At 38.1% G+C, this 72,089-nt stretch overlaps 1 protein-coding gene across 1 annotated transcript; it reads left to right on the plus strand.

Moving 5' to 3' along the window:
• Nucleotides 1-16,872: 16,872 nt before the first annotated feature.
• Nucleotides 16,873-52,827, plus strand: COL1A2 (collagen, type I, alpha 2). Its single transcript, XM_012647696.1, has 52 exons — nucleotides 16,873-17,394; nucleotides 20,014-20,024; nucleotides 20,647-20,661; nucleotides 21,299-21,334; nucleotides 22,495-22,587; nucleotides 23,906-23,959; nucleotides 26,867-26,911; nucleotides 27,004-27,057; nucleotides 27,150-27,203; nucleotides 27,519-27,572; nucleotides 27,990-28,043; nucleotides 28,558-28,611; nucleotides 30,171-30,215; nucleotides 30,508-30,561; nucleotides 30,662-30,706; nucleotides 31,092-31,145; nucleotides 31,655-31,753; nucleotides 31,893-31,937; nucleotides 32,051-32,149; nucleotides 32,578-32,631; nucleotides 32,755-32,862; nucleotides 33,218-33,271; nucleotides 33,377-33,475; nucleotides 34,420-34,473; nucleotides 34,937-35,035; nucleotides 35,425-35,478; nucleotides 36,048-36,101; nucleotides 36,254-36,307; nucleotides 36,575-36,628; nucleotides 37,588-37,632; nucleotides 38,821-38,919; nucleotides 40,130-40,237; nucleotides 40,915-40,968; nucleotides 41,926-41,979; nucleotides 42,680-42,733; nucleotides 42,838-42,891; nucleotides 42,988-43,095; nucleotides 43,579-43,632; nucleotides 44,477-44,530; nucleotides 45,511-45,672; nucleotides 46,547-46,654; nucleotides 47,327-47,434; nucleotides 47,825-47,878; nucleotides 47,965-48,072; nucleotides 48,200-48,253; nucleotides 48,623-48,730; nucleotides 49,201-49,254; nucleotides 49,378-49,485; nucleotides 49,814-50,072; nucleotides 50,479-50,657; nucleotides 51,372-51,614; nucleotides 52,358-52,827. Exons 1-52 carry the CDS (start codon nucleotides 17,325-17,327, stop codon nucleotides 52,502-52,504), a joined length of 4,095 nt encoding a protein of 1,364 aa, XP_012503150.1. The 5' UTR covers nucleotides 16,873-17,324; the 3' UTR covers nucleotides 52,505-52,827.
• Nucleotides 52,828-72,089: the final 19,262 nt, after the last annotated feature.

Genomic DNA, 72,089 nt, shown 5'->3' on the forward strand with positions numbered 1-72,089 from the left:
TTGTTTATGTGTTTTCAATTATCACAAGAAAGTGTGAAAAGGCTTTAAACAGTGTTGGTATCATTGACATCCAAAGGGCACTGCTGTTTCCTTCTCTCTCAAAAAAAATGACTCTTCTCCGTTGAGGAGTAGAGAAAGAAAACACCAATCCAAAAAATGTAAAGAAAAAGTGTAGCGTTGGACCTGCTCGTGGTCAAAGCCCGGAAGTGTATTCAGATGTGCTTCCCTTAAGGGTTAAGTCCAGGGCGCCTCCCAGGAAATGACAAACGGTCCGCAGTCGAAGTTCTGTTCACTCCCTGCCCCCAACATCCAGACTTCCAGACTTCAAATAGTTAGAAAACGTGTTTGGTTTGAAATAATTCCTGAGGTTTAGCTTGCCTCACAAACCGCATTCTTGTTACTCTCCTCCCCCAGCCCTGTTTTAAAAAAAGGAAAAGAAAGATGGCTTGGAATTCTGATGATAGATTTCCATAAAATTGTCCACGTTGCTTGCTGAGGCAGGAAGAAAGAAAGGAAAGAAAGAAAAAAGAAAGAAAGAAAAAAAGAACAAAAGAAAGAAAGAGAAAGAAAGGAAGGAAGGTGGGAGGGAGGGAGGGAGGGAAAATCTATGTAAAGTTATGACTGTCGCTACTAAAATGTTGGCCTTCAATTGGCGATATTTGTCTTCTGTTTTTACTTCTTTACATCTTAAATTCTTACTGTAGTTTTCATTTTGCACTTTTCCATTCTAACAACTTCATTCCATTTTAGCCCTACACCCATGAAGACATCAACTGTTTTCTGAAGGTCCCTAGATATTCCAAAACCCTTAAGTCAGTCTGTGAGCATTTTTTAATCTGTAGATGCTTGGGGCCCACCCTTGAAATTCGCATTCAGAAAATCTGGTTTGAGGCCTTAGAAAGTGTAATTGGCTCCTCCAGTGATTTTAATGCAGAGCTGAGCTTAGAAAACACTGCTGCATGGTGTATCCTTACACACACAGACACGTATACACATTGCCCCCCTTAATGACTGCACTCTGAGAAGAACAGTGATCATCAAGGGTTTTGTTTGTAATTCTCTTGTAGAGGATATCCTATTTGTCCTTTATTGCTAAACTTATTGAAAAACCGGCCAGTTGGGCCCCACTATTCCTACTTCCTAACCCCTCGAGAGCCACTTGCTCTAGGTACAATCTAGCACATGATTCCTAAATCAGTAGTCAATGACCTCTTTATCATAAAGTTCAATGTTCTTCTTTAGTCCTCTGCTTCCTAAACTTATTTTTAGCATTTAACACTTGACTGTCTTCACCTTCCGGAAGCCCCCTCCTCCTCTGCATTATGGAGATCTGCACTCCCCTGCTCCCCACCAGGTCTCTTCCTAGGTCTTTCCTTACTCTTTCCCTGGATCCTCATATTCTTTCTGCTACAACCTCCCACCGTTACCCTCCCCCCCACCTCCATATCTGTCCTTGGCTATTTTGTATTCCATCTCCACAAATTCTCCTCTGGCAAGCTTATCTAACCCCACAACTTCAATTAGCATCTCCTCACCGGGAAGCTCCCAGATCTACCTGTCTAATCCGTACCTCTCTCCCAAACTCCATTCCTCTTCCTTATTGCTTGCAAGACTCCTTCACCTGGTTCTTCCACTATGCCTCCAAAGTAACATGTTCAAAAGGGAATTAATATATTCTCCAAAACCCACTGCCCTTCAGGTGTTTCATGACTCCTTAAATGGTAGCTCAACCTCTCAGCTATAGGAGCTTGAAGTTACAGTATTGTCTTTGACTGGTTTCCAGACAACAACATCCAAACAGCCATCTAGCCCTATTAACTCTTACACCCAAACATCTGCAACCCAGTTTCCTCCTTTCTATTCCTCCTGCCAGACTATAAATGCTATTGTATTTCAAAAATGGGGAAAACTTTTTAAGAACTAGGGTAATCAAAGAAAGATTTTAAATGCTCAAGATGAAAGTTGAACAATGCTTGAAAGACAGGTAGGGTTTTGGTAAGTCAAAGGAGGGATGGGATGAAATCTGCTGGGAAAATCAACATGGCTAAAGGTACAGATGTAGGAATAAGCATGGCATGTGCAAGTACAATGAGAATTTGTTTGACTAAAGCCAAGTGTGCTATTATATTTAATCTCCAAAAGTGACTCTCTAATGAACCATGCTTCCAGGTAATCACACCCTTGTGCAATCCCATCCTCTTAAATCTCAGTTGACATTGTGGCTCTCTTCTTTATTATACAATGTAATGGAGGTAACACTGGATAACTTCCAAGGCTGAGACGGAAGAAGCTTTGTCACTTTCTCTTTGCTCTCTTAGAAAACTCTCTGGGAGTCTAATAAGAAATCCTTTAGCCATGCTAGAGATACCAGAGGTAGATATTTCAGTGAACATTTCCAGCTGAGTCCAGCCTTCCAGTCATCTCTGTTAAGGCAATAGATATGTGAACAAAGCCATCTCGGACCCTTCAGATCACACCAACTGCCATCTGAATCCTAAAAGGCCTCAGTCAATACAAGGTAGAACAGAATAAGCCTTACTGGAAGTCCTGATCCATAAATCAAGAGATACAATAAAACTGTTGTTGTTTTAGGCTACTTAGTCTTAGTGTAGTTTGTTAGGCACCAATAGATAACCAAAACACAAAGGCACGTTATTTTGAGCAGTAGAAAATAGGATTAAGTATGTGTAGTGGTTCCACATTATGTATAGTCCTAAAAACATTAAGCAAAGAGACTCTCCTTACTGGTATAGGATAATAGAGAGCCAATGAAAGTTTTTTAGCAGTAGAATGATAGCAATAGAATTGTTAGTTTGGCAGAAATACACAAAGGGCATAGATAAATGGTTAGCATTTGGCAATTTAATTTAGAAGACCTAGGGTCCAAATTTGGCTGTATGATATTGAGAAAGTCACTAACTTGAGCATGCTACCTCAAAGAGGTGTTGTGGTGGTTAAATGGGTAATGTACGTGACAGTGCTTTGAAAACTCTTTGTAAATGCTATGCAAAATAAATTATTGTTAAACAGATGAAAGACAGTCTAGAGAAAGTTGGGTCAACAAATCCGGGGTGTAGTATGATACAATCCTTGATTAGGATGATTGATTTGGTCCCTCTCTAGCCTTATTTCCTGCAAGTTTCTGATTCACAGTTTGTACTCTAGCCATGCTGATTATGGACAGTGGCTTCAGCATGCCATATCTTGTAAACTTCCCTGATTTTCATAGTTTGAATTAATTGCTTTCTCATTGGTGCCTCCACTGTATGTTGTACTCTGCAATGATTCCATATCATATTAAATGGCACTTGTTGGTTTACATATTTGTCCCTTCACAAGTACTACACTTAGTACATTTGATTACCTCGCACATGGTGGGGTCTTAATAAATGTTGTTTTTTTTTTTTTGTCTATTAACTGGAACATTAGGGATAGCAACATAAGGACTGAAACAACAGGCATCTTAAAGGAAAAAAAATAATATTTTATGGTCAATTAAATTTGAGGAGCCAAGGCTATGGAAGAATCAGAGAGGAGCCTGAGGTTTCAGATGTGTGCAGCTACAAGAAGATGAATACACTATAAGACTCAGGGACAATGCTAAGGATTCTGGGCAGAATGGAAGAATTTTGGAAAGCTGAGATGTGAATATGTTGAACTGAGAAAAAGGCAAGGCATCTGAATAGAAATATCAGGGATAGTTGTGAATGTAAGATTAACAACGAATTCATAGAACAAGAGTCAACCTTGAGTTATAGTGCTTCTATCAGAGCAATGATATTCAGTATCTCCTTAATAAAAAAATAAAAAGTCTTTTCCAAGGTATAGTATAGAGAGAGAAGAAGAGGCCCATTTTTAGGGATCAAGAGAAAGAAAAAAGTTATAGAGAGATTGAAGTCTTCCAGCATTAATAAAACCACCAATGGTGATAGCACAGCAGCCAGCAGCAGTTGCCTACCAGTCAGCCACATGTCCTGCAAAACATACCAAGTCCAAATCTAAGTTCAGATCCAGAAGCCTGCCTTTCCTTCTCCTGTCCCCATCTCTGTTAGTGACACCACCATCCACTCAGTGCTCCAAAGGAAATTTAGAAATTCTCAGTTCTTCCCTTAATCCTGATATTCTCTCAACAAGTTCTATGACTCTATCCCTGAAATGTAATTCCCATCCTCCTTCTCTTGTCCAACCCACTACCACCATGTTTCATGATGCAGCTGCTTTTTAACTGACTGCCTCCAATATCAGTTCCCCATGGCCCTTCCTTCGCACTGCCATTACACAAGGGTTCTGCAACACAAATCAACCACACAAGGGCCCCGCGAAGAATCCCTCAGTCATTCCCCATTCCTTACAACACGCACCTCTGTCCTCCATGATATGGATGCTGCCCGCTTCTTCACTTCTTTTCTGATTCTTTTCCATAAGCAGTCATGTTCTAGCCATGGGAAATTATGTGCAGGTGTTTCAAACACAGCATGCTTAAAAGGGAATACATCCCTTTTTCAAGTCCTCAAATCTTTTCTTCTGCCAGGATTCTCTATCTTAGCAATGTTACCACAACAAGGCAGAAACCCGATGGTCATATTTGATTCCTTCCTTTTCTTGGTTCTTATAACCTGAATCCACCTAATTCTCTTCATTCCAAATGTTCTCACCCCAGGCTTTACCACAATTCATCTCTCATCTGGAAGAGTCCCTTAAGTTCCATTTGCTCCTCTCCAATCTACTCTGTAGGCCACAGACAGAGTTATCTTTCTAAACACACATCCAATCAGGGTTAGAGTTAAGAGTGAGGGTTCGACTTAATGTTTGGGTTAGGGTTTAACACTCCTCTGTGGGTTCTCACTTCTGTTAGGGTCAATTTCTTCACAGGACTTCCAAGACTCTCCCTGATTATCCTCTGGCTAACTTGGAAAATACCTCTGCAGACTCAACCCCTACCTCACCCATCTCCCTTCTCTTCACTAACTTATATCCGTTATCATGGACTGAATGTTTGTGTCCCCTCCCCAAATTCATTTGTTGAAGCCCTAAGCCTCAATGACAGTATTTGGAAGTGGGACCTTTCAAACGTAATTAGGTTTGATGAGGTCATAAGGATAGGGCCCCATGATGGGATTAGTGTCCTTATAAGAAGAGGAAGAGACACCAGAGCTCACTGAGTGTGCTCCTTCATGCTGAAGCTTTCTCTCTCTCTCTCTTTCCCTCTCTTTCTGCCATGTGAGGACACAGTGAGAAGGTGGCAGCCTACAAGCCAGGAAAAGGGCCCTCACTGGTAAGCAAATCTACTGGCACCTTGATTTTGGACTTCTAAGCCTCCAGAACTGTTAGAAACAAATGTCTGTTGTTTAAGCCACGCAGTCTGTGGTATTTTGTTATAGTAGCCTGAGCTAAGATACCATTGTAGTTCTGAGTTCGTCATTTCCTTAGAATCTTTCCTTGTGTCCCATGGCTTAGGTCAGGGACTCTGCCATGTACTCCCATAGCATCCTACATATTTCCTCTGAGATGGTTTGTAACAGCTTATTATGTAGACTTGTTTAATGTCTATCTTTTCTGTTAGACTATAAGACCATAAGCGCAGGAACCCACTTACATTAGATTCCCAAGGCTCATCACGGTGCCTGAGACACAGTAGGCACAAAATATATATTTAATAAATGAATGAGTGAATAACTTGATTGTACCATGCTGCCACCATATTGCATATTTCCTATTTATTTTCTAGAGTGCCAAGCCAAGAAATCCTCACCCATCAAGACTCATCATCTCTTCTTGGGGAGCCACCTTCATATTCCCTCATAAAGCTAGATACCTCATTTCCGTTTTCCCACAGAAAGACCCCTATCACTAATTTTTTCCCATTGTTTATCTCTCACACATCCCCATTAAATTATGAGCAACTGGAAGGCAATTATCATTTTAAGCATCTTTATGTCTTCACTGCCTATGATTCAGTCCATGTTTGCTTGAATGAATGATAAATGATTCACTCGGGAAGGAAGAAATTTAAGTAATATTGAAGGATGGGGCTATCCTAACTAGTCAGTGATTCCAGCTCTTCATTACCTTATTTGAGAGGAATTATAAACATACAAAAAACAATATTTTATTTTTAAAAAGAGATGTCAAAAATAAGAGTGTATTCCCCTACTTTTTGTTTAACAATTCTTTTTCTATTTGTAATTCTTCTAATTATCACTCTCATTTTCTGGCTTTACTTTCTGTAAACATTTTGGAGATAAAAATCTATAGAAGGAAAAGATATAAATTCCAAGAATTGGTGAACTGTTCTATTTCAGACCTCTGCCATTGACTGGTCATAAGACATTGATGGAACCACTTTATGTCTCTGGAATAACTCCATTATGCCTCACATGAATTGTGGCAATCTTGACTGTAAAAATACAGCAAATGGCCTCTTAAATCCCTTCTCACTCCCTGCTCCTGCCATGGGCTTTCACTGCTGCTGAGGCTTTATCCAGACAGTTTCTCCGGCTTGAAGAACATTTTGTATTATTTGAGACCATTATAGATAGTTCACATTAATTTATCATATTTTTACTAGTTTTTCTTTGAGACTGTGTGCTTCCTTTTAAAAAAAAAATCTTCAGGTGAAATTCATAAAATGGTTTATGTTACATCTTAAAGTGTAATTAACCATCTTAATGTGTTAAATTCAGAAGCATTTAGTACATCCACAGAGCTGTACAACCATAACAACTATCTAGCTCCAAAATATTTTCATCATTCTCAAAGGAGATCTTACAACCACTAAGCAGTCATTATTCGTTGCTCCCTCCCCCCAGCTCCTGGCCAGCGCTAATGTTTTCCGTATCTGTGCATTTACCTATTCTGGATATTTCCTGTAAGTGGAATTATATTAATACAAGATCTTTTGTGTTTGGCTTCCCTCATTTAGTGCAATATTTTCAAGGTTCATCCATGTTGTAACATGTATCTACTTCATTCTTTTCTATGGCTTAATAAAATTCCATTGTATGGATATGCCATATTTTGTTTATCCATTTACCTGTTGATGGACATTTGGGCTGTTTCCACCTTTTGGCTACTGTAAGTAGTGCTGCTGTGAACATGTCAGCTTCTTAAAGACTGGAATTATTTTATTTTATTTTATTTTTAATTTTTTTATTATTTTGAGATGGGGTCTTGCTCTGTCACCCAGGCTGGAGTGCAGTGACACCATTATAGCTCACTGCAACCTCAAACTCCTGGGCTCAAGCAATCTTCCTACCTCAGCCCCCCAAGTAGCTGGGACTACAGGTGTGTGCCACCATGCCCGGCTAAGTTTTCTAATTTTCGTAAAGACAGGGTCTCACTCTTATTCAGGCTGGTCTCAAACTCCTGACTCAAGCAATCCTCCCATCGTGGCCTCCTAAGTGCTAGGATTACTGGCGTGAGCCTCTGTGCCTAGCCCAACACTAGAATTACTTATCTCAATATTCTCTGTGCCTGGGTAATTTATTAACCAAAAGTCTTGTTGATAACAATATAAATTACTATTTTAATGAATATTCAAAGGTAAGCTAATACACATATACACATACAAATCCTGCTTCTCTTCCTGTCTTTCTCATCCCAAGTAATGATACCAACACCCACTTAGTAGCCCAAGCCAGAAAACTCACCTCCATTTTCTGTGTTTAATTGACCACCATGTCCTATCAATTCTGAGTCCTAAATGTCTTTCAAATCTGCCCCTTTCTCTCTGTCTTCACTGCTTCAGCCTTATGTTAGGGCCTCAGCCTCCCTGGCCTACACTATCACAATACCTTCCTAAGCGACTTCACAGTCTCTGGGCTCTTTCCAGTGCTGCTTGGTTATCTTACTAAAACATAGACCAGATAGTTTCATTCTCCTGCCTAAAACTCTCCAATGGTTGTCCATAGATTATACATTAAAGGAAGACTCCTTAATATGGCACAAGATGCTCTCCATAATTTCTCTCCTTCACTAACAGCCTATTTTCCTACTGCTCTTTAATTACATCCCAACTACTAACTTTGAATATGTATTGATCTTCCCCCAATGTGCCTTCTCTTTCAGGTTTCCCTTCACTCAACAAATTTTAAATGAGTACCAACTCTGACTCAAACCATGATAAATTTTATAGACACTGTGTTGAATAAGACAGGCAAGGTCCCAACCCTCACGGGACTTACGTTATAGAGCAGTAGTGATATTGACATTTGAAGTGGATGAGTCTGTCATGGGGTCTGTCCTGTGCATTGTAGGATGTTCACCAGCATCCTTGGCTTCTGTTCACTAAATGCCAGTAGCATGACAGTCAAAAATGTCTCCAGATACTGTCAAATGTCCCCTGGTGGACAAAATTGCCTTGGGTTGGGAACTATTGTTCTAGAGGGAGATCATTATAACATTAATTATTTAAGTAAAAATTATGATAAATATCACCTCCCACTACACACTTTGTACCATCTTTCTAAAAAGAGTTTTCCTCTCCTTTCTGCCTGGTGAATTTCTCCAAGATTCAGTTTCATCGTTCCCTTCTCCTAGAAGCCTCCTCAACTTGCTCAGGTAGAACTAGTTACTTCTCATTCTTTGATCCTCTTTCTGAACTCCCTTATATCTTGTTGATACATTGTTCACTGCATAAATGCAAAATATCTTTGTGTTAGAGAGTTAATGCATTATTTTCTCAGGTTAGACAAAGTAATCCCTCCCCATTAGTAAACTACCCCTACTTCAAATTTCAGTAAACAAAGGATTTCAGTATATGCAGATTTCATTTTGTGTACTTTTTCCCAACTACAAGAATCTTAGTTACAGTATATAAGAATTATGAATCACTCCTGTTGGGGATAATTAGAAAAAGAGGAAATTGGGTGATGGGAATTAAAAAGTAAAGGAAAGCAGATGGCATGGCAGTAACAGAGGTTTTTGCCTTGAGGCTTTAAGAAATAAGGGAATCTGAGGAGATGTAAACCAGGACCTTAAAATGGCACTCCCGCAGCTGCAAGGAAGGAGAGAAGTGGTATTTGTGTAAAAGGGGCCTGATGGCATGCACTTTGGGGAGTTATCTCTGGGACTGAGGATGTAGGAGTCAACAATTCCAAATCATGAAATCAAAAAGGCACGGCACATTTGGATGGAGGATCAGATACAGGGTGAAGGATCTTTTCATATTTATATTATCTTTAACAAAGCAAAGCAAATTTATGGGCATTTCATTGAAATACCAGGGGAGAGAGACCCTGAGAAATTTCACTTGAATAAGAGATGGTAAATGGAAAGCAATCATTTAAGATGTGAAAAATGTCACCGATCCTTCTTTATTTAGCATGCTGTCTTGATGGTTCTACTTTAGAGAGGATACAAAGAAGATTTGTAAGGGCTTGCATTTAATCCCTCTATAATTTTATAAAATCTAAATGTACTTCAGACTGCAAAATCTCCTTTCCCTCACAATTGGGAAGAATCTGCTGTATTCGTAACAGTCACCTGAGATTAGAATCTCTATCTTATCCCTCTACCTACCCCCGCAGCTACCCCAACACATAATAAGAACTCCGTCATTGCTTACTGAACACAAGATTCAAAACAAGATGTGGCAAGAGGAACTGGCAAAACCCATGCCCTTCTCTCAGATGGAGATTCTGAGAGAAAAGCGGAGACTGGGAGCAAGCATGGCAGAAAGGGACTCAGCTGCAGGCAAAAGGTGGAAGTCAGAAGCAGAGAAAGCACAGAGACAACAAGCCAGAGCTGCTACTCTTCAGATTGTTGTAAGGATTAAATGTTGCAAAATATTCAAGACAAATGTCAGATGTTATAAACAGAAAGAAACTTGCAATCAAGAGACCATTCCCCTAGTTATAGGCCTACCATAAGCTGACTAGTCACATACCCTCTCTAGACATGTTTTCTCATTTACAGAATTGATTAATTCATGCAACTAGCACTTACTGAATACTGTTGTATACCAGACACTTATTAGACATTCGAAATATGGTAGAAAAACAAATCTTAATTCCACACATTTACAATTATGATTTGGATGATATTTAAATTATCTTCCAACTCTAAAATTTTATGACTTGTAATTAATAAAATTAGCTTTTCCCTATTCTTAAAGCACTCTCTTCTTCATAAATTTGACTTAATAAAATAAAATATTTATGAGCTATCAGGGAATAATTAGGTGTTACTATTGGGCAAACTGGCTAAAATGCATGCATGTATTATTTAAGCAAATTTCTTGTGTTGATTGCCACACTATCAATAAAAGGAAATTTTAAAATGTGTAGATTAAATAGAAAACCATCAGTGAAGAAAATAACCAGTATTTATATTTAAGTTTCTTATTTTCCAGTTATGTCATACCAAATCAATATTGATTTATTGGGTAAATATTTGTTGAGCATCTCTAATTCAGCACTATTTCATAAAAGGGTGAATAAAATAGGCATTATCTCTGTTATAGATCACCCATTTAAGTGAAGCCAGTTAATGAACAATTACCTCTTTTAATTGGTTAGTCAACTAGTCTGGTGACAGATATTAGATATTAAAAGTACAAGCCGTTTTGAAAATGTGCAACGGAAGGACTTGACCCATTCTAGAATATCTAGGAAGCCGTAGACAAGGCACCTCAACTCTCTGAGCCTCAGCTTTCTTACTTGTAAAATTGGAAATAATAAAACATACCCCACCAATGATTAGATAATAATTGTTGACACTTTGAGACAACTTATGTAAAATTCCTACCAATAGTACTTACACTATATAATAGGTAGTTATGATGTCACATTAAATAACTGGAAGATTATCACACAAATAGAATATTCCAAAGGTCAAAATCAAATTTTAAACTTTAAAGAGTTCATCAATAATACCATTAACTTAATTTGGTAGTTATTCTTAAATTGAAATATAAACTATATTAATTCTGCATATGGTATCGCATAAAGTTAAATCTTTATAATTCTTTTTCTACACATAATATATGAACCAGAGTACGTATCTTGGTTCAACTTAATGGGGGAATCAATTGATTACCAACACACAGAACTTTTCTTGCGACTGAAGTAAAAGTCTCCTTATTTCTTCCAGCTACTTGAGAAGAATTGAAAAATATGATTCTGGAAACCAAGCCAACCAAAGTTCTAATAAACCAGAGTAGACTTTTGGAATGCATCAGCATTCTGGCGCTCTTCAATTTAAGGATGAATTTGGAACTGGCTGAAAAAAACGTAATCAGCATCTTCCCAAAGAAAAACGTGAACTTAATTGAAAGCTGAAATTTGTGTGCCCTAATACATCTCTCTGAATTACGGGGTTTAGAATAGTCAATAACAAGATACCACAAAACAACTATTTCCACACAATCTGTACACAAGAATACTCAGAATCATGTACAAGTAAAGTGGTTATCTATTTCATGTTTCTAAACTCGAAAAATGGGGCACTGAAGATTAAACTGGGATTCATAAAATATGAAATAAATAGACTCTGTCTATACATTTAAAGGGACCTCATGAAAAAAAATTGATCACTACCAAGATGAAAAAAAAATCTATATGCACTTAAATGTTCTTGCTTCAATACTAAAAAACAAATGAGGAGGAGCATAACAGAAGAAACCTAACAAAAAACATTTTCATGGAAGGTTTTAGAATGGGAGTTAGTGTTAAAATTAAACAGCTGAGGCTGGGCGCGGTGGCTCACGCCTGTAATCCTAGCTCTCTGGGAGGCCGAGGCGGGTGGATTGTTTGAGCTCAGGAGTTCGAGACCAACCTGAGCAAGAGCGAGACCCCGTCTCTACTAAAAATAGAAAGAAATTAATTGGACAACCAAAAATACATAGAAAAAATTAGCCGGGCATGGTGGCACATGCCTGTAGTCCCAGCTACTCGGGAGGCTGAGGCAGAAGGATCACTTGAGCCCAGGAGTTTGAGGTTGCTGTGAGCTAGGATGATGCCACTGCACTCTAGCCCAGGCAGCACAGTGAGACTCTGTCTCAAAAAAAAAAAAAAAAATTAAACAGCTGATTCAGAGGGTTTCATTCTGAACATGCATAATCCTCTTGCATATTAATCCTAATATCATCCTTAAACCACACCCGGTTCTCTCCCGACTCCTAGTATAACTAAAATTTGGCAGTTGATGTGTTTATTACCTCACCTCTCTCTCTTCTACTTTCTCTCACTTGGATTCTGTTCTGCTGAAACCACCCTCACCAAGTTCACCAGTGACCCCCAAGGTACTAATTTACATAATCTTTTTAGCCTTACTTGATCCCTCAGAAAAATATGAAACTTTTCAGTACTCCAAAAAACTATGCTCTCTTCTCCCCAAACAACCAATTTCCTTTCCTTCTGCAACATAGACATCACGGTTTTTCCTCCATCCAGTGTGGCTGCTCTTCTCAGTTGCCTTGATGGTGTTTCCCCTTCTGGCCATTCTTTACATGCTGGAGTTCTTCAGGGTTTTGTCTGAGGTTTTATTATTTTCTACTTTCGTACACACGTGCAACCTGGGGGATGGCATCCACTCCCATGACATCGGTAATCTGATGACTCCCTTATCTATAAATCAAGGCCAAATATAAATTGTGGACTTCACGTCTATCTAATTACCTATGAGACCTATCCACTTGGATGGTCCATAATCACCCAAACTGAACATGACTGGCCTCTTTATCCTCTCCTCCCTCACCTCAAGCTATCTCCTCCTCAAATGTTCCCTAACTCGATACACGGTACCTCCAGCCAGCCAGTTGCCAAAGCCAGAACCTGGTGATAATCCTTGAGTCTTCTCTCTTCCTCATTCCTGACAACCAAACGTCACTGTTTTCCTTCTATTTCTGAAATATTTCTAAATCTCACCAACTTCTCTTGAACTCCATCACTATTACCCTAGTTCAAGCCACTGCTGTTTTCCCTCAGAATCACTGCTGCAGCCTTCTGATTTCCCTTTCTCTTTGTTCCCCTTCCAATCATTTATCCACGTTGCAGCCAAAGTTGTCTTTAAAAGCACTCTCTGGTCATATACTTTCTCTGTTTAAAACAATCTAAACACCCCTGTGGCACAGTTAAGAAAACACGAACACCAGAATACAGCTTAAAAGGTCCTTTTAGATCTAGTCCCAGCAAAACCCACCAATATCATCTCTAGCTCCTTCCTCTGTTCTCCCCCTTTTTCTTCACAATCCCATCATGCTGAAATGTTTTCCATTTCTCAGATTGCCAGATTTTCTAATGTCTCTGTGCCTAGACAACTCTCCTACCTCTTTTTAAAATTCTGTTCCCATTTAAGGCATAAACAAGAATGTCGCATCCTCTAGGAAGCCCTCCTTAACTGCTCCCACCTAAATCTAGATTAGATGTCCATCTTAAAGCCCTCCTTAAACACATAAGCATTCTACTCCTCCATCATAACACTCATCATATTCTTCTCTGTCCTCTAACAGATGATAAGCCCTCTGAGAGCAATGACGGTGTCATTCTGTTTCGCAATTATACACCCACCAACTAGTACAGTGCCTGACATAACATTAAACGTTACTTGAATGAATACACATCTTGTCTCATGTAAATAATCAATAGCAGCTGAATATTCTAATTGATATGACCTAGAGCAGGAATCTCCATGCCTTTTAAACAAATATCACAGAAAGAAGTCAGCCCTTAAATCTTTTCAGCTGCCACCTTAATTATCAGCAAATACCTTCCTTCTTAGCAATTGTTTGACAACCAACTCAACTAAAACTGGAACTACAATGAAGTAGTGTGGTGCTGGTACTTTTCACAGAGCGGAGCCTCAATAAATGTTTGAAAGGAGATGTCAGTCAGATGTTAAACTTTGATCAAAGAAAGAATTAGAAGTTTAAGATCACATGGCCTCATCAGGCTGTCTTGCATTCCTTTATTAGCCAGATTCACGAATATTCACTTGCCATATATAATGGTGTGGCCAAGGTTGTAATCTGTGGGTTGTAAGAAGCTAAAGAGACCATCTTTTCTTGCATCAGAAAATAATTTGGGAATAGGAATCCAGTTGTTCACTGTCTAGCAGCAAAGTTGCAGGAGTTTTTGATCTCTGCCTCCCTTCTCCCAGCTCTCCACTCTCAGCCTTGACTTCACTCCACTCCCTTTCTCTTTTTTCCTTCTCCTCTGTGTCTGCTCCCTCCCCACCTACCCCTCACATCATCAAGGCCATTACAGGGCACTCTTTAAAGCTTGGGTCAGCTCTCCCAGTCCCACCCCCATCCACACAAAGAGCTGCTCGCTATTTGGAGTCACAAAAATATTTAACAGAGATCTAAATGTAAGCATTGAAGCATTCCTCCTTTAAAACAAACACCTAACCAACTATTTTCCCCCAATAAGTGATCAGTAAGTGAAAGAGTATCCAAATTGTATGTAAAAATGGCTGGAAGTGGAATCTGTTTCTCACTTTAAAAAAGAAAAGTTCCTGTTCCGTTTTCTTCATTTTCATTGTTTCTTTCTAGATCCAGGGCCTCCCACCAAAGGCTGACTAATGCCTGCTCCGAACCCTGCCACATCAGCAGGGAGGGCGCCCAGCAGCATTTGGTATTTGCATCAGTTTCCAGGAATGCTTTTCAAGTTATCAGCTCACTCTGCCCTCTTTGGCAGAGATGTTTTTCCTCTAAGTTTCTAGATGTGTGCTTGAACTTACATTTCTCTAATAAAAACTAGCTGAGGATTTTTCTTTTTTTTTTTTTGCTAAAAGGGGAATTATAATCACTTCTAAAAAATGTTCTGCATTTTAAATTATTTTTGACAACAACAAAACCCACAATGAAATGTCTAAAATCTTGGGTAGCTATTGCAAATCCAATGATTTGGCTAATTTGACCCTAGAAGAGCTATCAGAAGTAAAAGTGACCTCACTGAAAGGCATTTGGAGGGTTTCTTTCATAAATCTGTTGCCTTACATACATGAGTGATTTCGTTGTTTTAGCTACATAGGATAAATGCACAAATAATGTTCTGCGAAGGCAATTCAACAGAGTGGTAATTTTTTAAAAACACTATTGGTCTTCTGATTAATGCAGAAAAAAACATTTGGCTATATAGTTTTGAAGTTTTTCTTTCCTGATAAATGTGACTTTCACCTTTAAAGTTTTTGGTTAGTTCTACAACAGCAATATTTTGGGAAAACGGTAGAAATGTTCTTGGAATGTACAACCAAACGTCAGGTCTTTTGTTGTCGTTGCTAGAACATATAAAACTTTAAACATTATTGCCTAGTTAGAAACAAATGTGAATGTCGATTCCTCCTTGTAAACAACCTCCTAGGACTGACCAGACACACTTTCAAATTCTTTCACTCCAAGTTATTTCAAAAAATCTTCCACAGTTGTCTCCCAAGTCAGTGCCTTTAATCACAATAAAATAACCGTGTATTATAGTTTTTGGTTATTCACTTTTACTTCCATTAACTTTTTTCTTTGAAGTTTAGAAACAGTAACCAGTTTAAGAATATTGAGTTTCTTCAGTTTATAGCAGCTGCTGAAGGAGTTAATTTATGCAGAAATGCTTCTTTAAGGCAAAGCAGAAAAGGGGGGATGGGGGTGGGAGAAAGGAAGGAGAAAAGATGATTCTCAAGGAACTACAGCTCACTGGTTTCTGGTTTCTGTTTCGAAAAGACAGAGCTGACCTAAAGATGCCCCCTTTGCCATGACTCCCGGGATAGAACGGCACTCGGACTTGTCCACCCCACTGCCTCGCCTGGGGTGCTAAGCCAGGAGCAGAGAGGCCTGAGACCTACGGCCTTTCAGATAGAGCCCCGGGGCTTGGACTGACGTCCCAAGAGGTTTATTTGGAGAGGGCACCCAGTATTTCACAATGTACAGGACCCCCGTGTCCCACCTTCGGTGCCTCAGCAAGGGAAGAGGGAAGTTGAACGTTGAGGAGAGAGTTAACATCCACGTCGGTGGGGCACTGGGTGTTACCAGAGAAGACTGCACATACCCCAAACTCGAATTAGAAGGCCCTCAGCGTGGGCTAGGCGTTTTCTCCTGGGTGGGGAGAGGAGTTAGGATGAAGGCAGAGAGGCGCCCGGGCATGGGCTGTAAGAAAGGGGTCCGTGAACCGGCAGCAAGGTCAAGAGGGACTGGGGCTCACTGGAGGGTTATCTGGGTCCAGGCTCAGGATAAAGCTGGTGAATCCTGACTAGGAGTCTGTGGAGAAGAGGAGGGGGGACTGGAAACATGAAGGGAATGGGATGGCATCTCCACCACAACCTCAGGAAGAAGAAACTGGGGAGAGGTCCTCGGTCTCCAAGGCAGTTGCAGTCACTTCACAGCTACAGATAATTCCCCCAAAGACCTGGATTAGATTTAGCCTCAGTAGAGGCAGGCCAGGAGGTCAGGAGGTCGAAGGACTCCCCAGGTGACTTGGTCTACAGGGCGCAAAGCCTATCCGGGTGCCGCGGTGCCCTAGCCTGCTCCCCGCCCCATCCTCCAACAGTAGGCGTCGTCCTCCGACGGATTGCACCCCGACCATCCACAGAAGGGACCTCCCACACCCTCTCCTGAAATCGTGAGAGAGAGAGTTACTGCTGAAAAAGTGGGCTCGCGCACGCCCCAAAGCTAGAGAAAAGCTGGACGGGGACGGGGGCGGGGTGGAGCGGGCGGGAGGGCGGCCTCCGCCTGCGCCACGCTGTCGCGCCTTCCCTCCCTCCTCCCCCGCCCCCTCCGCGCCCACCGCTGCCCCTCCACCCTGCAGGTGGCCTGCAGGACACCAGGTGCGGCAGGACTGGACAGCTCCTGCTTTGATCCCCGGGCTCCCGATCCCTCTACAGCTGCCCGGCTGCCCTGCGATCCGCAAACTTTGCCCACGTCGGTGTCTGCGGAGCGCTCCGACGTGTCCAAAAGTGTTTCCAAACTTGGAAAGGGCGGGGGAGGGCGGAGGTATGCAGACAGCGAGTCAGAGTTTCCCCTTGAAAGCCTCAAAAGTGTCCACGTCCTCAAAAAGAATGGAACCAATTTAAGAAGCCAGCCCCGTGGCCACGTCCCTCCCCCGTTTGCTCCCTCCTCTGCGCCCCCGCAGTCTCCTCCCAGCTGTGGCTGCCCGGGCCCCCAGCCCCAGCCCTCCCATTGGTGGAGGCGCTTTTGGAGGCACCCTCCGGCCAGGGAAACTTTTGCCGTATAAATAGGGCAGATCCGGGCTTTATTATTTTAGCACCACGGCAGCAGGAGGTTTCGGCTAAGTTGGAGGTACTGGCCACGACTGCATGCCTGCGCCCGCCAGGTGATACCTCCGCCGGTGACCCAGGGGCTCTGCGACACAAGGAGTCTGCATGTCTAAGTGGTAGACATGCTCAGCTTTGTGGATACGCGGACTTTGTTGCTGCTTGCAGTAACTTCGTGCCTAGCAACATGCCAGTGTAAGTGTTTTCAGCTTGTTTGGGGCACACTGGGAAGAGAGAGGTTAGATGGGAGGACACCCTGGTCTGAAAAAGGAAAACCTAAACCTGAATTCCAGGTACAGCTTGGAGGGAAGGCTCTCTGGCACGTGGAGAAACGCCGGAATCGATAAAAGACACGGAAATTACTTTGAAAATGAAAACATAAAAAGTTCCATTCTTGTCGAAAGTTGGGAAACTTTTCCTCTTATTTTAGAGTGAGACAGCGGAGGATCTGGGTCCTCAGGCTAGTGAAGCTCGAAGGGGAGGGAAAGTCTTTTGCCTAAGGATGCGATATTAACAACTACCGTCCTGAGGGAAGTCAAGGGCCTCTGCCTAACAGGCCCGATAACTGCCCTGATGTCCACCTTGTAAAACTTGAGGCCTGTTTTAGAAAGCCCTTTAATTTAGAAATGTAAAATTCACCCCCTAAAAGCTTTTATCTTCTGGGCATTGTAAGGCTTGTCTGGCTGATGATGATGATGATGATGATGATGATGATGATGATGATGATGGTGATGGCGATAAGGCGCCCTCTGGAGGGGGGAAAATGAAAGCACAGGGGACCAGACCTTCAGCTAATGGAATGCCAATTAGAGACTCCACTGGTTTGTTTATACAGAGTAGTGATCTACATTTCTGGTTGGAGCCATTCCTACTAGCTAGTCAGTATATCCTGAGAAGGAAAATGGATGCTACTTGGAATGGATACATTCTAAAAAGTAAAATAAGCTTCTCCATTCACTATCTGGTAATGAAAATGGTAACATCATTTAACTAAAATCTGCTCTACCTTTTGTTCAGCCTTAGAATTACCCCTTCGACATGCCCCCAGTGATAATCAGACATTATGAACACAAAGTTGGAATGTATCAACATTGACCTGAGGCTCAAGAGACCGGGGTTCTTCCTATGGCTTTGCCACTAATTTACCATGTGACCTTGGGCAAGTCAAACTGGGCCTTTTAAAAAATATAGGATGGACTAATGATAGACTCCAAGGCGAATTTTCAGCTTTACATGACCAGTTTCATGTGAAGATAGAATGAAGAAAACCAGTCCATTTTCATCTTGGAAATGGCTGCCAAAGTACTAGACAAAGATATTGACTTAATGGGTGGTGAACAGTGTCTGGCCACACCCAACACCCCAAAAAGTTGCTCCACCCACATACCACCATCTTGTCTACCCCTGGATAATTACTGATGCATTTGTACATGTGTGTATATGTGTTTGTGTGTGGTTTTTCCCTTCTTTCACTTTTAGTATATACACTATGGATACTACAGACTATGGAGTAATTGCACTGAACAAATTCACATTACTGAGTTCATTTTTTATGAGATCTGACAGTGGGAGGAAAGGGTTGACTGCTAGAGAAAAAATGAAAACAGACGTAGGCAAGTGTGAAGGTACAAAAGCAACTCACCTTTGGATCAATAGCCAACCACGGTCTGGAACAAACATTACAAACCCACGTTCTTCAAAGTGTTTCACTTCTGAGTAATTAAAAGGCAAACTTCCAAAATCTTAAGGACTTCTGTTAATCAAGGCAGGCATAATTATTCTTCCTACTGATGGACACAATGAAGTAAACATATCATTCTTCTAATTTAACAGTAATTCTCATAAATTGCCCTTAAACATCAGTGCTGGATGTGGTTCACCCTCCTGAATTGTGACTCTTGGAACAGATGTTCTCACTCCAAATAACACACTTCTTGGCCACCTAATTAAAGCAAATTTTAGGAGTGATTCATCCTATTGCAAGCTTGGCCACATTTGTATCCCGTATTAACCTGTAATTTTTATACTGTAGGAGAGGAATTCAGTTTTTAGGGATTTAAAGCAATTACAGCAAAGGGGGGGGATATTAAATTACTTTATTTTTTGCATTATTTTTCAAGATCTTTAATCCACAATTTTTCCATTTATACAAAGCAATCCTTTCTCATGGACAAAAATGATATATATTAGTAAAGTAACCTTACCTAATTTAAGTGAACTAATTTAAAGCAAAAATTCAGATGTCTGAATTAATCCATTTTCATAGTTAGTAATGTGCAAATTAGACCTTTTGAAAAAGGATATTAAGAATAGTATAAACTTAGGAAAGTACTAAGTAACTTCGATGTTTTATAAAAAACAAAATCTTCTTTAGGTAACATACTTTCCTAAATTTTCCCTTTTTTATATTTATAAATATTAAAAATGAACCAAGCTATAAATTATTTCCTCATCAATCTACTGGTCTTGTCTTAAATTCAGTGATTTATTTGTGCAATTCACCAGCTTAATTGCTAAGCATTAGAAATATCCTGCAGACACATTAATATTTCACAGCATTTATAAAATAGTAAATAATTAACAATTTAATTCAAAATATATTTACATATTAATGTTGCAAACAAATCACCCTGCTGATCCCTGCCATTCTTTTGACCTGCGTAATTTCCTATTGTTAGAATATTCTTAATAAAAAATATAATTGGCCCTTTAATTAGGTAACTCAATTTTATAAACATGTGTATCTATTTGTTAATTACTGCTATTGATCAATGAAATGATACTAATAATTATTTCCTACTTTCCCTTCTACAGCTTTACAAGAGGTAAGTAAAATTATTTTTAGAATTTTTTTTTTAATGCTTTGATTTCCTTGATCACAGTGTTGTCTTCTCTGGGGAGGTAAGGAGAGAAGCTACACTGGTATTGACCAACCTGGATTCCCAAGAAAATCGTGAAGTTACGGTAGTCAAAATCTTTCTGGCTGCCTTAGAAAGTACCCACCCCATTTTCCAAAATGGGTGGAGCTACTGAATAAGACTAGCTTTATAAAATACCCATAAAGAATACAGAGTAAATAATCGAGTGGAAGTTTGAGTTTTAGCATAAGCTACTATGAAGCAGAAGACTTCACTGAGCTAGAGAATCTTTTCACTCTCTTGGAGTCATTTGCAAAAATATTTATTATGAACAAATTCATAGTTTGTCCATTGTATTTGAGGCATAATTACAGATAAGTATATATATTTGGTTCTGTACCTAACATATTTTATTTAACTTCTTAGTAAAATTTAAAATTGTGTTTTGAAATATTACATTAAGATAATAGTAAATACATAATATAATGTACTCTGTAGGTATATTTATATACTACACCAAAATGGGAGTGGTTTTTAAAAACATATATACAATTTTCCTAATAATAATCTTTTTCTTATTCTTTTCTAGGAAACTGCAAGAAAGGTAAGAGTCCAATACTTCTCCATAAGTATCTGAAATTATCAGGGATAACTTATAATTTAACAAAATTTGCAGTAGACTATAGTAGGAAAATACTTTGTGATGATTTGGCCCACATTAATATGCATTAGCTAAAGCATAAAATAAAGTAGCTTTGATGCTTAAGATAACAAAGTTTCATTATCCTCCAGAATCATCTCTAATTACATTTATGTTATACAAACTGGTGATTCACATGCTAAAGAAAAAAGACGTGTTTATTCTGGAGATGGAATTCATTTTGTTAATTATAGGTAGTAAATGAAAGTTAAAGGGCTTCGACTATATGAATGTGCCATTAAAGACGTAACAAAGTAGTCATTTCATCTGCAGTAATCATTTTACTAAAAATACTATGAATAATATTGGCCTAATGGCTGGAAATTATAGCAGCTTCTAGTCCCCCAGTTGAAAAAGATCACATATAATTATAATAAAACAATATATTTTTGTATATTGGATTGTGTCAATTTTTTAGCTACTATCTAATAACATTGTGGTTAGATCAGTCTTACCAACTAATTATCATTAACAATGGTTTGCATGTTCATCGGAAATTACTTAGACATTTGTTATTGTGCTGTTTGTGTCTTCCTTGCAGGGCCCAACCGGAGATAGAGGACCACGTGGAGAAAGGGTGTGTAATTTTTGAACTATTAAAGGGCTTTGGTCTATATTTGAATAACTACTCATTAGATACTACAGGAGACTGACAATTTATAAGAATATTATCTATTCAGATAATTGTACCACCTTTTAGAGAGATAATGCCCTACAGAAGAGGAGAATGAGCATTATTATATATAATCAATATTCTTTTTAGATCAAGATTATCCTTTAAAAAAGAAAAAAACTATTACAGACAGCCATATTCTTTGCATGATCTAGCTTTCTTTGTTTTTAATTGACCTAACACATGCATAATGGAACTCTATCTACTTATCACCATAGTCCTCTTTTTAACATATTTTGTTTGCTTTTGAAGTAAGATCCTTTACATAGCTTGGGAATAATAGTGAAACAGTAGTCAGTAACATGTTTCTCTGTCCAAATTCATTCATGTACAAGTCAGACTTACATTTTATTTTAGCACCGTTAGACCTCCCTGCTATGCTTATTTGACATTTATAATTATATGGTTTGGCATTATATAACACTTTTGCCAATATATAAATATATAAATCTTATATCTATTACAAAGTACAGATTTACATGTACTTCATTCAAATGATTCATTAGAGAGAGAATTGTATCAGTTAATTATTTTAACAACATAATAATGGTAGGAAATCTGCAGAATTTTCTATCCTGTGATAAAATGACTTTATTAAATATCATATCAATTAATCTATTCACACATAGCATACCAAAACTATTGAATAAGTTTATCACAGTCAGAAACCAACAATCGAAATACATAGTACATCATCGTACACTGTTAGATATATGAAGTTCATGGAATTACAAATTTTAGCGGTAATTTCTATCTTTATTTGAATATTGGAGCTCTATGACATAGAAATTATTTATTCATTTATTCATTCAATGGTGGACATATTCCTCTAGGAAAACTACTCTGTGTTGTCTTGGTACATCAGTTACTAAACCTCCTGCTAAAATAGACTCATGTCATAAGTGAATTTCAAGCAATGACAAATAGGGTAAATTAGATTTCCATCCTACTCGCACATTGAAAGGTCTGAACAACTGATCTTACCACATGTATTCTGAGGTTTTCATGCAAGGGTTTCTACAGGGCCTGTCTAACCCTGATTTCACTCACTTTTCACACAACAGGGTCCACCAGGCACCCCAGGCAGAGATGGTGAAGATGGTCTCCCAGGCCCTCCCGGTCCACCTGGTCCTCCTGGCCCCCCTGGTCTTGGCGGGGTAAGGGTTTTAAGTATTGCTAACTTTTAGCTAACGTTAGTTTCTTATACTTCTGTTGAAATAAGGCTCATTGTAAAATTTATTTTTAGCGGTTTAGAAGTCTGCTATTTGGAAATTAGTATATTTTATTTCATTTCTTTGGTTTCTTCATTCAACTTTCTGTTTTGCTGGTTGTCTTTGTGAGCCCTTGTCAATTATGGGGCTAGTCTTTGTGTGTGCTGAAGTTAGCCGAGGCCATCATTATGGCTACCATTATTTAATTTGGGGATTTAATATCTTTTATCAGTAAGGCACAAATAAGAGGTGTTGCATTATTAAAGAGTTTGATTAGATTGAATTACATAAGTGAAATGCCCGATCTTAAGCAATTTCACAAACATCCTACTCTTTTTATTCTCCTTGGCTTGAAGTCTGCTGAACCAACATTCAAAGCAGTCTTAGGTTTAATTTGCTTGAAACTAATTTGAGAAAAGTACATTTCCCTTTTTCATTAATATCTTCTTTTAGCTTTATGTCTTTAACAATGGTATGAGTGCCAAATGGCCTCACTGCAGGAAGGAAAACATATTTGCTTAATTGGTTAGCACTATGAATCAGAAGCCTGATTCTAATACCCAACTGTATGCTGGTGAAATAAGACCTTTCTCCCCCAAAGATCTTATTATGATCGCTTATCTACTGAGTGCATTAAAAAGCACCTTTTTTTAATAGAGCTACCACTATAAAGGAGATCTTTAACAGTAAAGTTATTACTGTGAACTATTTTTTAAAAGTTTAATCTTCCAAGGGGCATTTTAATTTAATTTTTCTCTAAACTTGAAAACTCTATATATCCTTTCTGAAACTTCAGCAAGAAAAAGGTCTCATTTTGTGTAGTTCTGGTGCGAAAGGGCAACAGGTGGAAATGCAAAGTTGTCCTCTTGATCTCTGCTTAATTTATCAGGAGACCTCAGTGACATTAAAAGTTTAGAAAGCTTCCCTTCCTCAGGGTAGAGGTAGGGGGTGCGAGTGGAGGTGCAGGGTTAAGAGGGCAGAAGAAGGGCTTAAAAGATAAGGTAGGGAAGTGCTCCACTTCAAAAGGGATGTGAACTAAATTTTAAACTTATATTTCTTCTGACTTTTTAGGAATTGAGCTCAATAAAGAATTCTCAACCAATAAGTATATCACAAACCTTGTTCTCTTTGAAATAACAACAGAAAAAATTTTACAAATAGAAAAAGAAAATGAACTACATGGCCAGTCATTATTTATATTTTACATATATATAATGTATATATATTTGTGTATATATGTATATATTCTTTTTTACCCCTCTAGAACTTTGCTGCTCAGTATGATTCAAAAGGAGTTGGACTTGGCCCCGGACCAATGGTATGTTTATCTCTTTATCTTAGCCAAAAATTTACTAAATAGAGAATTTATTCTATGTTAAGTTGTACAATGCCATTTATTTAGCTACCTAGGTTAACATTCAATACTTGGATCAAATGAAAACAATAACTCTTTTTGTATTCAAGTTTATCAAAACCTAAGCCTAAGTTAAGGGGTTCAAATATTCCTCATTACGATAGGCTAGATATTTATATCCAAGAAATAATCTTTGTGCATAGTAGCCATCCTGGGGGAATCAATTTATTTCAAAAGAGTAATCATCCTCATTAATTTTTTTTTTTACATTCTTTAATATTGCTTAGAATTTTAAGCAACACTGAGAGACATAGAACTGTTTATTAAGTTCCTCAAACTTGTTGGAAAGGATCAACAAGTTCTAGTCCAGCATGATCATTTTAAAACTGGGAGTTTATACCCTTTTCCCAAGATCATGCAGATGGTTAACGACAGAACTGTAACTAGCTGCCAGGCAAGATGTCTGAGAGTCAACGATATCGTGGTTCATTGCATCTAGTCCTTGAATAAAACATTCATTTAGTCAACAAATATTAATCAGAAACCTTCAATGGGCCCCAAAATCTATTATGCATTGGGGAAGACAGCAGTGAATATGACAGATTCTGACCCTTTCTCATGGAGTGAAAAATATAGGAAATGTTTCTTTTTTGCCATTTGGGTAAAAATCTCTTTTTTTAGCCTATTGATTATAAATCAACATAGAAGAGAATATGAGTAAAATTTAGCATTTACATCACTCAGTACAAATATTCAGCAACATATTCCGTCATTTGAGTAATATTTAGAAAAGTTTTCTATGATTGTAATTATGATGACCTATCTAACAAATTAAGCTTCTAACAAGCTTTAGTGAGATATTTTAGGGGAAAAAAACTGATATGAGGATTCAAAATGTATACTAGTATATATGGAATAGAGGAAAATTTGCCAGAAGTAGAAGCATTAGTTTGATTAAGCACTACAGAATTTAATACACACGCACACACAACTTAATGATTCTAATTAATTGTTTCCAGACAGAGGTATTTATCTACCAAAAGTTACCGTAGTCTTTAAAATATAAATTTTACCTGGGCAGTGCATTCAGTGCTCAATCTTGAAAAGAAGATGTTCTGTGGGAGCTAATGGTGCGCAATAAGCTAATACACTCTAAAGGCAAGATAATATTTTCTGCAAATTAAAACTCTCCCTTGAGAAGTAATGTACCTTTAATTGATGATTTCCGATTCCCTGATTTTTCCTGGTAATTTAAAATGCTCATATCTGAAATGAAAAGGTAAAGAGTTTCTCTTGGCTTTGTTTATATTGGGTATTTGAAATTAGCCGTTTCAGCTAATGCTGGACATTAATCAGTTTTAAAGCAGTACCTATATCTCAAGAAGCAGTGAAGTGCTAGTAAATATCATTTTCAAAAAAAAGCCCATATAAGCTGGGAAAACTAATACGGATTGCAGATTCCCCTGTCTTTGGAACATCTGTTTAGGGGGCATAAAGCAGAATATCTTACTTTTAAATGTCAGTGAAATAGAATTTAAGCTTTCACCTCCACACACGTGCACAGACATATGTAGTCAGCAGTGTGTGTTTCACAAACAGGGAAGATAGACAGCAATAAAATATTAAAATAATTTTCCATTTTGGAAAATCAATAACTGTAAAGTCCCACAGGGTTCTTCTCTGAATGAATGAATAATCATAGTCTGTTTCACAGCCTCCACAAAATAAACTGCACTTTATGTAAATGAATTTGTTGCAAATACATGGAAAAATAAATATAATTAAAAATTCATGGTGCCAAAGAAAATCATTTTTAATGATGCCTAAGAAAATGTTTTTGATTGAAAAGTGACGATTTCTTTTAATGTTGAAGCAGTCTCGAAAACTAAATGAATAATTCTTATAATTAAAATTAGGTGTGTTTTAAATAAAATCCATGTTATTTCATGCCAGGCATCACTGCAGTGGGGTAGGCTTTACTGCAGAGTCCCCATGGTTGAAGTGTCATGAACAAATGACTCGAGGCTTGTACGTGAAATATTTTCAACATTATGAGGAATGGACCCTACAGATGAGCTTACGCAGGCATTGATTACTGCAAAAGGGAATCCAAAATGTATATTTAGCTCGCAAACTAGTGACAGTCTGTTTTACTTTACTTTTGTGCTACGGAAAGAACAAATGGGAAAACGGTCTGCTGTCTTTGGAGCCATATTTTCAATAATAATATCACATAATAGACTCTTCCAGTGGGCCATTTCAATAATATTTTATTTTTCCTTCACCCCTCGTTACAACCACTTTTGTTTGACATTTTCATCAGTCACCAACAGCCCTGAGAGGAGCTATAAGGTTATAACAAACCTCCCTCTAATCATTAAGAAGGACTTTTGATTCTTTTCGATTTATACCCTTTGTGGCAATAAAAATATCAATTGCTTAGCTAAGTATGACACGGGAAGATGACATATGATCAACAGGATCCAAATGGAAATGCTTTGTCAGCTACATAGAAGGCGATTGTATATTCTGCACTTGTGCAAAGACCAGTTCACTTTATTGCACCAGAACAGTCTCAATATGGCCAATTTTGCACAACTTTAAGGAATCTATGACAGCTCTATCCAATTCTCATTGAGTTCTGTTGATCTGGGTTGACAGAAAAGGAAAAGCAAAGGGAGAGAAATAGTGGAGGAAACTTAGGTCATTAAGTGTTTCCCTGGGAGGGACAAAAACTATGAAATAAAATCAGGACAATTTTGTTCATCTGTCTATCAAAAAGTGTCTGTGGCACCTCTTAGCTAGTCCTATCTAACCTCAGCCAAGGCTATGACAACTTATTGGTGCTAACTCTATCCGTCCTCTTTACAGGGTTTAATGGGACCTAGAGGCCCTCCTGGTGCAGCTGGAGCCCCTGTAAGTACCAAAAGCTTATAATCTCTCTTATGTAAAAAGAGAGAGAATTCAGAAATAAAGGGTTGGAGTATCATGTATTTTTTTTCTTTTAGGGCCCTCAAGGTTTCCAAGGACCTGCTGGTGAGCCTGGTGAACCTGGACAAACTGTGAGTACATTTTTCCTCCTTTGTGATAAATTTTTTTTCAGGAAGTTTATTATTATAGCCTTAATGAAATGATGTGTCTTCCATTTTCTTAGGGTCCTGCAGGTTCTCGTGGTCCAGCTGGCCCTCCTGGCAAGGCTGGTGAGGATGTAAGTGTTTATCCCTAAGCACTTGCAAAACACCTTTTAAATACTCCTGCCTCAATGAGAATTTCTAGCTCCAAATTAAGTATTCTGCCAAAAGCTGAATATGCCTGATGTAACCCTTCCCATATGGGAAATATTATTTTAATGAAATATTAATAAGCTTGCTTGCATTTAGGGAAATATAATTGTTAATTAAATATGTATTTGGATCCAAAATTGTTATGTGATGCCTTTCTCCTCTATTGTAAAAGCTAGGATGCCCCTACTTCTGTTTGATGGTTACCCAAAACGTAACCTTATGATGCTTTCATGTTTTAGGGTCACCCTGGAAAACCTGGACGACCTGGTGAGAGAGGAGTTGTTGGACCACAGGTGAGACTTTTTACAACAGTAATAGTCCAAACATCAGAGGCCTCTAAGATATAAGATAGCTGCCAAAACTAGCCTCAGTCTAAATGACAACATAGATGTCACTCAAATTTATAAGTCGAATCAGAGCATCTGACAAATAAAAGAGCCTACTAAACCATGCATATATTTTTTATTAATACCAATAATGAAATATTAATGATAACAAGCATACTATAAGCAACTAAATTGTGTTTTCTACAAATACCATTTCCTTAGTTACTCACATTAGAGCAAGTTAATTTGTGGCTTGTGCTTGAAAACATATTAGTCTTTGATTCCAAGCTTGAACTTTGAGGAGAAGTACTTTGGAGGGAAGCAATCATTGCCTTTTTATTTATTACAAAACATTTTCCACCTTCTTCTCTATTTCTTTCTCAGGGTGCTCGTGGTTTCCCTGGAACTCCTGGACTTCCTGGCTTCAAGGGAATTAGGGTGAGCACATTCTTTAGTTAAGAGAAAATGTGATAAATTTTTGGAAAAAACTCAAGTGTGTTTAAACTCCTGGGTGACATATATTTGCTTCTAAATTAGCAGGAATTTGCTAACGGGGAGAGAAAGTGAAAGGGTTAAGATTGATTGAAAGTAAAGTAGGGTATAGTTTTTTCAGTCTGTTCATAGTTACCAAGAAACAGGATCACTGCAGAGAAAATTGTATGGAACCTGTATTACTTAATGGGTATTTACAACCATCTGAAAATCATAAAATTACTAAGGATGGAGAGAATGTCAGAGAGCACCTAGTCCTACATCCTTCCCCTCTCAAGTGCAGGAAGGGTAAGAGACTCACCCAAGGCAATAGAGTCAGTTTGCCAGGAGCTGAGACACTGGACTCCATTCTCCTGAAGCAGTCACAGATTCACCCAGGAGATGTTATTTACATAGAAGAGCTTTATTTGACCAAGCACTATAATGGAACAGCATTTTAATAATAAGGGTTGCCTTTCAGGGACACAGTGGTCCAGATGGATTGAAGGGACAGCCTGGTGCTCCAGGTGTAAAGGTAAATATTAAATTAGAAGCATGTTTTTAAACAATTGATTGAAATTCCCCATGATGGCCAAAAAGTATATTTTTTTACTGAAGTATTACTACCCATATTCTAAAAAGTATCTTGTTTCACCTTCTGTACTTCAAATTTCTCAGTAGTGGGGACTATGAGATTCTGTGACAGAAGGTCGATTATTAATATTTATTTAACCCAATATCTGTTAAATAATTGAGATAAAAATAATGTTAATAGTTTCTTCCTCCATTTCCTTTCCTCATTCTGTAATTTCATTGTATTTCTGTAGCCAAAATAAAAGTAAGTAAACATAATCAGATATTAGGACACTGTGTATTATTTTAAACTGTAAATTCTCCTTTGCCATGCACTAATTAGATAGGTACATTCATGTCACTATACACTTTTCAACCTCTTTCCTGTGATTTATCTGTGAACACTCAAAAAAATTTTAATTAGGTAATTAAAGTCTCAGAAGTGTGTTATCTCTTGGCTAGGCTCTTCTCTGACAGCATTTTCAACTATAAAATGTTCTCTTTCCTATTAAGGAGATAATGTGATATTAAAGTGAATACCAACGTAATTACAAATTAATGAGTAACGAATACTAGCGGGACCAGAAATGAACATGAATATGGAGAATCTGTTCTAACTTTCCAGCTGCCACACAAATGGATAAGGTCAAACTCATTCTCCCAAGAGCTCAATATAACAGCTCAGACTACTAATCACAGCATCATAAAATGTTAGTGCTGCAAGGAGATTTGGAGACCCCCTCATCTTGCAGATGTGGGAAACTGAGGCTTAGCAAGAGCTAGTGACTTGCCCAGAGTCACACATCTAGTGTTTAAAAGGGCACAGGTTAGAGACTCCGATCCCCTCACTAGGTGCTTATTCCCGAAGAATATACTTCCCATACAATCCTAGAAATGAAGGGTCCTTTTGAGATCTCTGAAACCATGTTTCTTCTATATCTGTATCAGATTATCTTGAAGGAAAGTTATTTCACCTGTGCCATAGTACTAAATTATGCTCCCCCCTCCACTACCACTATCACCATGGTTTTTACTCACGATAAGAATATAGACTGGAAATAAATATGACGGCACTAAAAAATATTATGAAGCTTCAATTTTTCATGCATATTTTATGAACGTGATAACATTGAGTGTTCAAAATAACTTTAAAGAGGGTAAATATGGTTATATTAAAAGCAAATTTATCCTTTGCCATCTCTTTTTATAACATCATTCTTAATATATAATAAGCTAGTCTAGATTATGTCCCAGGATCTAAGGGGAATTGGGGGAGGGGTACACTCAAATAACCACATCCCATTAGTACCTTGATATTTTGCCTTATCTAAATAAAAACTTATATTTTAGCAAATTTTTAGTTTATATACCTGGCATAATTGAGAAACAATCTATATGTGTAAGAAATGTTGGAAAATATATGAATGATTCCAATTGAAATAATAGGGTAAAAATTGCACAATCAGAAAAAATAAGCAAGATATATAATGAACAAAAACTCAATCCTTCTTCTCTATGTAGGGTGAACCTGGTTCCCCTGGTGAAAATGGAACTCCGGGTCAAACAGTAAGTATTGATTACTCTATTGTAAATCTAAATGTGTACACTCTTTGTGAGCTGGAACTTCTTTAATGTTTTTGCTAATTACCGTTTCTCTGGGCATTGTATTCTTTGATATTTTTCTAATAGCCTTCTGCATGCTTAATTGAAATCCACTACCTTTTAGTTGGAATTAGAACAAGACCTATTTATTTTTTAGTGGATTCTTGTGCATGTTGGAAATTGGACAAAGCAAATGATGCCTGTGACTTCTTTTAAATTAGCATTCTGGATTTTACTGAAATATTTCTGCTTCTAGGGAGCCCGTGGGCTTCCTGGTGAGAGAGGACGTGTCGGTGCCCCTGGCCCAGCTGTAAGTGCTTCTATCTTTGCTCATTTTTATCCTTTTTGGAAAACTTCTAATGACTGTCATATAACTTTCCACTTGATCTTCCTCTTTATTTTCTTCATAGGGTGCCCGCGGCAGTGACGGAAGCGTGGGTCCTGTGGGTCCTGCTGTAAGTTTTGACGCTGGGGAGTTCAGAAGGGGTGGAGAGTTTGGAGCGGGGGCTATCTTCCCCATTCATTTCTTATGAAATAGTATCATTTCAGACACTTGACCAAATGTTTTATGAGATCTTTTGTGGGCTCCATTTATAAGTAGTATAGGCTATTTATAAGTACCTGGGGCTTTTGATTGATCTACAAAGTAAAATCTACCCTACCTTGGATACCGTGAATGTCTTGCCTTTGATAAGATCCCAGTGACAGCAGACTGGCTATCAGTTTTTTCTTTGCCTGTATCAGTTAAGATCAAGACACTCTAAGCAACTTCAATCGTCTCTTATTGTTTTCTTAATTTACTTGGAGGAAATTTCTTACCACCTTCTGCTTTGATTTCAGGGTCCCATTGGGTCTGCTGGCCCTCCAGGCTTCCCAGGTGCCCCTGGTCCCAAGGTAAAAAACACTGGTGACCATTGTCACTACCTTGATAAACTTTTTACTGTGATGTGAAAGATCAAAACTATGTTTGCAGATAGATAGATAATTATAGAACAATTACCTTAATTAGTCTCTCCCTTCAGAATGGACATTGGATGACCAGTTTTCTCACTCCCATGTTTGAAATAGATCATGTCTCTGCACGTGTGCACTGTGATCATAGAGGTAGACAGCAACATGGGAATTGATTCCATGGGGCCACCGTGGGGTATACTGCCAAACTAGTCAGGACTGACTGAGAACCAGAGTCAACCACAGACAGTGAGGTACAGTGAGGGTGGCCAAAATAGCCAAGACAGCAGAACCATGCAAGGAAAATAGAAAATCCAGCCCAAATCTTGTCCTAATGAACCAGATAAAGGAAATGATTGCAATTCTGAAGACATTCCATAAAACTTGTCCTAAATTCAGAGATATGCTGTTTCATTATTTGCTGGCTAATTCCTCAGTTTCATTTCTTTTAGGGTGAACTTGGCCCTGTTGGTAACCCTGGCCCTGCTGGTCCCGCGGGTCCCCGTGGTGAAGTGGGTCTCCCAGGCCTTTCTGGCCCTGTTGGACCTCCCGTAAGTAGCCATTGTCATTAACCTTTATGAAGTAGAAGAAAATAGAAGAAGAAAAAAAAAAAAGGAATGAAGGTGGGGTCAGAGAAGAACAGAAATATTCTCATTAACTGATATCCTTCTCCTTTCCTTTTCCTCGTAGGGTAACCCTGGTGCAAATGGCCTCACTGGTGCAAAGGGTGCTGCTGTGAGTACATCCGGGTAGCTAACATGGTGCTGCTATGGTTTTAAAGACATTTTATGGGTGCTGCTCCTGCAGCTGTTACCTCCTAATGGACCACAGTGCATTTTCCTTCCCAGGGCCTTCCCGGTGTTGCTGGGGCTCCTGGCCTCCCTGGACCCCGTGGTATTCCTGGGCCTGCTGGTGCTGCTGGTGCTACTGGTGCCAGAGGACTTGTTGTAAGTGGTCATAGCTGTGGCTTTCATCATCCTGAAATGTCAGCTCTAGCTAGACTTCATTTCATCATTTCCAGCTAGACTTCTTGTAGTTTTATTACTCCTACTTTTTCCTTCCATAGCATTTTAGTTTGTTTTTCTACTGTAAGTATATGTATTTGTACGTACACTCCCTTCTCAGACGCACACAGACACATCTCTCCTGTTATCTCACAACATTGCCTAAAGCTAAATGAGGCAAAGTTCTACAATATCAGTTGTGCCTTGCAACCAAGACCATTCCTCTATAGGCCATTTAAATATGAACTGGCACATTCTTAGAGAATGGGAGCTTCCTTTTACCTTGGCCCATAAATATTCCAAGAGATTTGTCTGCAGTAGAGTTTTGACAAATGTTTGTCATTTGACCACTGTTTTGTTTTGGGTCCTAGGGTGAGCCTGGTCCAGCTGGCTCCAAAGGAGAGAGTGGTAACAAGGGTGAGCCTGTAAGTAGCTCTATAAGCACAATTTTATGGAGTTAATTATCTTTTCAATCCAGTTTCTCTAGCTGGATATAATATAAAAATTATGTTTCCACTCCCCCTTCTTTTGTTCTTTTCATTAAACAGGGCTCTGCTGGGCCCCAAGGTCCTCCTGGTCCCAGTGGTGAGGAAGGGAAGAGAGGCTCCAATGGCGAACCTGGATCCGCTGGCCCCGCAGGACCTCCTGGGCTGAGAGTAGGTGCCAAATGCTCCTGCCACCGAGACATTCCAGAGGCAGATGATGATACTCCTTGACTGGGAATTGGTCAAAATTACTAAGTGTGTTTTCTAGATCAAAAAAGCACCTGCTTTATTTTATTAAATCAGTGACTTTCAATTTGGTATGTTATAAAATTGGTCCGGAAACAGTGTTGACCTACTTTTACACGATGCTCATCCTCGCATTCCTTTGGGGTTTGGGGCGATGTTTTGGCTTGGTTTGGGTCTGGATCTCCCCCTCAGGGGGATCAGGCTTTGTCTTAATAAACTCTGCCTTAGCAGATACAAAAGTTTTCTCTAATTCCCTTCTGTTTCATGTACTTTCTTGCAGGGTGGTCCTGGTTCTCGAGGTCTTCCTGGAGCTGATGGCAGAGCTGGCGTCATGGTAAATTGTCCATCACTCACTTCCTGGGAAGGAACTTAATGCTTCTGGTGGTGCGCTTGTCATTAACTTTAGCAATCTTCTCCCTCACCCCCTCCTTTTTAATAGGGTCCTCCTGGTAACCGTGGTGCTAGTGGTCCTGCAGGAGTCCGAGGCCCCAGTGGAGATTCTGGTCGTCCTGGGGAGCCTGGTCTCATGGGACCCCGAGTAAGTTTCAGATGGGTTCTGACCAAGACACATCTGGCACTCTCTCCTTCTTTAAAGGATTGGTTAATATTGAAGATAACAATAAAAACATCAAAACTAAATTTGTTAGTAGACTTGCTGACAGTTGCCTTTTTAATCTAACTATCAAAGCTCAGTAGATATTTTAATGTATTTAATTAGTTTATAAATTTCCTATTTGTTACTTGATACAATGGCTATGAGGTTTTTGGAAGAATAGATCTGTTTTAATATATCCAAATTAGGTTGGTTCTCCTATCAGCATCTTATGATGCTCTATGAATCTTTTATCCTAATTTGTGAGTTTTATATAAGGTGTTCATGAAATATATTAGGACTATACATTATTAGTTTATTAGATTCATAAGCAAAATCATCTTTCCAGCAATCACAAAGTGCTATAATGTATTCAGCATCACACTAGCTATGGAGAAATAACCTTTAGATCTGTAGACACTGTAATCCATAGCAATAGAGTAATTTTTTTTGCCTCCGTTATCTCTTATGGGTGAATATCAACTGTAATTGTACCATAAACAAGGAATAGGGACATAAAATATAGCGATAAAAAAAATCCACTTTGGAAATTGCTTACTAACGGTATTAGTTTTTTCTATTATGAGGTAAATAATGTGATACATTTTACCCATATACCATGCTGCTTAACAGTTTCTTGAGATATCTGTAAATGGATCGTTTACACTAAAATTCAATAAAAAGAAAGGCACAAAACATAGAAAGAAGAAAAATTTCAGAGCTCTTTTCACACCTCCTAGCTAGTGGCTAATATCACTAACGATTTACCCTAGGCAGCAAACAAAAAGTGTGGGGTCAGGGGAGGAGTGCTTTTGTGAGATTTCAATTAATTTGAGCCTAGAGTACGTGAGTTAAAGTGCCAATATAAAGCATCCTCATTTGTGTTATAGGGTCTTCCTGGTTCCCCTGGAAATATTGGCCCAGCTGGTAAAGAAGGTCCTGTAGTAAGTATCGCTCATTTTCCATTATATTCTCAAGGACACTTATCGTACCCCTATCAAGTCTATTTTGTGGCCTGTTTATACATGAATACATTGAAAATAAATATCAGACACATACATCATCTGGGAACGCAAAGTAATAGATTGTAATTACGGAGTCCAAATGAATGCAGCACTGAAAGCAGAGCTGGGAAAAGAAAAACGTGGCAGGGAAAATTGAAGCAGGTGACCAGGGTGTGGAAAGAGAGGGGAAAGAGGGAAATTACGTACGTAAGAAATTGAATTGGCTGTGTGTGTACTGACATCCTATTTAGAAAAGGAAAATGGATTCATAATTTATTGACACTTTGTACAGAAGCTCTGTGCATTCAGGAAACTATTCTGTTTCATCCCATGGCAGCATCATAAGCTTGAGGTTGCAAGAACCTGTGGATGTGCCGTAAATTTAAATAAACTCTGATTTCAGGGCCTCCCTGGTATTGACGGCAGGCCTGGCCCAATTGGCCCCGCTGGAGCAAGAGGAGAGCCTGGCAACATCGGATTCCCTGGACCCAAAGGCCCCGCTGTAAGAATCACCATAACTTTCTCTCCATCAGCACTTTTTTGCCACATTTCACCAAAACTCTAGTATTTCTCTCCTGCTTATCAATCCCATCCACTTCAAGGGGGTTCCTTTTAACGCAGGAAAACTGCAGGTCATGTGTCACGTTCAAAGTTTACCTCCAATGTTTCCTTGCATACCTGCTGAAATCATCTCCTGAGTCCCACAGCTGTGCAGACACACATGCACTTTATTGACCATTGAGCTGTATGATGATGGATCGTGCCTTAGATAACAAAATCGCAAAAGAACACAAAAGCAAGCTAGAAAATAACATTTCAAAATCGACATGGTTCGTTTGACATTAAATGTGTAAGGTTGTTGTTTTGTTTTGTTTTTAATTTTTATTATAGGGTGATCCTGGCAAAGGTGGTGATAAAGGTCATGCTGGTCTTGCTGGTGCTCGGGTAGGTGCTAACTTTTGTATAGACCCGTTCACGTAGCATTCACCTGAGAAACACACTCTGTAGAGGCCATCTGATTATCATTCTGTCACTTTCTTTCCAAGATGACATCCTCAAGCATGAATTGTCTTTACCACCATAAATTGTCTTTTTTTAAAAACCAAATTTATAAGGTAGTGAGCTATACCAAATCAGAATATATGTTAAGTCAAAAATACTTACAGAAGCATTTGGTTTTTATTTTATTCATCTTGTGATTAGAAGGGTATGGATCTGCAGTAGCATTCTCTGGCCTTTATAAATTGCCCCTCTTTCCTGGGTTTCTCTTGAGCCATATCAAAAGTTAGTAGGTTCTGTGTGACTGCTACACACAGTAACAGAAAAAAGCAAAAAAAAAAAAGTTAAAAAAAAAAGTTATTAGGCAGTATTCGGGTTTTGGCAGGGACTCACAATGAGTTTAATTCATGCTAAAATGGCAAACTGGTTTTGAGGAAGTAATGCATGAGGCTTTGAGGCATCTTAAACTATCTGGCTTGTAGGTAACCATCAGCTTTTCTTTTGAACATTTTCAGGGTGCTCCTGGTCCTGATGGAAACAATGGTGCTCAAGGACCCCCTGGACCACAAGTGAGTGTTTCCTCTCACTCTTGTGCTTTTCTGTACTAGAATGTAGCTAGTCCCTCGAAACAACGACCTCCACTTTCAATCCAAAAATTCTATAGCTAGATAGCAATGGTGGCACACATTGCTATTTATGCTATCTTTCCTGTCATTTTTAGGGTGTCCAAGGTGGAAAAGGTGAACAGGGTCCCGCTGGTCCTCCAGGCTTCCAGGTAAGTCAACTAAAACATACACAGTACTGCCTTTGGTCTGACTATCCAAGTGTAAATCACCCCATTGCTCTCCCCCACCACACTGAATATGATTTCAGAACTGAAATAAAGAAAGGTGCATTTTTTCAAACAAACTTTTGTGTAATGCTTTAATAACATAAAATCGTGCTCTTATTGACATTTGCTAATCCCTACACCCAAACCCAATTATTAGCAAATCTCCTGAACATAGCCATAAGATTGACATTTGTATTTCTTTTCATTTAGGGTCTTCCTGGCCCTTCAGGTCCAGCTGGTGAACTTGGCAAACCAGGAGAAAGGGTGAGTAAAACAAGTGATAGTAAAATCACCTCGACTGGAGAATTTCTCCCTGTTTCATACCCTACTGCAGTGCAATTATCACATGCAAAAGGAAATTTCCTATTTCATATATTAACACAGTGTTTTACATGTGTTGGTGCTGATGGAGAGAATGAGCCGATTTACTTTAGTTCAACTTACTTGGTTTTACGGATTTAATGAAACATCGCATTATGGAAATAAAATCTATCAATGAATATTTCATTTAATAGCCTTACTTTTTTTATTGTTCCTGGTAATGTTAGAATACAAATTATTTCCTTCCCCATAGTGAAAAGTAAATGCACTGATTTTCCATCAAACTAGATCCTGAAAAATTGCTTTTAATGTTTTTCTTGGCATTCAGACATGACACTGCTATCCACAATCAGGGCATGAGTTCTGAGTCATTTTCTCTGTAATTGTGATGAATGTGCCTCAATTTAGTTACATTCTGTGGCCTGGTCTCCTTTGTCAACAGTGGGGCACATTAAGGAGACAGCTGGTCAGTAATAAAAGAGATACACTTGGGTGTACAATTAACTAGGTAATGTACAGAATATGATAATTTTTATTAAGAAGACATTCTGTTATATGACTAAAAATAGGCAGTGTCTGATATTGTTCATGTTTATTTATGATATTATCAAAAGAGATAGTCTGTTTTATCACTTTTTTAAAAGCAATAAGCTAAATAATGGGAAATAATTGTTTTATACCAAGCTCTGCAGTATATAACATCTTTGCTATCAATGGAATTCTCTTTTTTATCTTTCCACACTAAAAGTTCTGTTGTTTTTATTATCCTGTGTACTTATGCACTTGTGTGTTAGAGCCAGCTTTATTTCACTCTTTCAAAATCTTTCATATATCTTAATCACAAGTGAATTTAGAGATCACACATAAATTTCATGCTTTATTGATTCTCATGTTTCCTCTAGGGTATCCCTGGCGAATTTGGTCTCCCTGGTCCTGCTGGCGTAAGAGTAAGTGTTACTTAATTAACTTTCATAAACTCTGGCAGTATATTTTTAAAAGAAGTAGTGCTTTCTCCCTAAAGCCACTGATGACCTTGCAACAAGTTCCTGACACTCTTCTATAATAAAATGTAATCTGTAGAGAGCGTTAGATTTCTAAATTGATAGTAGACTTTTTTGTTCAGTTACTCATGTTTCCTATTCGATAACTACATGGTTATAAGAAACAGAAATAAATTAATATATACATTATAGTCAGTGCTTTAGATAGACAAGTATGATACCTATATGACTGTGGTTTGACTTGAGCCAAGGAAAAGTAGTTTCTTACTAAGATCTAAAGTCAATTTTTGCAATGTATATTGATGTTCAAAGTCTAAAGCTGAATTCATGAGTCTAATCTTACAAAGAAAAATAAAATAAATAGACTTAGTTTGTCCATGGGTATTAGCATAACTAGAATGATTAGTTTGCTCCTAAACTTTCTCATTATGTTGCTAGTTACCATATATCTAGGATCCCCAAAAAAAGTTAGTGTCAAAAAATTACTGTAGCATAGAACAAGATCCTTTGAAACAGTTACAATATAAACCTAGGTAATAAATGTTCTGGGCCATAGAATGCTGTGTTACAGTGATATTTAGATGTAAATTGGGAGATATTTATATAGGTAGACAAAGATATATATATATACACACATGCACAAATACACACATAGACATATATATCCTCTTAAATATTATAACCGTTACATCATTATTGCATGAGATTATAAACAGGAGGCGTAGATATAAGAATATCTAATCTTATCTACAGCTGACATTATTATTTAACTAAAATGACAATTGTTTCCTTTGAATACTATACATAATTGGCATAATTATTTTACCTATAAATCTATCACAGAAAAGACAAAAAAAGGAAATGAATTCCAAAGGTTGAATATTATACTCTAAAAGCAACAAATTTTTGACTTCTAGTCCCAGAACATTACAGCCAAATGAGACTTCAGAGATTTCCCCCTCCCATCCCTTCATTTTACCGGTGAAGAAATTAGAAACAAAAGAAATTTTAATTTGTTAATAAATGGCAGAACCAGGGTTCGAAAGCTAAACAGGTGTGTGAACTCTGGTGTGTAAAACAGTATCTCTGAAAGTGATGAATGGTGCAACACTTCTTCTAATCACCTTTTTACAGGGGGAACGTGGTCCCCCAGGGGAGAGTGGTGCTGCCGGTCCAACTGGTCCTATTGGAAGCCGAGGTCCTTCCGGACCCCCAGGGCCTGAAGGCAACAAGGTAAAATTGAATGTTTTATATATTGCTGGTTTGGCCTAGTTTGCCGTAGAATAAGTAGACTCTTTATAATAGAAGAAGAATTGCTTTTCAGATTTTTATTTATGTTTAGTTCTGTGATGATTTCCCTCTCAGTAAATAGCAATCTGATTCCAGTGGGCCTGAATTATTCAAAACAAACAACGACAAAAAAAAAAAGAAACTGTAGGGGAAGTTTCAGTGTTCCACAAACATAAATGAATTAGTCTGGGTTTCCCCCCTCTTCTCGTCACATGGTTTATGCTTTTGTTTTAATCTAAAAACATCATATACATTGGACGTTATTTTTAGAGAACAAACTTTTACCTTCTCAACATCTCACCCCGTAGAATAAAATTTCAAAAAGTAGTCTAACCTGTAATAATGAGAGAATGTATGATGATGAAAATTAACTGGTGATTATATTCACCCCCAAAATATAAGTCTGAAAACTTGTGTTCCAAAACAGAATCTATGGTTTAAATTTTAAAATAGATGGAATTACACATTTCTGAAAAACAAATTAACCACAAGAAAAAGAAGGCAACTCATATTACTTCTAATTCTTAACTTTAAGGGGAAAAAATGTAAAGATTAGTTATAAAAAGCTATTGTAGTATGTGGAAGGATATTACTGGAACAACAACAACAAAAAGCAAGGTAAGAGGGAGAGAGAAAATACGAAAGAACGTATAGTTCTGTGTGGTAGCACTTCAAAGGAGTCTATCTCAGAAGCTAGTCATCAGGTTTTAAGTATGTTGAATTGTAGGGTTTTATATAAAAATGGAAGCTATAGTCTCCACTCTTAAGGAGATTAGAACACAAACAGCTCCCCAATTGACGAAATCTCTTTCTACATTTCCTGTCTAGACTAAGAGACTTATCCTTGAAAAATGTCTGTGGGCAAACATTTTTCACTTTCTGCTTCCCATTGTCCTACCCTCTTCTTCTTCATGTCTGCCTTCTTCAAGAGGGTTGGAGTAGGTTATTGAGGAACCACTCCCACTACCCTCGTCTCCGTGTTGTTAATAGCTTCTCTCTGTTACATTCTCCCTCCTTTCTATAGCCTTTGTATCTCTAAGCAGGCAAGAATGCCATCTATATAAACGTTTAAATTGAAATTCTTCAAGAGTTTGATTCTTTATTTTCTTCTTTCTTCCCTGAAATAATTGATTTCCCATGTGCTCGATTCAAGGGTGAACCCGGTGTGGTCGGTGCTCCAGGCACTGCTGGTGCATCTGGTCCTGGTGGACTCCCAGGAGAGAGGGGTGCTGCCGGCATACCTGGAGGCAAGGGAGAAAAGGTACCCTCTCAGTGCTGGACCTTAATACACATTGTCGATGAACTCTAGCAAAGAAGGCCGTACACGAATGCTCCGTTTTTTACAATTCTTGGCAGGTGGTCCGGTAGCATTTCGATATCTATCTATACACGTTCCCTCTGCCACCTAGCACCTACGCATTGCTAAACTCACTAATCTGGCAAAATTCCTTGCTACCATGGAATTTCACACAAACAGATGGTGTTGAGTAATACATGAGGCTCATTTTAATGCCACTAAAAATAATGCCTCATCCTGCCCTAATTAATGGGAAGAAGCTATATTGAACAGCTGTCAACCGTGCTGCTGCATTAGTTATGCCATAAGAGGGATCAGGCACTGCAGCCCATTGTGATGTTGCCTTTTAATTCTGTCCACGTGAGTTTGTACCTTGCCTGATTATGCTTCAGGATGGCGTGTGAAATTACAAAAGAATGTTTAACAATAATCTGCAAAGGGTCTTGGATTATTTTTTCTTATTTTTTTCCTTGATTAATATCTTACAGAAAGGTAGGGAATCAAGACATTACTAAAAGTCTCAAATGACTGAAGGTATCATAGCATCTTCTGTAAAAAACAAACAAACAAAAACTTCATATGAATTTCGATTCAAAAATTTCATCAGAAAACACAAAGTTGCTCTTGCTTTATACTTTCAGGGTGAACCTGGTCTCAGAGGTGAAATTGGTAACCCTGGCAGAGATGGTGCTCGTGTGAGTAGAGTTTTGAATGTTTCTTTGTACTTAGATTTTTTGTTCTTTTACATTTTACTTAATTGGAACTGAATTTTCCAAAATAAAACTAAAAAAAAAAAAAATTCAAGATTAGTAAGATACCGTTTCATTCCTTCCTGGATCTATGACTAATAATACCATTTAACGTGTTCCAAAAGAAAAATTCAACAGGACTTAACCTCTTTGAAAATCATATCCTGAATTTTCTGCTTTCCCCCAGTGTTAACTACATGAACTACAAACTACAGACCAAAATCTCTAGGTTTAATAGAACATTAAACAATTATTTTAAGTGATAATGGAGCTTTTAAAAAAAAGAAAACCCCACCAATTTTCTTAAATTTTAAAAAGCTAGAACTTCTAACAAGGTCCTATAGTTATTCAAATACATGCTTTAGAAATTTATCAGTCAAAGAGCAGCCCCAAAGATTAGCTGTTAATGCCAGGAAGATGCCAAAGATAATCCCAGAAAGGTATAATTATCCTACCTAAGGAGTTGGCATCAGGGCTCTTCCAGGCCATAGTCGGCCTTGGTTCTTTTTCTCACCTCTCCCTCAGAGCTGATAACTCACTGTAGCACATTTGTAATAGTCCTTCCTTTGAATCACACAGTTCTAACAGTTCCCAACAAGGCTCCTCATTTGCTCCTCTCCAGGGAATCTTACAAGAGCAGAGAGCTCAGATCTCCCAAATTTCCAACCTGCCCCTGAGTTACACATTTCCATAACCTTTATTACTGGGGTACCCTCCTCCTGAGAGTGGCTTCTAATACTCCTGATAATTAGAACTAAAATGCATCAGAGGCTTTCCTGATGCCCAACCCGCGTGTGCAGAAAGTATTCAGTCACTGTATGAGCACAACAAAGAGGAAAGACAAGGTTCACTTTTGATGGTGTGGGGTGCTATTAATAAGACATGTTTCCTTTTTGGTACTAGGGTGCTCCTGGTGCCGTAGGTGCCCCTGGTCCTGCTGGAGCCGCAGGTGACCGGGTAAGCATGCATTTTCACTGAGTTGTGACTCTCTGAGCCAATAGCAGTATCTAAAATTTCCTGCCTGCCCTAGTCCCAAAGAGCCCCAGCAATTCATTTTTATGGCTCGGTACAAAGCCCACTTATTTAAAAACCTAGCTGTTGTGATAGGGTACCAGGAAACAAATGCTATGTGTTTAAAATTCTCTTTCCCTTCCTATAGATATGCCAGCTATCTGATCTATACTGTAATCCTTATCATTTGTTTATAAAGCCTTTCCCTGTTGCCCATTAACAATATCCTAATACACTGAGCCTTCTCAAAGCCTTCAATTGTACAAAATCAATAAAATACATAGCGTGCCCATTTCACATTGAGCAGTCCACTTAAAATAGATCTTATTTATTGTCTCACAAAGATTGCAGCAAATAGATCAGCCCTGTGTCCATCTAAAAATTAAAATGTCCTCCTTGGGCACTGATTTATAGTGTTTTTGCAAGTGTACAACCAATACCACTTCACCCCCCGAAATGAATGCATCATTAAGTACAGTAAGAATCCACTTCGTTGTACTCCGGGAGATGTGCATTAGTTATCTCTTCCAAGGCAACTGCAAACTCTGACAATAGTCCACTGTCTACCACCACTCTCTCTCCCTCCTCCTTCTTGGAGCATCTTATGTGAGGCACGTTAACAAACTCATCTTTGGTCCCATTCTAGGGTGAAGCTGGTGCTGCTGGTCCTGCTGGTCCTGCTGGTCCTCGGGGTATCCCTGTAAGTGGAAACCTGGCTCATTTAGGATACTTCTACTTCTCAACTTTTAGACATTGATGAAACTAGGATTGCTGAAACATTTTTTAATCTCTTCTCCCACCTAGGGTGAACGTGGTGAGGTTGGTCCTGCTGGCCCCAACGGATTCGCTGGTCCTGCTGTGAGTATCACGTAATGAAGGTTAATCTGGAAACATTGCAAGTTGGGGAGGAGAGTGGGTCAGGATACCAGAGCTATGACTGTTCCTTTCCAACAGGGTGCTGCTGGTCAAGCTGGTGCTAAAGGAGAGAGAGGAGCCAAAGGGCCAAAGGGCGAAAATGGTGGTGTTGGTGCCTCAGGCCCAGCCGGACCTGCTGGCCCCTCTGTAAGTTGAATTCACTGATGGTAAACACAGCTTGTGTAGTTACTCATGAGATCTCATCATCCAACATACAGCAGTCCAGTGTCTACTGTACACTGGGGGATGTATATTAGGGACTGAAGATGGTAAAAAAAAAAAAAAAAAAGAAGAAGAAGAATTAACATTGGCATACTGCTTTACAATTTATAAAAATTTTGTAAATGTCTTATTTTAATTCTTCCATAACCCATAAGGGTGGTAATATTGAAGAAAGAACATGAATTTTACTGTTTATTTTGTTTTTTTGTTTGTTTGTTTGTTTTCATTTTGTATCAATGCTCCAAATTCTGGGTGAAGGAACACTGATTTTATATGACATAGATAATCATTTTTTTCATTTTTTTGAATTTTCTTCTAATAGATATGGGAATGATCCCTTTGAAGAAAAGAGTAACATTTATAAGAGTTTATTTTGTGGTTTGACCCCACTTTTTTGTTTGCATTTAGGGTCCCAATGGTCCCCCTGGTCCTGCCGGAGGTCGTGGTGACGGAGGCCCCCCTGTGAGTATTTGCAGTGGACTCTGATCACTTCTCTTTCTCCAGAATCTGTTAGGGACAACTTGAAAGTTTGCACAAATTTGGACTGTCATGAGGAGACTCTTGAGATTCAAATTCATTCTATTCGGAGCAATTCTGATATTGATGTTAACTTTCTCCCAGCTGGAACTCAGTGCAGTGTATATATTTTTCTACCTCCTCGCTTGGGATAATAACCAAGGTCAACCCCAAGCAGTTTAATTTTGCAGTGGGGAAAATATTTCTTTGGCGCCCTTTATTCCTTCGTTGATGTCCCCGTTCTTCTGACTTACTGAATCATTTCCCTTTGTGTCCAGGACTATCACACCGACTCTCCAGAAACCCAGAGCTTCCCAGGAAGGAGCCACACTGACTCCTTCTCTCACCAGACAGTGCTTCATGCTCTGGGTCACCTGTTCTAGCTTCCTCTGTAAACAATATAACTTATTCGGTGGTCGCTTCCTTAGCACCCAGCCCAGTGGTTAAGATAGTTACTAATGTATACACATTACTGTGTAAGAATGACACAGTGTCTTATCTTCTTGCCCTTATAACCACCAGATAATATGTTAGCATTTCAAAAAAGACCATCAAAATCTTAATGCAAAATATGGACACTGCAACTGACATGCGAGTAACCAAGATGTGTGAGGAAGGAGGGCCTTCAGGGTCCTCGTTAAATAACACTGTTTAGGAAGCTGCCTACTACCCACTCCTTGGTCCATCCCTGGTCACATGTACTGAGGATTGGCCAAAGGAGAAATTCCCATCTTATCCAAATTGCAGGAGTTGGTGTTGACAGTGGAATTTTAATGTGCTTGGTTCTTAGGGTGTTACTGGTTTCCCTGGTGCTGCTGGACGGACTGGTCCCCCTGGACCCTCTGTAAGTAGATCACTCCAAACATGCATTTCATTTACTCTAGCCAAAAGACCTAGCCTCTGGTAGGAAACTGGTAAGAAACTCTTTGGGAAAATACATCACTAATATTTGCTATTACTTTCCTGGTCTGAAATCAGTTTTTCTGAATCATTAAGGCCAAACCATCACAAATTACATTTTATAATATCAGTTTAAGAGGCTTTTATTCATGCAAACATCATTCCCCGTGTAGGGGCATGGTGTCTTTGTAAAAAAATAAAAAACAGAACCATTTTAGTCACATATCAGATATTTCTATATCTAATTACCCTTTGTGGCTAACATTCTGCCTCCATTGTTAAGGTATAATTGTTCCTGAATTTAAAGGTGGTTTGGCCTCTAATTTAATTCCAATTCAGACTCTCTTGTCAAGACTCAAGAGAATTTAATTAATTACCAAGGATTAAGTCTTCGGGTTAAGGTTTAGGGAAAAAAATAGCAAAGATGTTGATTTCTTGGAATCCTTTTACAGGTTCATAACAGAAAAATCTTCATTCCCTGTAGGCATTTAATTAAACCTAGCTGAGAGCATATGCGATTCCTCAATTATCTACAAAATGCCAGTATTGGCTTTTTTCAGAAAGAAATGGGCAGAGTCCTCTAAACCTCCAAGTCCCGCTCATTTACAGTGAACTCATAATTTCTCGTAGTTCTGGTTCCAATATACCAGGGTATTGGTGGCATAACATTGCTTTTCCTCCCAGAAATTTGCCATAGACACTGTCTCAGTTATTTGCTTTGTTGTAGCCCTGGGAGAAGGAAGACAGGAGTAGCTTCTTTCTAAAAGAAAGAATGTTAAAAAGTCTAAACATTTCCCGGAAATGGCCAGGATATTATTTTGTTGCATCGCACTGTTTGCATGTTACTATCTAGAATCTCTGCTGCTTTCTTCTGGGTTCTTTATGACTAACAGAAAGTAAACGACCTTGCACATTTGCTCACAGGGTATTACTGGCCCTCCTGGTCCCCCTGGTGCTGCTGGTAAAGAAGGGATTCGTGGTCCTCGTGGTGACCAAGGTCCAGTTGGTCGAACTGGAGAAACAGGTGCATCTGGCCCCCCTGGCTTTGCTGGTGAGAAAGGGCCCTCCGGAGAGTCCGGTACTGCTGTAAGTGAATTCAAACTCCTCTTTCTTAATATCTTGTGTTGAATTAAAGTAAAGCCCCTATACAAATCTTCAAATGGCACGTATCTGGCTATGAGTATTGCAGGAAATCTGCCTGGCATACACTGAAATGCCAAAGCTTGTGCAGATGCTCAGAAAGTCCTTCACAGAGGTGGCAATACATGAGGGAACTTGTTTTATCACAGCAGCCCTTTAAGCCATTGAGGGCACCTTACTAGTACCGGGATTAGAACAGCATCCCATTGTTGTGGCCATCCCACTATAAATTAGTCAACCTCAGTGAGCTACCATTTCCTTAAACATGCATTGTCCAGTGTCAGTGCTGCTCTTAAAGTTGCCTTAATTACTTCAGAGGCCAAGATCAAAATTTGCTTCCCTTTGATATATTGATTTCCTTTCTTTGGATATATCCCCAGCAGTGGGATTGCTTGATCATATGGTAGCTCTATTTTCTAGGCTTTTTTTTTTTTTTTTTTTGAGAAATCTCTATTCTATGTACAACTATCATGTAGCCCTAATCATTAAAAATTTTTAAAATTTTTAAAATTGCATCCCTGCATAGGTTCTGTAAAAACTCTATTTCACCCCCACCCCCAGTGGCTTTATTAACCTCAACCACGTATTTTTAAATGTTGTACCATTGGTCTCAAGGAGGAACCAAGTACCAAAAAAGTATATATGCCAAGATGTAAACTCATTGTCATCACTAGAGAAAAGATACCCGAGGATGTGTCCTACTATTAGGAGGCCACTAGCCTTTTTCCAAGCTGAGGGCAACTCACTCTCACAATCCCCAGGCCAGCCTGTGTTATCCCAGGGTCTCCCAGTAATACTCGGTATTTTTCCTCTTGTGTAGGGACCTCCCGGCACTCCAGGTCCTCAGGGTCTTCTCGGTGCTCCTGGTATTCTGGGTCTCCCTGGCTCTAGAGGTGAACGTGGTCTACCAGGTGTTGCTGGTGCTGTGGTGAGTGTTTGGCACCATTCTGATTCCCATTAACATAATAAAAGATTAAAAAAGCTGCCACTTCAAATGTGACAGATTGATCACTGAATAACTCCACTTAACATTTTTATTCATGGCATTTTCTTTATACAGATCACGTCACTTATCTAAGAAGCTTTAATACCACCTTACTTAGACACACACTGTAAAGACACAGCTTAACATTATGCAGAATGATTTTTGTTCTTTCTACGCGCTTAAGAACGATATAAGCTCTAATTGCATTTACTCCCCTGCAATATGAAATGCCGGCATCATTTATCCTGTAAGAAGAATGAAACTCTGGAAGTTCTGAATCATTCCATTAAACCTGATACGTGACAGCAGCTAGGAACCATCTCATCTCCATAAACTTTATCAACTTCATAAATTCATTTTAGTTGGGATATTGGATAAAACTAGGCTCACCTTGTACAGAGCAACGTCCCACTATTACATGAAGCTGACCACCTACGTGTGGAGAAGGAGGGCAGGGATGACACTTACAATACTTGGTACCATTTTGTGGCCATTCACACTCAATCTGCCTTCTCTCTTCAAATGAGAATCTCATGGCTAGGGTTGGTTTTGGAGGGTGAGGTTAGCATTCCATCCATTGAGAGGAATGTCATTTTATCTTCTTTGCCTGTTTAGGGTGAGCCTGGTCCTCTTGGCATCTCAGGCCCTCCTGGGGCCCGTGGTCCCCCTGGTGCTGTGGGTAGCCCTGGAGTCAACGGTGCTCCTGGTGAAGCCGGTCGTGATGTGAGTTCAACACTTGGTTTGTAAAACAAAACCAAGCAGGATTTTATTGTGTGACTTTATGTCCCGAGCTGACATTCTCTTGTGCCAAGTTTCTGAACAAGATAGTCTGTTTCTCCGTAATATCTATACCTAGTATTGAAAATATGAAAAATTACTTGGGCTAAGGAATGAATGGGCTTTTAACTAGCACATTTCAAAACTGGGTCCAAATAGCAAAAATACCTGTTTAAAAAACAATCTAGGTTGGCTAGTTCTTGTCACTGGTTTTTAACAGTCTGAGTGGGGGTTCATTATTGAGCACTGGGAGTGATGGAGGCGGAGTAGCCAAAACGCAGGGGCTGCTGGACATAGAACCTCACCAAGAGCCTTCATCTGCGTGTGTCTTCACAGGGCAACCCTGGGAACGATGGTCCCCCAGGTCGCGACGGTCAAGCCGGACACAAGGTCAGTACACTTTTCATCTTTCTCTGATTTAAAAGTGATTAAATTGCAGGCCAGCCTGGTGCTAAGCTTCATTTTGCCTTTGGTAGGGAGAGCGCGGTTACCCTGGCAACATCGGTCCCGTTGGCGCTGCAGGTGCACCTGGTCCTCATGGCCCTGTGGGTCCCGCTGGCAAACACGGAAACCGCGGTGAACCTGTGAGTTTGGAAATACCACTCCCTTAATGCTGTCATCCTCCGGGGCTTCACCTGGGGACGGTGCGGGTATGGAGAGCGGGATCTTGGGCCTGGCTGATGAGTTGTGTTTTTCTTTTCCGTTTCACAGGGTCCTGTTGGTTCTGTTGGTCCTGTCGGCGCTGTTGGTCCAAGAGGTCCTAGTGTATGTCCCTGCTTGAAGATTTCTTCACAAATTAACATTTAGGGAGAAGCAGCCCAAAGCATCCATTAAGAAAATAAATAATATATAGGCTAGACTTCATATTTTCAAAAAATTTTAGTGCATGCTGAGAATTAATAGAAACAAATTGATCTATGTTAAGTCTTTTCTGCTTGTTAGTACTAAATAATTATAAGGATCTAGCCACTTTACAGATGGCTTAACTAAAGCAGATTCCCAGAAAAGATGAGATCCCATCTAGAACCTGGCATGTCTTGAGTTGCCTTTGTACATGGATTAAACAGTATTTGCAGTGGAGTGTCATTTTTTCCCAAATGTAACAGTTCTATCCATCTTTCTCTTTCTTTACAGGGCCCGCAAGGTGTCCGGGGTGATAAGGGAGAGGCCGGTGACAAGGGGCCCAGAGGTCTTCCCGGCTTAAAGGGACACGCTGGATTGCAGGGTCTCCCCGGCCTCGCTGTAAGTAAAACGTGGCCGTCTCACACGTATACCGACCCTGCAGTGCAGAACAGTCTGCTTCGCATTTTCACTGCTATTATTCTGAAATGTCCTACATCATATCCATTTCCCATTCTCTGCCTAACTCCGTCTCTCCCAGAGATAATGCTATTTCATCACAAAACGAAAAGGTGAGGGTTAAGGGAGATGGAAATATACATATATTAAAATCTCTCAGCAACAGTGTCCTTCAACCCCACTTAAAATAAATATAATTAGAGGAATGACTAATATCGCGCTGCTGAAATAGCTTGTGGGAAAAAATAATTGAATATAATAGATATAATGGGAGAAAAAGGCCCCACTTTACATTTTCAATTTTCTCAATTCAGAGTCCGTTGGAACTAAAGTTTTCTATTCAGTGTGGAAAAAAAAAACCTATCTATTGGCACGTGTTCTGAAAGTGTGATTTTCCTGTTCTTTCTTTAAAGGGTCACCACGGCGATCAAGGTGCTCCAGGCTCTGTGGGTCCTGCCGGTCCTAGGGTAGGTGCACCCAAGAGACAGTTCATGTCTGAAATAGAGGCTGAAGCAGGCAGTGAGCCCCAGGCCACTGCGCCCTTGTGGGGCTTCACCAGCTCACGTGCACTTGGTGTCCTTCTTCCCTAGGGCCCTGCTGGTCCTTCTGGCCCCGTAGGAAAAGATGGTCGAAGCGGACATCCCGGTACAGTTGGACCCGCTGGCATTCGAGGCCCTCAGGGTCACCAAGGTCCTGCTGTAAGTATGATTTGGGGAAATAATAAAGAACATCACTGACCTAAGGAATATTTTCTTCAAACTACACCAAGACTATTATGACAACACATTAAAGTAGACCCACTTCAAAATATTTTCTAAAATATCTGAAAATTGTCTCTATGTAATGGGCTTTTTAAGCCCATTCCTGCAAGTGTCCCTGGAAGCAAGTTATTTATTTATATGAACTTGATTCTTTTTTATTTACTAGAACATGCTTTTGTGTGAAGCTCAGCTGAGTATCTCCTGCTATTGATATCTCTCACTGTAACCAAATACAAAGCCTCTCCTCTCTCTTTCACCTTTGCAGGGCCCTCCTGGGCCTCCCGGCCCCCCTGGGCCTCCTGGTGCCGGTGGTGGTGGTTATGACTTTGGTTTTGATGGAGACTTCTACAGGGCCGACCAGCCTCGCTCACCACCTTCTCTCAGACCCAAGGATTATGAAGTTGATGCTACTCTGAAATCTCTCAACAACCAGATTGAGACCCTTCTTACTCCTGAAGGCTCTAAGAAGAACCCAGCTCGCACATGCCGTGACCTGAGACTCAGCCACCCCGAATGGAGCAGCGGTAGGTCAAGACGTCCAAACCAGACTGGCCCTTCTCACGAGCTGAGCTTTTCAAAATTAATTTCCACTGACATGTAGAATGAAAATGTGTTTGGGTAAAATCATACCCAATTAATGAAGCATCGTTTTCTTCTCCCAACCAGCACTCATCCTCGGGTTTCTCTTAATATATATTTTTGCCCTTTTCATGGTAATAAGCACCCATTTGATTTTTTTTATGGAAGAGAGGAGAGAAGGAACTATCTAATCTTGAAAACAGCCACCTTCTTCCTGTTAAATGTGGGTAGATACTATAACAGTACAATCGAAAGTGTTACTTGTGGTAATCAATATCTGACCAGTAATTATTAAAATCTATGTTCTGCACAGTAAGAAGTTTTATGACCTGGGTATTGTTTTCTTAACAGGTTACTACTGGATTGACCCTAACCAAGGATGCACTATGGATGCTATCAAAGTATACTGTGATTTCTCTACCGGTGAAACCTGCATTCAGGCCCAACCTGAAAACATCCAAGTCAAGTACAGGAGCTCCAAGGCCAAGAAGCACATCTGGGTGGGCGAAACTATCAATGGTGGTACACAGGTGAGGAATGCTACAAACATTTCTCTTCCTACTAAATAATATGTTGTTAAGATTGTTTAATTATCTGCCTTTTAATCTCTTAACAAAATGGGCTTATTAAAAGAAGCTGCTTTTTTCTTGGGTTCCAATTCTGTATAAGATTGCACATTAAAAGATGGATTGATAGAACACATCCATATAATTCAAAGTTATTATTCAAATTTGCCTTAACTGATAATCACTGGAGAAACTGACTAATGTCATTTATTATAAAGGAGCACTGACCAGTATATACCCCCACACCCATGCATAAGCATTTTTAAAACATGAGCAGCTCTTCTGAATTTTTAATCAAACCTTTTCACCAGCTTTTTTGAATGACTACTGGAATTCAATAAATTACAAAATTACAGAAAAAGAAAGAGGTCCAAATCTCTATCTCCTTTCTCTCTTATTCTAAAGAAGAAACATACACATAAAGGCTTAGCTGAAACAGATACCTTTTTCAGACGACCTTGCCTTAGCCTGGTAGGTCTTATGTTCACCTAGGGAACTGATGCTTCAAAGAGAATTGAGTTTCCTTTAAAAGTACCTTTTTCCTAAGGCTTAGATCTGAGTCCATTATTCCTCCCTATACCAGACCTTTTTTTTTTTTTTTTTTTTTTTTTTTTAATTTGACTCTTAGTGTCCGAGTCCTTCTCTGCTTAACTGGAATTCCCATCTTATTCTCCGTAGTTTGAATACAACGTAGAAGGAGTGACCTCCAAGGAAATGGCTACCCAACTCGCCTTCATGCGCCTGCTGGCCAACCATGCCTCTCAGAACATCACCTACCACTGCAAGAACAGCATTGCATACATGGATGAGGAGACTGGCAACCTGAAGAAGGCTGTCATTCTGCAGGGTTCCAACGACGTTGAACTTGTTCCTGAGGGCAACAGCAGGTTCACTTACACTGTTCTTGTAGATGGCTGCTCTGTAAGTATTAGTGAAATACGGGAATAGCATTTATTTTGGGAAGTAGGGGTGGAGGGAGTTCCAGCTTACAGCATTAAATGAACAGAAGAATGAGAGACCTAACTTAATTCGATCTTTCTTCATAAATGAATTTATTCAAATTCAGATGGTAAATTGAGAGTATTCCTATCAGATAGTGCCCTCTGAAATACTCCGAAATACTGAAATGTATACTATGTCCATGCACAAGTTGTTTTCCACTAACATGAATTTCTTAAATAGTGATGTATGCCCAGAACTTAAAATTTCTTGAGATTTAAATAACCTAAGCTATAATTTATAGGTATATGTATTTTATTTTACTTATTAATGTGGCCTACATTTAATTTTTTATACTTCATCTACAATATGCTATAAATAGAAGAAAAATTAACATTCACTAATTGCAATACTGCATACCCACCCAGTTCCCCTCAAACACACACGTGCACACACACATACCAATCCTAAACATGATATTGTAGAAATAAGTCACTTGGAATGTGTGTTGAATTTTTTTTCACTAGACTGATAGGGAATTCCTTCCCCTAAAGGCACCTTTTATACTGCTGTTTCAAATATAAATTTGTTAATCTGGGACACACGTCTTCAGAATGACACAGACAAGCCAAAAAGTGATTCTTTTAAAATCTATGTTCAGGTATTATCAGATGCAGAAATAGTACTGCCTTATGTATCTTTTTTTCTTCTCTTTTTTTAAACAGAAAAAGACAAATGAATGGGGAAAGACAATCATTGAATACAAAACAAATAAGCCATCTCGCCTGCCCTTCCTCGATATTGCACCTTTGGACATTGGTGGCGCTGACCAAGAAATCCGTTTGGACGTTGGCCCAGTCTGTTTCAAATAGATGAACTCAACCTAAATTAAAAAAAAATTTTGTTTTGAAAAAATTTTCTCTCTTTGCCATTTCTTCTTCTTTTTTAACTGAAAGCTGAATCCTTCCGTTTCTTCTGCACATCTCCTTGCTTAAATTGTGGGCAAAAGAGAAAGAGAAGGATTGATCAGAGCATTGTGCAATACAATTTAATTAACTCCCTCTCCCTCTCCCCCTCCCCAAAAGATCTGGAATTTTTTTTTCAACACTCTTACACCTGTTGTGGAAAATGTCAACCTTTGTAAGAAAACCAAAATAAAAATTGAAAAATAAAATAAAAACCGTGAACATTTGCACCACTTGTGGCTTTTGAATATCTTCCACAGAGGGAAGTTTAAAACCCAAACTTCCAAAGGTTTAAACTACCTCAAAACACTTTCCTATGAGTGTGATCCACATTGTTAGGTGCTGACCTAGACAGAGATGAACTGAGGTACTCGTTTTGTTTTGTTCATAATACAAAGGTGCTAATTAATAGTATTTCAGATACTTGAAGAATGTTGATGGTGCTAGAAGAATTTGAGAAGAAATACTTCTGTATTGAGTTGTATTGTGTGGTGTTTTTTTTAATTTGATTTGGCATCACTATTTTCCATCGTATCAAAGTATGCAGATTATTTGCCCAAAGTTGTCCTCTTCTTTAAATTCAGCATTTGTTCTTTGCCAATCTTATTTTCATCTTCTTCCATGGTTCCAAAGAAGCTTTGTTTCTTGGGAAAGCAGAAAAATTAAATTGTACCTATTTTGTATATGTGAGATGTTTAAATAAATTGTGAAAAAAATGAAATAAAGCATGTTTGGTTTTCCAAAAGAAAAACATTGAGTAAAATTCCTTGCTTCAATGCTCTCTGCAATGTAAATATGCATCTCTACCAGCCATGAGACCAAGTGCCTCTCACTAGATAGAAATTATGCAAAAAGGGCAGTTTGGTATGGTAGAAAGCAGAGAACGAGGACCCAGGAGATCTGAGCTCCAATTCTGGCTCTCCTTCTTGTGGCTGAGTGACCTTGAACCTCTGAGCCTCTGCATTTCAGTTTTCATATTTACAATATGGGAAAGATTCCTTCTTAGCACTACTAAACATATGCTGTACTCAAAATATGTAATACCTAAGCAACATGGCATTGTTGACCGAAGTTTACTGTGAGCAAAGATCCATAGAATCTTTTGGTTTATTATCCATTAAGCACTTTGTAACAGTGGCTGCAAGTTGGTCTATGCACAATTAATATTATTACCTAAAACAGTTTCAAATATTCAGTAAAAATGCCATACACTTAAATCTGATGCAACTTGAGTACAATGTCTGTTAAGAGGTAAGGTGTGTGCTGTCAATCAGCATAGACATTTGTGGATAATAGTACCATGAACACCTACCTGCCAAATCTAGTTCATTTTTCTCCCCTGCACCTTTCAATGACATCTTTAATACACTTAAACATAGTAATGTGTCAAGTAAAATGTTAAGATTCATTTAGAACTTATTTCCTGTTGCAGAACACAATTGTGATTGTAATATTTGCCTCCTGTCATAAGTCATCTCAAGATCCAGTTAGTTTTAAAGGCAAAAGACTGAACATGATGAAAATCTAACTCTAAAAAGTTAGCAAGGTTTACTAACAAATAGCAACACCAAATTGTGGTCCTTCTACTGCCTGAATCAGAACACTGGGATGCTTGTGAAAAATGCAGGTTCCCAGGCCTCTCCCACCAGATTCAGATTTGGTAAGGAATCAGTATTCTTAAGTACCCTGTGAAAATCTGATGTGCTCCAATCGATGAACCACTGAACAAGGTTATTTCCTTAGTCCTTTGCAGCTCTAACATTCTATGCCTGACAAGAAAGATTCAATATACCTGACCAAATCATATAATGAAAACTCAACTCCTGGAATCAGAATGCTAGTAGTACACCACATGAATGAGCAATTGAAATGGCCATGGCAAACTTACATGATAAAACGGTTAGAAATGTCTGGATTAGATATAAACCATGCCCTCAGGCTCATGGCACAAGAAAAAAAATCTTCATTTATTGAGTACCTACGAGGGGCCAAACACTATACTAGAAAATAATAATGACCTTTGTCAAACTGAATCTGAATCAGCAGATTTCCTAAGCCAACAGTCACTTAATAATCATTTAATCATCAGTGTCAGACAACCAAAAAATAGTTAAATAAATAATGATATATCTTACACACCTAATAGGTGAGGTGCACACCGTCTGGGGGATGGACATGCTTGAAGCTCTGACTCAGGTGGGGCAAAGACAATATACACAACCTAACCATTTGTACCCCCATGATATGCCAAAATAAAAAAAAATAATAATAATGGTATATCTAATGAATAACAGTGAGGAAACCAATTATAGTACATCTACTAGATAATAGGATAAGTAGTGAAATTTTGTTATCAACATTTATGAGGATGATTAAACAAAAGAAAAAGTGCTTAGAATGGAATATTCAATCTTTAAAATATAATATTCTAGTACACTATCATTATAAATATATTAAACGCACATGTTAAAAGATGCTAACAGTAGGTACATGAGGGTGGTAAGATTAGGGATGATTTTTAGGCTTACATTTTTCAAATTTACCATAATCTTATATTTCTTTTATTAGTTACAACAAATTTGCTAATAAAATATTATGAAAAGAAATAAGCAGTCAACAAGTAAAAACAATCCTGGTTGAGGAGCGACCATCTCCAGGGAAAGGGTGGTCAACCTGCCACCCACCTGTGTTCTGAAAAGAAGGAAAAGCCCAGCCTGAGAGACAACATCCACCATACACCAGCCACCCTGAGAGACACCGGGGAGAGTATACGCGGCTATCCCAGGCGGTAGCATCCTCGGGCATCTCCCAGTTCAGTTGCAGAGATAGAATAAAATAATGTGTGAACAGAATTTTAAATGAGGTGTCCTCTGAGGAAAGCAGAGGACACTATTAATTAATTAGAGGGAGTCTCAGGAAATTAACCTTTGTCTCATGTAGTAACTGTGATATTTGGATTGAACTGGCCTCTCTTGATAGAGATCTCATTTCTCCTTCAAGCCCTCTGTCCAGCTAAATGCTTCTTCTCTGGAAGCCACATATTAGAACAGTCTGGTACTTACCAAGCCAGGAGGTCCACTGTGAGTGTTCCTAGAGCCCAGGCTCAAAAAAATGGACATAGAGCAATGTCCTGAAGGGTTAACCCTTCCATGACCAGCCCCCTCCTTAGAGGCCAATGAACAGGCCCCAAGGGATATTCCTCCCAATATTTCTTGACCCTTGGTCAAGTGAAGGTCAGTCACCTCTCACTTGTGTGAGTGTAAGAAGGAAGAAAATTGCACACAAGAGAGAGAAGGAACAGGTAGCCAAGATCTGGGGAGGGGCTATTAATCAAGCCTGGTAAAAAGGGTCATTTAAAATTCTAAAATCAATACAGCTAATGCACTGGCAAAGATCAAAGACACCTGAGCAATGCTGAACACATTTGTTATCTTTAATGCCAAAAGACTTTTTTATGCTATTCCACTTAATATCACTGAAAAGGAAGTTCAGAAATTGGATTATATATAAGAAAAGTTGGAAATGTCATTCTGGGTCAGAACAACAATCCATCTGGATGAGTACTTTGCCTTTGACAGTGGCACCAGGGGAAATTTGGGAGAAAGAGTGGTTGGCACTTCTTGTGAAGCCAGCCTCAGAACTCCCATTTAATAACCCATTGTAAATCTTTTTTGTACATAGATGTATCTAAACCCCTCCAGAGCCATCTATCTGTATTGAAATATGTTGATATTACAGTACCAACATCGGAGAGCTAATGCTGAATTGTGAGCTCAGCTTCCTGGCCCTCTGATCAAGTAGCTAAATTATGTTTTCTATCTCTGTGCCTGGATCAACCAGGGATTCAACAACCCCATATCCTTGGGGAGCACCAGTAACTGCAGCAATGGGGCCATAGACAGCCCATAATGATCAACTTATCCCTGCAGTTCAGTGAAATGAGCACATAATTTGTGATCGGCAGCCAATGTTATGAGTACCAGCTCTACCATTGACTAGCCAAGGGCCCTTGGGAAAGTCTCTTAAGCTATCTGAGAATTTGGTTAACATACCTGCCCTCAGAGATTCCCATTAGCATACCTACCTCACAGAGCTGCGGGGGGACTGCAGGGAGAATGTACAAAAGTGCTGAGTAAAGTGTGGACAAATGTCACTTGTCATAATTAGGTCCAAAACTTCCCAGCCACTGACAATAACCTCTTGATTTAATTTCTTACTACCAGCCCTCCAATTTAGAAAAAGGAGAGTCTAGAATTTGTATTTAATTAGCAGCACTTTCTAAATTGTCAGTCTATCAATTTTGAGTTGTGCCTTCTTAATAGTAAAAATTTGAGCTCTGATGACTAATCTTATCTATGTATAAATGTTATACATGTACTATGGTACTAATTTATGCAATATAAAACCTCGACAGAAAAAAAAATTTTAAAGACAGAAAATAAATGCAAATAGAGGAGTCCATATTTCAGTGAATCATTTTGCACAATCCCTGGGGTTCATACACCCTCCACCCACCATTTTAGAGACTGTTGTTCTAAACAAAGATCCATGATGGGCTGCAGGGGAGGGGGGCATCAGCGAGTTCCTGAAATAGCATGTTAAATTTTGTTACGGATGTGCATTTTTTTAAAGAAGTTTCACTTCTTCTTCAAAGAAGGTTCACAACTTTCTTCGGATAGTTTTTGGGTCCATAACCCAGAAAGACGTTATAAACCACTGCACAAAAGAAGTATTACTGACTTTATTAAACCCTAGACTTTTCTGACTATGACTTTCATGTCTCTTCTTGGATGTCTTAGTCAGAACATGTTGCTTCCTCTAAGACAAGAAAGAACCAACTAGCACCAGCCCAAATCAGAATAGAGGCTGGTCTTCATTCTTCCACTTTCCTGTTATGAACTGTCTCTCCTATGCTTGAACAAGGCTTGGCAGATACTTTATGACCCAGCCTATACTTTGCAATATCAAAATGCACCTGTCCTCAGAACCTTTTCAAAGAGGGAAAACTCAATAATAGAGGTTGAGTAATGACTCCTTTTAGGTGAAATATGCATTTGTTATTTACTTGATTTTAAAAAGCAATAAGGTTTAACCTAAAAGGGATTGCAATTTTTGGCACCATAAAATGTTGCAAGGACAATATTGTAATTGTTTTCCAGGGACCCTCAAATCACCTCATAGGACCAACTCTCCTCATCTGGATGCTCCCAAGAAAACCTATTATTCTAAACCCAAGGTATAGGAGTAATTTGGGCCAGAATTAAAAATCCTACTGGAATCTAGAAAACTATCCTTAGAACTGCAATTCACCATATATTTAAAGAAATTAATAAACATACATTTTCCCACCGAAGTGTACATATTTTTCTAGTATAGTATTGCTTTTGGTGTCCGATGGCTTAATTAACCATAGTCCAGGATGGAGAAAAAAACAAAAACAATGTTTTTTAAAAAATGAAATCTGTAATATTAATGCCAGACATGGTAAGAAGACCTACTCATAAACCTCTCGTGCTGTGCGGAAGGCTTTTCTCACCCTTCAGGATGCCACTTCAAGTTCACTGCTCCCCCTGCTGGCTGGATAATAGAACACCCCGGTCCTCTCACAGTGCGACAGGCACACCGTTAAGACAAGGAAAATTCAAATGTAGGAGGAGAAAATTAATAGAACAGCTTCTTGTGCTATTGCCAACCCCTCAGACACACAACCTTCTCTCCAGTTTCCATAGTGTTCTACCTTCGTGTACTCAGTGCTCCGTATTGTGCTGACCCTCTCCAATCTATCTTTAATGTCTCTTCCCTAGAGCTAATAAATGGACGTCACAAAGGGGCAAATACAAGCTCAGACAGAGAATGGACTTCTGGGTGAGTAGAGCTGTCCAATGCTACAATGTTGCCCTAAGATGTAGTAAACAATCCTTGAAGATTTAAGCAAAGAGGAGGTGGGCATGTTTCAAAGATGATATAGAACAGAGACAAGAGGGTGTGCTAGAAGGAACCGAGGCTTAGGAAGCAGAGCTATCTGGATTGGAATCCTGTCCACCTTCTCCTCATCTGTAAAATGGGGATTATGATAACACCCCCCATGAGACAGTTAGGATCAGAGCTCGAAATGCACAGTAGCTTGTAAGGTTGGCAGAAAGTAGGCACTCAGAACTATTAGGACCATTAGGACCATTACTGTCATTATCCCCACAAGCTCAAATCCTCCCTAAAAGCTTTTAACTCTATACCAAGAAAAGTAATCACCTTTCCACAAGTACTATCTTCTCTGACAACAGTGACCTAAAATGGTTTCACCTCTACAATTCAATTACACTTCAATTTCTCCAACTTTCATACATATAGATTCCAGCAAACTTCCAAACCCTCACAATTTTGGTGAGTGCTTCTCTACAACCCAATATAAAAGTACCCAGCTTTTATTAAAAGTATGAAATTTTTTTCCATTTTTTACAAAAGTAAACCAATTCCACCTTCACAGTTAAAAAAAAGTAAAATTGCTGATGAAAAGAACAAATTTGCATTCAACTGCTCTCTGCCCTATGCCATTAGGGGCCTCCAATTTTGGAGAGAAAGGTTTCCGAGCTTAGAAATGTTCTCTTTGCTTACTTGGAAGCCAGTTCTTCTACACAATGGACTATAACTCGTACGTGTTAAATTTGCCAAACTTCTGACATTTCATTTTTACAATTTGATTTTTTAAAACTTTGTCTCTGGCAGTGGAAATTCTAACTCAAGTGTTATCAGTGCAAGAAATGATGTTAATTATTAAATTCATGTCCTCAGGGAAATTTCTTGGTCTATATGAATTTACTTAAGGGCTTTAACCATGTTAAATCACCTATTATTTCCAGTGATTTGAATGTCTATATGAGTAATATTACAAGTGGATTCACTTTAAAGAAACATAGAAGAAGCTTTGATTATAGATATTTCCAGCAGGGTTTTTCTCTCGCTGATTGTAGATCTATTTTCCCTTATAATACTGAAGTCTGAAATAATTTCTAAAACTTTGTCAATATAACTAATTAAAATTTCCATCTACGACTTTGCTCATCATGATAAGATTTGTTCCTAATCAAAAGAATAAAAGAAAAAACCTTCCCCAGACAATACCTAGAAAATTACCTATTTAACCATTTCTCTGTGTTATTCATAATGAATATGTACTTTTAGTTACTGCTTGGCACACACTATAGTAAAATATATTGAATTCATGGTGAATTTTAGGCTCTACATGTTTTCTTAGACTTTATTCAACTAAAATATCACAATAAACAGTCACCTTGCCACCATAAATTATACAAAGAGCTTTGCTTTCCTTCTCTCAGGACAAAGTCCACTGAATCCTTTGAACCTTTGAAAAGACAAAGACAAATCAATGCCAAAAATGATGTGCCTTCTCCCTAATACACAAATTAAACTGTGTATTTTGTAAGATATATAGGATTACCAGACTTTTTATTACCACTGTTGTGAGGTATCTGACAAATGAGTCTAATTCACTAAAATAGATTGATACATTAGGAAAAAAATCTCTAGTCTCCATTCTGGTTTGGGGAAAAAAAAAAACATGCAGATGGTTTAGTCACCCTATCCTACTCATATTATGATTTAATTGTCCAGAAATATCATTTAAAACTCCCTTAGTGATTGTCATTTACAGTAGATCTTGAAAAAATTGTGCTAGACTAAAGCTGCAGGGCTCTGAAGCCCTCCCCCAAAGTCACTGGCAAAGTTGGAAGTGTGTGCCTATGTGCCTTCTCTAGGTAGACAGGGTACAGTACTTCTCAAACCTTCTCCAGACCCCATACAATATCTACCAGAATTACTGGGGGTGGACCCAAGATATCTCCATTTTTATAGTATACCAAGGTGATTCTCATGTATTCCCAAAGTTTGGGAACCACCGGTTTATTGCTGTCATCAGATTTTTGGATCATTCTGTGTCCCCCTCCCCAAAATGTTTAGGACCACAGCTCTCAAACTGTGGGCTGTCTAAGCTGCTTTTAAAAAGAACATGTAATGGCTCATTGAACACGTGAGCAATTAATTTAGGAACAGTTGCAGTATTACAAATGTGATTACTTATTGCAAACCCAATTAATCCAGTCAGGAAGAATGTTAATTACAAAGGAGTGTGGAAATTAGCATGAGTGCATGACTAAATGCCTGAATTCTGACCTATTATATTGTCTGTCTGGTAATTTACTTTAAAAATACTTCCACAGGAGGTTTCATGCATATATGTGCATGAGGGCAATAAGGTAACATTAGTCCACATTCAAGGGCTGATTGAGTAACCTTAGAAATAGCCTAATCAGGAAAGTCCAGTTTTAGAGGTGGCTACTCTGGCATTTCAAATAGCATTAAAATCTATACCAGAGGGTATGTTAATTAGCATAAAAGATGTTACGAATATTGTTTTCTTGTTGAAATAATGTGCCTATGTGCCTTCTCTAGGTAGAGAAGGCACATAGGCACATAATGGTCTTAAAGATATATGGCTAGTTAATAAATATTTAGCATTAACAAAGCTTGGGTTAAGTCTTGCTCTACTTGCAGCAAATCACATGGGTAGCAAGATTGACAAGAAAAGATATATAGTCCTATCTTGAATCACCAAAGACTACTTATATTTACCCAAAACTCTTAAATCACTAAATTGGCTAAGGTTAGTTCACAAACCGACCCCCCACTAAAATTGGGAAATGGCAAAAAATGGCCAAGAAAATGACACACAAAACAAAACTGTACTTAATTGATTAAAAAATAAATGAAATAATACTCAAAACAATAACTGTATTTCTCTTACGAGCAATGAAATATCAATGAAAACAAATGCAGTTATAATAGAAAGCAATTGGGAAGGACTCCAGAGCTCCCAAGAAACTATCCCTCCTTCTGTGGGAACAGCCAAGATTTACTAGGTCTGTGCTTTCATGGCCATTTCCCCTGGGACATAACTGAAAAGCTAGAAGAAGAAGCTTAGCCAAGTTGCGCCACTCAACTTCTCTCTTCTGAGAATTTAAAACTTGGAGTAGAGAATGACCAAGAATGCTGGAGGCATGCTAATGACAGCACTCTAGAGACAACTGTTAACTTTTGCAAATGAGGTCCCAAAACAATACTGGGATTTTGGTTGTTCTTTGAATTTAAAATAATCAGTATTCTTCCACTAACTTTCCTTTTTGCTTAAGTTGGAGAAAATTCATTTTTATTAAACAAAACAAAAACAGTTTTAACTAATACACCTAGTAAACAGAATAGGATAAAAATGAAAAACTACAAGACAATCTTAAAGTAAGTAGATACTTAGAGTAAGTAAAAATAAGAGCCAAAAGTTTGAATGGTTTTAAAAAAGCACCCAGAGAAAGAACATTGTTGGAAGACAATTCTCCATGGATATTTGGCATTTCTGCATGTCTTGCAAACAGAGGCACTGATGACCTTTGTTCTGGAACATCTGTCCAAGGATGTTTGTATAATGATAGTGAACAACCTTGGACGAGAGAGTGTCTCCCTCCAGAGCAGAGGGCAGGTTACTGTCCAATATAATAAAGATAATGTCTCCCTGCCGGGCCAATGTCAGGCAGGTTTGCCTGCAGCCCATTATAAAAGATTTGGGTTCCCCATGCTGGCATTTCTCAGTTGTGACGCATCCACCTTGGTTGCTCTGCATTGCCCCCATGGGACTTGGGGGACAGGGGATCTGAAGCAAACCTAAAGCTTATGTTCCTTGCCTTGCTGTAATAAAGTCCTTTGTCTCTGTGACCCAGAAGTCGCGTGTCTTGTGCCAGCATCTATTAAACTGTGGCAGACTAACAGCTTTAAAGTAGAGACAATCCCAGATCCATCACAGTTCTTGACAAATATTTCAAAGAATTCATATCAGAATAAAGCTGCATCAGTTCTGTATTCCTGCCTTTCGAGTTGCCTAGCAACTAGTTGGTCACCACTGATCTGACAGTCTGCAATAACGAACAACCACGCTATATAGAAAAGTGGGATTGAACTATATACTTCTAGATGACAGAGACTGTCTGACTCATCTCCGTATCTCTACCACCTAACTCAGTAATAAAGACGTCTATTCAATGATTTTATGTTGAACGATTTTTAAACGAAAGAACTAACTATAAAAATGACTGCGGGGACATGTTATAGAGTTGTAGTGACTAAGATAGTTTTAAATCTGTATCATAGTTACTTTACCTTAGGATCATCTTGTTTCTTCAGGTTTATTTAACCATAATTAACAGAGATCCACTCAAGGAAGCTCAAGTGACAGGGACATAAATAGAGAAATATGAACAGGAAGGGTAACAGCTTACTAAAACTGGAGCTGTAACATGGCTGGCTATTTATTTATTTGTTAGAGATGGGGGTCTTGCTATGTTGCCCAGGCTGGAATGCAGTGGCTATTCACAGGCACCATCATAGCTTCCTGCAGGCTTGAACTCCTAGGCTCAAACGGTCCTACTGCCTCAGCCTCCCAGGTAGCTGGGACTGCAGGTGTGTGCCACCACACCCAGCTTGGCTTTCTATTAATATTTAAGGGTGGCTTTGGAGCTCTCAGGAGCAGAAGTTTGTGACTCTTTTTACTCTTTCCTCTACAGCTCCACCACCAATCTGGTACATTCACATTCTACAGGTTTTGTTTTTTTCAGATCTGCTATTAATTGGCAATTTTTTTTTTCTTGTTCTAATTCCTAAGGGAGAGATTCTGGCATAGTTCATAAACCCCAAGGCAACCTATTAACTGGTGACCATTGAGTGGACATCCCATCATGGGAGTCATGTGATATAAACACAGCCCCTTAGACATCAGAAGCCCCGTGTCGGACAATTTTTAAAGGGGGAGAGGGTTTGAAAGGACATAAGTAACATCTCTGTTACGGGCTACATTTCAAAAGCCTTAATGTTCTGGTTAAAATAGAAACTTTATTTAACTCAAATATTTTTTCCTTTTTAAATCCAAGTTTGTTTGTATTTGAACATCTGCTATCTATCTGCTCATCTCACACCCTTCCTATCACTTCTTTCTCCTGAAAAATATATATCTTATTTCATGACATTTGCGAATTAAATGTTATTAGACATAAATTTTTTAAAAAAATGTCTGCCCCCCCAAAAAAGAAGGGGCGGGGAGGACACAGAACATGAATAACAAAAGACAAAACATCATTAAAATGCAAAAAAAAAATATGTCCAACTCCTTTAGAAATTAAGGAAACATCAAGTAAAACCTCACTTCATAGTGTTGATAAGGGTTTAGCCAAAAGCTCATTCTCATATATGATATGAGTATAAATTGGTACAAAATTTCTGAAGAGGAATTTATCAATATGTATCAAAAGCCTTAAAAAATGTTTATGCTTTGGATTAGGAATGTATTCTAGGAAATGAATATCTGAACTTTCTAAAGACTTTTGGACAAGGACAGTCCGTACGAAGGGTTCTCACAAAGCTGAGACTCCAGTTTTCCCTCCACTACCTAAATCAGAAGGGCACATAGCTGTCCCCCAGTGCAGCTGTCCAGGGCAACCTAAACTTGGAGGGAGAGCTATGCAGGTTTGAAGAACAAGCACGTGAATCACAGAAGTCTTCTAACTTTGGGAAATGCCATGGCTATTTGCAGCACAGAGCTGACAGAAGGAACTAGAACACGGCAGCTCTCAAAAAGCCACAGCAAACACACTCTGAACTATCTCACATGACGACATGCCAATATAGCCCTCTGAACAGGTGTCGTGGCAAGGAGTCTGCAAAAAAACACCGAAAGGTTATATGAAAAAATTCATGCTTTATTGCCTTCTCTTCCATTGAAGGCTACTCTCAAACACTTATAGTGAAGTCATATTCCCCTTCTTTCTATATCTCATCAGCGTAAGAGTGGTAAAAATGCCCGAAAGACACAACAACATTAAGTACATGTGCAAAAATAATGACTGACCCTCATATCGTATCTCAGGCACAACAGTTGTCATGGCTTTATTTATAACAAAACATTGGAAATTAACCAAATATCTAATAATAGTTGATTGGTTAAAGTAGCTATGGCACATCCATATGATGGATTGCAATACAGTTATTTAAAAATGTTCTTAAGGTGTACTTAATAATGTAGAAAAAATTAATAACTATAAACTAAAAAAAAAACAAGTAGATTACAGTGGACTTGCATCTCATGCAAAAGTTAGCTTTTAAAACCAGCACCTACTGAAAAAAAAAATTGTATAGTCAACATTACCTTGAAAATCTCCAGGTTGGAGACCAAATACCATAACCTCAACACTGTTTTTCTTTCAGTGTTAGAATAGATAGCTGTTTCTGCGATTGAACATCAAAGGTGTTGCCTTGAGTTTCCACATTGTAAGAAAAATATGTATTTTTACCATCGAAATCATTGTCACTGCAGCAAGATGCACATACTATTAGGGACACACAGAAATTGGAACTGACTGAGGAAACAGAAAATTCGTACCCTCCCATCTCATGTTTATTTCAGAGCACACATTCATGAGCTAAATGAAGGGGAATTGTAAACATCTATTTAAATTGTTAATTGTTAAATGTGTGTAGTGATTATCTACACTGTGTAAATCATTATGTACAATATAAGTCCAAGTTTGTTTTAAAATGTTTATTTTATATGGCTATGCATAAAATCTAGAAAGGACATACACAAAAATAATCTCTAATGAGGATGGGTATTGTTCAGATTTATTTTTTCTTTCATATTTCTATATTTTTCAAAAATTTTTAAATGAACAAATATTACTTTCATTATCAGAAAAAAACTGATCACTTTTAAATAGCATTCCCAAAACATAGATGATATCTTTAAAATTGAGCCTTAATTTATTACAAATTCAATCAATATATATAGAACAAAATATGATTTTTGATGTGCAATTTCTGTTTCAAAAGAACAAGCACTTGGGTAAACAAATTACTGCTAAACATGACAAAAATATGAGAACACATCTATGATGCAGGATGTTTCAATCAACAGAATTCTATTAGTTCTACCTTAGGAAAGCAATGTTATTAGGGACTATTGGAAAGGACATGGAAATAGCCTCCCTATATTGAACTGGACATTAAAATGTACTTGTCAAGGAAAAAAAGGTTCTTTCTAGATATGGATTATATAAATATACATACCGAATCTATAGAAAATTGCCTTAGGAGGTGCTTTCTGAGCTTCCATAAATTCCTCCCTGGAATATTATTAAAAATACCCATTACAGAAATACTTTCCCTGTTTCATTCATAAAAGATGCATAGGTGCACGCATGTAATAAAGGAAATTTCTTACTGAAACACAGATTTCACTCTAGTAAGTCTGTTTTAATGATTGAAAAAAATAAATGTCTCACATGAGAAGGATTTAAAAGACAGGTCAGTTAAAATAGTTCTTTGATTATGTAAAATCGCTGGTGGTTGATCTATTGTGTCAGATGTGAAATGAGATTAAATCGTAAGAGTGAGTTTTAAATTCTCAGCATTAGACTGCATTAATAAATTGAGCAAAGACATGGTTCAAGTAGGATTGAAAGGTTCTGCTAAAACCAGACTGTTTAAATCCATTAGTAACATAGCTACAAAGAAAGAATATCTTATCAGAAAGCAGTGTAGTCTATGGAAAATTAATAGAGAGTGCTAGACTCAATCTTGGTGTAGAATTACATGGAAGGGATTAGGAAGTGAGGGGAAGGTAATTAAGTAGAAAGAACAGCCGGAAAGAACTGAAAAGCAAAAGATCAGATGGTCCTGAAGTTGAGCCCCTCACCATCTGTTGGCAATCATCAAAATTTATTTCATCTTATTGTATATTTCCTTTGTAAAAGGAAAGAAATAAAACCTCATTCTAGTGAATTAATAGGTGAGATGCAAGGAGAATGCCCATTATAACAGAGCTCATTATTGCAGCAAGTAAAATCATTCCCACTGCAACATAACAAATACAATTAATATAATCTAATTGTTTTGTCTTTGTCGGTCTCCCTGATATCAGCTTCATAAAAAGGTTCTTATGTTTTCCTGGCCTTTTGTGATTTAGTTGGAAGGCTTTGCCTATAATTTTACTGTCATTGTTTGTTGTATGTTTGTCCATACAATTTGCTCTTGCACAATTTCTGAGTTACTGCATGTATGCATTAGGAAAAGTAGCTCAATCAGCCCCTATGTTTTCCTTTCTATTCTGCATCGGCACCTGTGATTTCAATATCAGTTAAGGGTGTTACTATATACCCAGTCATACAAAGCAGAAAACTCAATCCCTTTCTTTATCCTCTGGCTTTCATATCCAATCAATTACCGAACCCTCCTAAATGTTTTTCTTGTATGCTTTACCTTCTTTACCCCTTATTTTGAGGCTTCCTCTCTTCTTTTTCAGCTATACTGCAACTTTTCACTGCAGGCTTTCATGCTCTTTCACCTTAACTACTACCTGCCTCTTTTCTTGTCCCCCTCAAATCCCTCTTCCATTACACAGAGAAAACACAAATCTGACCTTTCAATCCCCTGTTAAAAGATTTCTGTTTCCACAGCACTTACAGGATAAAGTCAAAAGGCATCTGGTCGCATAAGAAATCTTTAACCACAGCATCCGCTGACTATTTCAGCTCTCTAGCTCTTTTCTCCCATCTCACGGTTTATGCCCTCCAGCAAAATCATAGTGAGTAATTTATAAAGCAACTACTAATAAATAATTAAGAGATTGTTATTATAATCAACTCATGACATGCCTTAGGGATGAGTGTTTCTATTTATTCTTTAGGTCTGTGCTATGCATTAGTATTTAAAAATTAGCTGCTTGAGTTTTAGAGTGTGAGCCTTGCAAGTAAGGCAGAACACACTATACAGCCAGCTGTCACATGGGAGCATCTGCACGAGAGGTCTCCGCACAGCTCAGCGAGACAAGCAGATACATCATCATATCTCTGAACACATATTAGTATTGCCCACCAGTCAAGCAGTGTGCAGCTGCACAAGAGAGCTGTATATTTTCCTTTATTAAAAAATGATTGAGACTGTCATTCTTTGTCTAGTATCATCTTTCACAAATCTAGCAGCACACTTTTAACATGCCGGATATTTGAAAGCTTTATCAGAAAAGGCTGGCTGCCTCAAATCAAGTGTTTTATTTAATTTAGTTCTGAAGTTGCTTAAGGAAAATAAATTGATGTCAGTTTTTTTAATTTTAAAGTCACATTTGCATTGCAGATGGACTATTTAACAGTTCACATAATCAATAAAATTACTGCTGAAGCACAGGATGTGTTAATGAGAAACTCTAATATCTGAATAAATAGTTTCCTTCTGAAAATTCACTTCATGCTTGCTTGCTTGCTTAAGTTTGTTAATCATAAGAAATCACCATCTTGTGATAAAAAAATGAATAGTTGAATATTTCCACATAGTAGTCAGCTCCTTGGACATAATATTCATTCATTTTTAGGGACTAACATATCTTTTATTTTTTCTCTCTTTTTTATTAATTTTTTTCTTTTTTTTTTTTTTTTGAGTCAGAGTCTTGCTCTGTTGCCTGGGCTAGAGTGGTGTAGCGTCAGGCTAGCTCACAGCAACCTCTAACTCCTGGGCTCAAGCAATCCTTCTGCCTCAGCCTCCCAAGTAGTTGGGACTCCAGGCATGCGCCACCATGCCTGGCTAATTTTTTCTATATATTTTCAGTTGTTCAGCTAATTTCTTTCTATTTTTAGTAGAGACAGGGGTCTCACTCTTGCTCAGGCTGGTCTTGAACTCCTGACCTTGAGCGATCCTCCCGCCTTGGCCTCCCAGAGTGCTAGGATTACAGGCGTGAGCCACCATGCCCAGCCAGGACTATCATATCTTGATAAATAGAAATATTCTACTCCACTCTCCTTCCCATCCCACCCTTGCAGAGAATGTGCAGGTCCAAATTTGTGTAAACTGGTTTCAAATGCTAATTCATTACTGTGCCAAATGCCAGCAAAGAAATATTTTTATTAATAAACATTTGGGGTATTCTACAAATGGGATAAAATGCGCACTGAACTAATAAAAAAGTGAACACTCTGCATTTTTTAATGCTTCATTTTTCTTTTTAGAAAGAATCGATGGAAGTTTTTTTATTAGACAGCACTATATATTTATAACAGCTTTTTTGAGGTATAATTGACACACAATAAATTGCACATATTTGATATATACAATTTGATGTATATATTTGATATGTATGTTTGGATTTTATTGTTTCTAATTAAAAAGTTCAAAATGAATAAAGAAAAACGCTATCCACTATACTCATAGTACTATAGATAATCACAATTAAAATTTTAGAATATGCCCTTATGTGTTTTAAAAATCTATTCGTATACATGTATGAAAAAAATAGACATGTGCTTCCATTTCTATCAAATTGTGAATAAAGTGCATAATATATTAGGTTGCATTTTTTTGTTTTTCACTAAAGTTTCCATGAATTTTTTGTATCATTAAATATCTTCCTAAAAGACAATTTTTAATATATATATATATCACACACATTTTTGTTTATCAGTAGTAAAATAATTAGAAAAATGAATTATGAAAAAAAATAATCACCTATAGCTACCTATAACCATCACTTACAACCATAAAAATATCACCGTAGAAGTAACTATGCAAATAATTACTATCAATCCTTTTATAGTTCATAAACGTGATGATTGGGTGTTCACACCCATGTGCCTCTCTCCACCCTTGTCGCAATGTGAGTACAATACCTGTCTGACATGAAAAAATATATATAAATTACTATTAAAGCCCTAAAATATATATTTTTTATCTACCTGTATGATTTAAAAATATAAACAGGTATATATATATACATGCTCTCATTTTTATTAAAATATTAATCAAACTACATGTATTATTATTTTGTACCCTAATTTTAAAGAAATTTTAATAAGCAGTTTATATATTTGCATTTTTTATTTACAAAAAGTTAAAAAAATACAGAAATGAATGAAGAAGCAAATTATTACCAATAACACTAGTAATACAGATAATCACTATTTAAACTTTGGAATAATATCCTTCTGGACAGATACAGACAAAACTATTATTATTTAAATCCTATTTTTAATCTAAATTTGAAATGAATATTTTTCCATGTTATTATATATCTTCTTAAGAAATAATTTTAAATAACAGAGAAATTCTATAACATGGAATACTTTTGACAACATTGATATAATAAAATATTTAAAATCTTGGTAAGTTTTATAGGCAAATTTTTCATTTTTAAAAAATGTGCAATCCTTTAATTAGGCATGAGGTTAAATGTGTTTTCAAAAGCTCGTAGACCTTTTTAAGCTGTCGTATTTGTTTTGCTGCTTCTGTATGCTATAAATATTTTTTCCATTTGATCATTTGCTTTTATGGTAATTTTTGTACACAGAAGTTTTTCTTTATAATTTTTTTCTTTGCATTTTTGCTTAACCTAAATATTCCCTTCCATATTTTTTAATGTATTTGATTTTTTTATTTTTAATTTTTCACATCTGGAATTTGTTATATAAGTGAGGCAACCAAGCATCCTTTCACACGGATTTGAAATGGTATCTTTATCACATAATAAATTCTTCTGCACACATTTGAATTTAAAATTTGTGCTAGTGGAGTGATGAAAGCTGCAGTGCCGGCTCCAGGCTTTCGTTTCTTTTGTATCTGTTTAGTTAAATGTGGCACTGATTTAGGGTGGTGCTTTTTTTTTTTTTTAACACTCCATAAAGCACCATTATTGAAGACTTACATTTCAATTTATATACACACATATAGCTATTTTTCTTCTTCAGTTTTATATATTTTTTTAAAGCAATGCAAGCTTTCTGTAGCAAAATAAATAAATAAAATAAGTAAATAAAAGTGTAAAGAAGCAATAAATTATTTTAATCTCTTTTAATCTTAGTACTCAACAGCAACCATTGACAACACTTTGGCATATTTAATTTTGTGACTTTTTTTCACTTTCCTCCCTTTGCAGAGGCAGCAAGACATGTGAATAAAGGTCTTTAAATTGATTTCATACTGATGATTGTTTTATTCTTCCAGCAGAGTTATAAATTGGTTCATAATAATGAAATTCTTTATCCTTCTAATGGGATTTGAAACATATTTTTTAAAGAACCTAAATGTACAAAATCATACTCTGAAAACAAAAAACAAATTTTTTCAAATTACTCATTAAAATGGAAATTTTCTGTTTTCACCAGAGGGTGGCAATCTCAACATATACACAGCTTGGTATTTTCTGCAGAACTGTTTCATGCAAAGGGGAAAACTACCTAAAATGTCTGACAACCATAACTCCAGCAGCTGTTGTTGGCCTTTAGTTGTTGTGATTTAAAAAAGAAAAAAGAAAAAGAGAAACCTGCAGGAATAATCACAAGTGAGAACATTACACAACATGGAACAAAATTACCTTGGCTTAATGTGGGCTTGGTGAAAATAAAAGCTGTGTGTTAAAATACTATTCCTCATGTGCTTCTGAAAAACCCAGTGTTTTAAATATTTCTAGATAGAATAGAAATTTACATCAAATTTCCTACAATTATGCAAATTTTAACTACTGCAAATGAAACAAAACAAAAGCTTATGGAGAATGTAACTGTGATGAGGAAACAGCAAATTTTATTTGTTAGCAAAACACCCAAAACACATAGCTAAGCCAACATGATAGCCAAAGGCAGTCCAAGTAGTAGGAGGCTTGCAAAGGCAGGAGCATCTACTCCAGAAAGACCTGCAAATAACGTTCTGACATTGCACTTATCTCTGATTTTAGAAACAAAAATGAACATAAAACTAAAGTAATTGTTTTTTTAAGTGCAACATTCAATCGTTCCAAACAATCATAAAAAAAAAGCAGTTTGGGGCACTTTCACTGATAGTTTTGATCTACATATTTATATACCCAGTCCCCAAACCAAATACAAATAAACATGGCATTTTTCTTCTTTTATTTTGTAGAGAAAGCATACTCGTACTGGAAATTGAAAATAAATGAATTGGCAAAAAAAAAAAAAATCACCCAAGAGAATCCCGAAAGTGCAGGGCAGTCTGAAAAAGAGGGTAAGGTTAGCTGTAAAATTAGAGTTTATCTTCAGACCAAGAGCAGGCTCCTAGAGAGCTGAGGGCCCTTAATCTACTCTGTCCAACCCAGTTCTCTCTTGCTGACCATGAATCCTGGCCATTGGCTATCTGCAGTTTGTTAGTTTCAATTGTTTCTATTCTGTTGCTCTAGAGCCTCTGAGTCTGGGGGAACAGAGCATAAACTGAGTTTGATTCAGGATTCAGCAATGTCTATGCCTTCTAGCAAATGGGTAGGCATTTTCTCAAGAAGCTCTGTTGAGCAAAGACTAAGGAGCCTCCAAGGAAAACTACTTAAGTAAAGAAAATGATACGGATGATAAAGTCGATCTAGAAAAAGCCAGGTAGTAAGTAGTAAGGACTACTA

The sequence above is a fragment of the Propithecus coquereli genome, unplaced genomic scaffold, assembly GCF_000956105.1.
Source record: "Propithecus coquereli isolate 6110/MARCELLA unplaced genomic scaffold, Pcoq_1.0 Scaffold108, whole genome shotgun sequence".
In the NCBI taxonomy this organism is placed as follows: domain Eukaryota; kingdom Metazoa; phylum Chordata; class Mammalia; order Primates; family Indriidae; genus Propithecus; species Propithecus coquereli.

Excerpts from the sequence above, each read along its gene's own strand:
- COL1A2 (XM_012647696.1), top strand. The coding sequence starts at position 17,325 with ATGCTCAGCTTTGTGGATACGCGGACTTTGTTGCTGCTTGCAGTAACT. Across the intron at positions 36,629-37,587 it reads TTGGCAAACCAGGAGAAAGG|GGTATCCCTGGCGAATTTGG; the intron begins GTGAGTAAAACA and ends TGTTTCCTCTAG. Across the intron at positions 50,073-50,478 it reads CCACCCCGAATGGAGCAGCG|GTTACTACTGGATTGACCCT; the intron begins GTAGGTCAAGAC and ends TTTTCTTAACAG.